This window comes from Peromyscus leucopus, chromosome 6, assembly GCF_004664715.2.
Source record: "Peromyscus leucopus breed LL Stock chromosome 6, UCI_PerLeu_2.1, whole genome shotgun sequence".
Classification (NCBI taxonomy): Eukaryota; Metazoa; Chordata; class Mammalia; order Rodentia; family Cricetidae; genus Peromyscus; species Peromyscus leucopus.
This window is the reverse complement of record NC_051068.1, coordinates 13,685,044-13,757,132: the sequence shown is the minus strand read 5'-3', so window position 1 is coordinate 13,757,132 and position 72,089 is coordinate 13,685,044.

Genomic DNA, 72,089 nt, shown 5'->3' with positions numbered 1-72,089 from the left:
TGTGTAGGCCTAAGTTCTTGCACTACTTCTTGACATACCAAGACAAACAGAATGAAACCAGGTGCCAGGTAATTAAACTTAACTTTAAAATTAGTCAGTTTCCTGAAAAACAGTGCATTCATATTAACCAAGCAGGCAACATGGCACGAATTTATGTTCTTTTAATCTCATCAGAAAAATGCCTTTGTAACTACAGACCCACCTTTGTTCGTTATGCCTGTATTTTCTAGTCCTTTGTCTGAAGCTCTCTACTTCTGCTCAGGTCATTGGGACCTTCTCATTTTTACTGTGGGCTAATGCCTGACGCACAGGTTGCTAATAATAGACTTTTAAATTCAATGTGTGCTTTTTTTTTCATTTATATAATGTGCTTATAAGCAGGTGCACTGTTATTCTAACTTGACAGAGAGGAAATTGAGGCACAGGAGAATGAATAAATTATGTAATGTACAGAGTCATTAAAAAGAAGGTAAAGCATTTATCTAATTATTCTTTATCAATAAAAATCAAGAGTCAGATATTGGGGTAAAAAATGAATGATCAGAGAAGTTGTGGAGAAGCTACCACTGACCTCCTACCTCTTCCATTCCTTCCTCAAAAAGGGCTGAGATTCTCTCTAAGATCCACCTTACTACTTCCTCAGTCCTCCAAAACCTTTGTGGTTAATTTTGGTCAGCTAGTGGCTAACTCTGCCCTCTGATTCAAAACAAACTTTATTATCAGAATTCCATCAAAACATCATACAACATTTCCCCCTTTTGTCTCAATAAAACTGGAAGGTTTTAACTCTAACATAGTAAAACTATATACAATAAGTATAAAAACTATATACAAATATATACAGGTAAGAATTACAATAACAATATCCAGTCTATTTACATTTGGCAAATTTAGGGAAATACTCCATTATCTATCCGATCTTGGTGAGTTCAAAGTTTTGTACCTAATTCTCTTTCTATCCTAACTTGTATTACCAACTCAAAACTCTCTTTATGTCTCTCAGCATTAAGTACTTTACACCTCTTTTGTGAGTTTCTTTTCTGAATTTGATAACAAGGAAAATTATAATAACTATCTAATCTTCAGCTCCATCACAGACTTAAGAAGGATATAATGTTACTTGAGTAGGCAGAAAGTGCAGAGCAAACACCTTCCAAAACTAGGAAGTGACAGAAATAGCTGGCTGCCTAGACAATCACCCAAGGTTCCTCTGCAAAGTTTGGAGCTTCATCTTTGGCCTACAGGCCTAGAACATCTGACAGACCTTTCTGTGAAGCAGGGATTTTGAAGGACTGTCCCACCTTGTCTTGGCAGTTGCCTTCTTTTGTGTCCTACTTGTCCAACCTGGACAGAACACTGTCAGCAGTCAGGACAAGGGCAGTTTCTTTCCCAATGGCTAACTTTCGCCACAAAGAAAGTAAACTCCATATGGAGTTTCTTTGATGCCCAACATCTTTTCTGAAGTAGATTGGTGCTGCCAGGAGGAGACATGTCTCATTGTCTTAAAAAACAAACAACCTTACATTATTAAAACATCTTAAATGCCATATTCTGTAAATCTCCGAAGTGTTTGAAGACCACCTGTCTATCTTAAATATATCTAGATCTGTCTGACTTTGAAAATATATCTAACATGTCTACAAGTTTGATTGCAATAGGTGACTAACTACTAACCTGCATTTCTTTATTATCCTAAATAGTTTGTAATAATAACTCTCAAGGACTAGAAATTTACATTACATTGTTAAATGAGCTGTATAGGTGCTGTACCTTTAACAAGAGTAGAAACATATATACAGTATGTTCTAACAAAAATAATCTTAAATTTGTATCAATATACAAAATATCTTAAACAAGAGTAGAAACAAATATACAGTATAACAAAAATATTCTCAAATTTGTATCAATACACAAAATTCCATACCAATGTAAAATATTCAAGACTAGTAGTTGCTTTTTTGGTTTAAAACTGGATTCCATAATCTACTCCTTTATCCTATCATTTCTATATCCCATTTTTTTCTTTTCAGAACAAGTTCCCTGAATCTAATCTCTTATATTCAGCTTTTTTCCGACCATTACCAACAATAACATGTACCCAACCCCCCCTAAATGATGAAAAATATCCATAACCCAGTGAATAACCAAAAATCATCTACTCCACCTCTTGGGAATATGGGCATTGTGTCCTTAAAATTACTTCCTGTTGTCTGGGGGTGACAATATCTCTAGTGGGCCCTGAGAAAATTGAGGTAATGGTCAAGTCCTGGGAGAGCTTCTGTATCATTTGTTGCCAGTCTCTGTGTAATGGGAAAGTGTAGGGCTTATCTGAAGTTCTGGCTGGAGTAGTTCATGAGGCTGGACCACCTCAGCTAGCCACCTTGAAATTGTCCTGAGCAGTTTGTCATCCAAAGTAGATCTTCAGGTGGTGTTTGTCAGCTTAGTGGTGTTACCACAATCCAGGTGGAATCATTGTGGGGTGCCAGCATCCTTTTGGAGACTTCAGAGGTCACTGATAGGAACGATCATGGTTCACTGCAGAAAATTTAAACATTTTAAATGTGATATGCAGCAGATCTCAAAGAGGTTAAAGGACCACAATTTGTTAAGTACATCCAGAGTACAAAAACTTGTTTCTTAATTACTTGATAGAGACTCAAACCTGAAATCATGTATAGGAAACTAGATGAAGCCTGTTTCTAGAATTAGTTAGTGCACTACATATCCATTAATATCATGACAGAAAGCTTGAAATACATATTAATTTTATTAATTTTGAGATAATATTTATACCTTAAGAAAAGTGTTAAAGAGTCAAAGCAAAATAAAAGAAATATGAGATTAGGGGCACTAGAATGGTCCCTTAATTTTGTTTTTTCTTCTGTCCCATACAGGTGGCTCTTCTGGCATGAGACAGAGACTATGAATTTTTGTTTAACAAGCATGCTTGGGCTTGGAGAAGGAGAGAGCCATACTCCAACTCCAAAGCCAGCTTTAATTTTTAATTGAATTGGCAGTACAAAAAGACCATTTGCCTTATATGTCTATAGAGAACAGTGAAAAACAAACATTTGGGATGATTTATGAAATTTTATCCTGTTGGAAATGTGATATACCAATAGGCCAATTTTCTCTTTTTCTTGGGACATTTTCTCTGGATGATTCATCCCTTTTCTTCAGATGTCTCATCTGCCCAGTGGTCTTCAGATTCCTTATCTGGATGCCTTCATTCTCCTGAAAAGATAAAAACAAAACCCTGCCCCAACCCTAACTTTGAGGAGTTTCCTTTTTGGTAAGTTATATCTGATCAAATAAAAAGCATTTGTTAGACTTACAAGTTAGTTTAGATTGAATGGTCACACTGTTTGATGAAGTATTGCCTCTTCTAATCAAGAGGTCCCTCCTGTTCAAATCTAATCTTTATCTATTTTGATGCTATCCATAGATTTTCTTCTCCTGTGGAAACAAAAGCAAAACCTCTTTTTCCAATGTAACATATATCCTGGTTTCTATTCTTAGGTCAACACATCTTTAAATTATACGGACTGATTTAATTCAGCAGTTGTTTTTCTATTATTCAATGTGCCTCCACAGCTGTTGTTCTTTTCTCATTAGTATTTAAAAGCTTAAAGTTAATAAAGCATTGTGCAATCTATCTCTGGGGGTCTTTATTTCCTCTTTCTGCTTATTAAGCATATCTTTTAGAGTGCAATTAGATCTTTCTATAGCTGCTTGCCCTGTAGGATTGTGTGGTATAACTGTAATATGCTTTATGTTGCAATATGCAAAAACCCCTTTCATTTTATTAGAGACATATGCTGGAACATTGTCAATCTTAATTTGTACAGGTATCCCCATGATGGCTATAACATTTAATACATGTGTAATTATAGAATCAGCTTTTTCAGAACTCAAAGCAGTTGTCTTATTGAAATCCTAAATATGTGGTGTATGTATTTTAATTTTCCAAACTCTGGAAAATGAAACACATGTATTTGCCAAATTTCATTTCTTTGAGTACACTTTGTATTAATCCCTGCAGATAGTGGAGGTTGGTTATACAAAGAACACATAGTATATTTCTTTATAATTTCTTTGGCTTGTTACCAAAGATGAGAAAGTCTTTTTTCACCCTTGCTATTGACATGGTGTTTCTTATGAAATTCTATGGCACCTAGTACATCTCCTACTAATAGCTGAACAATTTCATCATTACCTTGTGGTAGAGGGCCTGGTAGACCCATATGGGATCTGATATGTGTTGTATACAAGGGATGATTTCTATTTCTGATTATTTCTTGTAATTGAATAAATAACAATGTTAATTATGAATCATCTTGAATAAGTTCAGCAGTTTCAATATGTAAAACAACTCTTTCTGCATATTGAGAATCAGTAACTATGTTAAGATGTTCTGGAAAATCTAATACTATGAAAATAGCATATAATTCTGATTTTTGAATAGAATCATAAGGGTTTTGAGCCACTTTATTTCAATTTCCTGACTTATACCCTGCTTTTCCTGATTTGTTTTCATCAGCATAAAATGTAGGGGCTCCAGAAATTGGTGTTCCCATACAATGTGGGGAAGGATCCAATTAATTCTCTATATAAGTTGAAGTCTCTTGCTTTGGGGATATTTGTTGCTAATTCCTCCCCCCCCCCCAATTACTGCAAATTCTTTGCCAATGTTTATTTTCTGCCCATAAAGAGGAAATTTCAGCATTAGTAAAAGATACCACAGTTTCTGCTGGGTCTATTCCTGTTAATAGGAATTGATGAAGTCTTAATTTTTCTTTCATAATCAATTCAGGAAACTTCATAACTCTTTAATTTTTTTACTCTGTTTGTGTGGTAAAAATATCCATTCTGAGATATCTTCTTTCTGCATTAAAATCCCAGTAGGGGAATGCATAGAAGGTAAAATAATCAGAATACAATCCAGCTCTAGATCCAAATAATCCACATGTGCATACTGTAACTTCTTTTCTACCAAAGTCAGTTCTCTCTCAGCCTCAGGTGATAGTTTACTTGGACTCATTATCACTTTATAAGGTTTGAAATAAATTACTTAATTCTTGAGATGTCAATCCAATTATGAGCTGGAGCCAGTTAGTATTTCCCAGCAGTTTTTCAAAATCATTATGAGTTCATAATTGATCTCTCTTGATTTGTACTTTCTGTGGTTTAATTTGTGTAAACCTATCTTATATCTTAGGTAATTAACAGAATCTCCTCTTTTTATTTTTTCAGCAGCAATTTGTAATCCCCAACAAGGCAAAATTTTTTTTACTTTTTCAAACATTTTCTCTAAGGTGTCTGCATCTAAATCAGCTAGTAATATATCATCCATATAATGATAAATTATAGATTGAGGAAACTGATCATGAATTATTTCCAATGACTATTATATAAAATATTGACATATGTGGTGGTATTCTAATTGTACTGAAATGTGATTTTGATTGTATGTTAATAAATAAAGTTGCCTGGGGGTCAGAGCTATTAGAGCCATAGCAAGAGTGTGGCGGTGGTGGCACATGCCTTTAATCCCATAGATCTCTGTGTGTTCAGGGATACAGCCAGCATTGGAGACATATGCCTTTAAGACCTAGGGGGCTGTACATTCAGACAGTGATGAGGCAGTCACGTGTTTGGGTTTACAACCAATGAGAAGGCAGAACAAAATACTATAAATAGACTAACAGACAGGATATAGCCCTCTTTCGGGAAGCTGGGACACTGCAGGCAGAAGGGTGAGATTTTAGCTCTGAGCTCTGACCTCTCGGCTTTCTCTTTTACATTGTTTCTGTGTTTCTTATTTAATAAGACGGTTGGTTACATCAATATCTGGCGCCCAACGTGACAAGAATCCATTAAAAACCGCTTGGCTTGGCGGCAGGTCCGCTTTCCCGCAAGGGCGGCAGACTGGGCGGCCGGCTTCCTAGTCCGAGCGGCGGCCCCCTAGTCCTTGGCCTCAGGCCGGACTAACTGAGCTGCTTGCTTAAAGCCTGCTAGCTTAAAGCCGGTGCTACAAACAGCTCAGACCTGCCCTGCCAAACAGGGCCCTGCCTGTAAAGCCAACGCACGTGGTCAGAGCTTAAGGAAGCCAGACCCAAGCCTTGACTCGGCACAAGAGGGAACACATGGCTGGATTTCAGCTTTAGCTGGCTACGCTTTCTTGTGCATTCTCTTTCTCTCTCTCTTTCCTCTCTCTCTCTCTCTCTCTCTCTCTCTCTCTCTCTCTCTCTCTCTCTCTCTCTGGATTTACACCTGGGACACTAGGTGGCTGTTTTGAAAATCCCCTCAGATTTCTACTGTTCTACGCAGATTTGGTAAGTCATAACATCAGATATTTTAAAGGAAACTATCTAAAAGAGAATTTTTTTCCACATTAAAAAACAAATGGGTTTTATGTGTACATTGGAAGAAAATTGGTTTTTGTTCGAAATTTTAGGCAGTCTGACAATGGAACAACTATATAATATTAGTATTGGTGGAATTATGCAGCTTATCACTATACTAATCCACATTTTAATATTTAAAAAGATAGTCAATTTAAGTGCCAGGATAACAGCTTTAGAAGAACTTGTTAAACCTGTAAAAATTCAGACAGAAGAAATTAACAGTGAAGTTGTTTCAAGTCGGGATCATAAGGTTGCAGAAAGAAAGCCTGTTTTCACACAGTCACCCTTAATTTATCCTGTAACCGTACAGCAGATGCCTGATCAAATGGCTACACAAAATATTTGGGCGCCAATTGAAATGTTGGATTTAAAAAGGTTTAAGGAGGCAATAGTATCTTATGGCATGCATTCCCCATATGTAAAGCAAATGTTAAACTCTTGGTCATCATATAATAGGATAGTACCACAGGACTGGCGGGACCTTGCACAAGGTGTTCTGGAACCCAGCCAGAGACTTCAATTTCTGACCTGGTTTAAGGAGGAGGCCAAAAACATAGAAAAACAATGGAGGGATAAAGGAATACAAGTTTGCCAGGATCAGCTTATTGGAGAAGGCCAATATGCTTCAGTACAAACACAATGTTTATATGATGTCCAAACCCTAATTTTATGTGAACGGCGGCCTTGAATGCATGGGACAGAGTTGAGGAACCAGGAAAAAAATCTGAGTCATTTACAAAGGTGATGCAAGGCCCAAAAGAGTCTTTTACAGATTTTTTTTACAAAGACTGGCTTCAGCAGTAAAGAGAATGGTCTCGGATTCAGAAGCTGGTAAGGCAATAATTGAATCTTTGGCCTTTGAGAATGCGAATGCAGCATGCAAAAGAATAATCAGGCCATTAAGGGCAAGATCTGCACCTATGGAAGATTGGATTAGAGAAACAATTAATGTTGAGGCTGATGAGCATGATGATACGTGGGTAGGAGAAGTAATTTCAAAAGGTTTGAGGAGTGTTAGATGTTTTGGATGTGGAAAGCAAGGACATTTGAAAAGGACTGTAGACAGGTCATTCTGAGAAACAATGTTTCTTCAAGGAACAATGGCAACAGAATGCCCCTTCCTTCTGGAGTATGCAGAAGGTGTGGTAAGGGAAAACACTGTACCAACGAATGTAGATCAACAAAGGACAGACAGGGTAATCCTTTGCCTCAGTCTTCGGGAAACTCCCAGAGGGGCCTCGCGCAGGCCCCCATTGCAAATCCAGTTCAAACCTTTCCTGCAGCCATAGAGGAAATCCCTGCTCTGAGCGATTAAATAACCAAATGCCTATTGGAATATATCATGCTGGTCAGGATGATGAAACAGAGAGAATAGAAAATTCAGGAGAAAACATAAAGAAAATTTTTTGGCAAACTTCTATTAATGAACAAAGACCAAAATTAACGATAAAAATAAATGGTGTTTTGTTGTCTGGTCTGGTAGACACAGGTGCGGACGTTACCATAATTACACCAGAATTTTGGCATCCAACTTGGCCTCTTCAGGAGGTAAACGTTCAACTGTTAGGAATTGGGACATTATCTCAGGTGAAACAGAGTGCAAGATGGCTCGAATGTATAGGTCCAGAAGGACAGAGAGGAAAATTAAAACCATATGTGGCTAACATAACTATGAACCTGTGGGGTTGAGACTTGTTGCAACAATGGAATACTCAGATTAACATCCCTCCAATCTCAGAAACAAATCATAAACTAGCACATGTTACTGAGAGAAATATTAGAAGATATTGTTCTAATGAGTGTCACCAGCCATCCATATTATACAAGAACAGGGCACAATAACTGATGATCTTCCAAAGACACCAACAGCTCTACCTTTAAAATGGTTAACAGACAAGCCTGTATGGGTCCAGCAATGGCCTTTAACAACAGAGAAACTCCAGGCTTTAGAAGAGCTGGTAGAAGAACAGTTAAATGCTCAGCATATTGAAGAATCAACCAGCCCTTGGAATTCTCCTGTATTTGTTATTAAAAAGAAATCTGGTAAATGGAGAATGGTAACAGACCTTAGAGCAATTAACAAAGTAATTCAGCCAATGGGCTCTCTACAATCTGGGATGCCTTTGCCTACTCTGTTACCAAAAGGATGGCCTCTCATAGTTATTGATTTAAAAGACTGTTTCTTTTCAATACCCTTACAAGAAAAAGACAAAGAAAGATTTGCTTTTACAGTGCCTATTATAATAATTCTCAACCGGTTAAAAGATTTCAATGGAGGGTCCTCCCACAGGGAATGTTGAATAGCCCAACTCTGTGCCAATACTTTGTACAACAGCCATTGGAAGTGATACATAAAAAATTTCCTAAATCTATAATTTATCATTATATGGACGTATTTTACTAGCTGACTCAAATGCAGATACTTTAGAAATAATATTTGAAGAAGTAAAGAAAATTTTGCCTTGCTGGGGATTACAAATTGCTCCTGAAAAGATACAAAGAGGAGATTCTATTAATTATTTAGGATATAAAATAGAGCTACAAAAAATTAGACCCCAAAAGGTGCAAATTCGGAGAGATAGACTACAGACTCTTAATGACTTTCAAAGATTATTTGGAGATATTTCTCATCTACGAACTATTGTTGGGGTAAAAAATGATGAACGACTAATTTGTTCAAAACCTTAGAAGGTGACAAGGACTTAAATAGTCCAAGAGAATTATCACCTGAAGCTGAGAAAGAATTGGCCTTGGTAGAAAAGAAAGTGCATGAAGGACACGTGGATCGTATTGATCCAAAGCTGGATTGCATTTTGGTTATTTTACCTTCTAGGCATTCTCCTACTGGAATATTAATGCAGAGGGAAGATATTATATTGGAATGGATATTTTTACCAAATAAACCAAATAAAAAATTAAAAACTTATGTGGAAAAAATCTCTGACTTGATTTACAAAGGAAAATTGAGACTTCGTCAATTAGCAGGCATAGACCCAGCAGAAATTGTCATACCATTAACTAAGGAGGACATTGAAAAATTATGGACAGAAAGTGAACCTTGGCAAAGAGCTTGCAGTAATTTTTTGGGAGAAATTAACAGCAAATATCCCAAAAGCAATAGAATTGATCTTATAAAGAGAGCTGATTGGATCTTGCCTCGAATTGTATGGCAAAAACCCATATCTGGAGTTAGTACATTTTATACAGATGCCAACAAAGAAGGAAAGGCAGGTTACAAATCAGAAAATTTAAGTAAAGTGGTTCAAAGTCCGTATAATTCAGTTCAAAAATCAGAATTGTATGCTATTCTGTTGGTATTAATGGATTTTTCAGAACCTCTCAACATAGTAACTGACTCTCAGTATGCTGAAAGAGTGTTACATATTGAGACTGCAGAATTTATTCCTGATGCTTCAGAATTAACTTCACTATTTATTCAATTACAAGATACAATCAGGAAAAGGAATCATCCTTTATAAATAACTCACATTCGATCCCATACTGGTCTGCCAGGCCCTCTAGCACAAGGCAATGATGAGATTGATAAATTATTGATAGGAAATGTGCTGGAAGCCTCAGAATTTCATAAAAAACATCACGACAATAGTAAAGGTTTAAAAAAGGATTTTTCCATAACCTGGCAACTAGCCAAAGAAATAGTAAAGAAATGTCCTACTTGTTCCTTCTACAATCAAACGCCATTACCAGCAGGATGTAACCCAAAGGGTACTCAGAGAAATGAAATCTGGCAGATGGACGTGTTTCACTTTGCAGAATTTGGAAAATTGAAATATGTACACCACACTATCGATACTTATTCAGGATTTCAATGGGCAACTGCTTTGAGTTCTGAAAAAGCTGATTCTGTAATCACTCATTTGCTAGAAGTTATGGCCATCATGGGTATACCTGCACAAATCAAAACTGACAATGCTCCATCATATGTCTCTGTTAAAATGAAACAGTTTTTTGCTTATTACAATATAAAGCATATTACAGGCATACCACATAATCCTACAGGTCAAGCAGTTATAGAAAGATCAAACAGAACTCTAAAGGATATGCTAAATAAACAGAAATGGGTAACAAAAACCCCAGAAATAGACTGCATAATGCTCTTCTAACTTTGAATTTTCTGAATGCCAATGAGAAAGGAACAACAGCTGCAGAGAGACATTGGATAATAGAAAAAACTACAGAATTAAATCAGCCTATATACTTTAAGGATGTGCTGACCTCAGAATGGAAACCAGGGTATGTATTACATTGGGACAAGGTTTTGCTTTTGTTTCTACAGGAGAAGATAAGCTGTGGGTACCATCAAAATTGATAAAGGTTCGATTTGAACAAGAGAGACCTCTTAATTAGAGGAGGTGATAGTTCATCAACCAGCATGAACATCCAGTTTAAACTAACTTGTATCAATAACACATGCCTTTTCATTTAATCAGATAATAACTTGCCAAAAGGAAACATCCCCAAAATTAGTCTTGGGGAAAGGTTTTTGTTTTTGTCTTTTAGGAGAATGAAGGTTAAGGAATCTGAAGAACACTGGACAAATGAGACAACTGAAGAAAAGGGACAAATCATCTATCCCAAGAAACAGAATGAAATGGTGTATAGGCATATATTATCTAAAAAATTTTATGTCTTCCTAAATGTTTGTTTCTGCTTTTCTCTAAAGATTTAACACTATTGGTTTTCTAATAGTCCCAGTTCAATTAAAATTTAAAGCTGACTTTGGAGTTGGAGAATGGCTCTCTCCTTCTTTAAACTCAAGCATGTTGTTAAAAGGAAAATGCAAACTCCCTGTATCATGCCAGAATAAGAGCCATCTTCTGCTATGGTACAGGACAAAAGCAAAATTAATTAAGGGACTATTCTATTACTAATCTCAACTCTTTGATTCTATTCTGATTCTTTAAACTTTTCTTAAAGTATGAATTTTATATCAAAATTTACAAGATTAACATATATAGATATATAGGTATATATACATTTTAAACTTTGTTTAGATATGAATGGTCATATAGAGTACTAACTAATTCTAGAAAAAAGGCTAGCTGCATATATATGTTTTTGTGTTCGAGTCTCTTATCAGTTTTCTGCAGGAAATCATGGCCAGGCCTAACATCAACTGAAGTCTCCAGAAAGAAGATGGGGCCCCACAACAACAACAATTCCACGTGGACAATAATAATATCATTAAGCTGACAAACATCATCCACAGATCAGCTTTGAACTACAAGGTGTTCAGAGCAATTTTGAGATGACTAGCTGAGATGATCCAGCCTCAAAGACTACTTGAATAAGGACTTGAGATAAACCCTGAACTTTGGCATTATACACAGGCTGGACAATGAAGGATATAGTTACCTTTCCTAGAATTTGACAATTAACCTAAAATTTTTCTTTCAGGATAAAGAAAACTTTGCCCATACCCAGCAGGAAGCACTTTTAAGAATACAACGCCCACATTCCCAAAGAGGTGGTGTGGGGTGGGTGGTTTTTTGGTCCTTTTAATGAGTTTTGGTTCTGAGATAATTTTCAAAGTTTAGGGGGGTTGGTTACAAGTTCTTGTCAAGGGTTAGGAAAAAGGCTAAGCAAAGGAGATTAGATTTAAGGTTCTTATTTAAAAAAAAGAAAGAAAGAAAAGAAAAAGACAATTACTAGTTTTAAATACTTTACATTGGATTGGATTGTTTTATATTGTATACAAATTTGAAACTGATATTGTTAGAAAATGCTATATGTATATTTCTAATTGTATTTATACCATTCATTTAACAATGTAATGCAAATTTCTGATTCTTGAATGTTATTATTACCAACTATTAGGATATAAAGAAATGAAAGTTAGTAGTTAGACATTAAAATAGAACTTGTAGTCATATTAGATATGTTTTAAAAATTGAGCAGAGATGTTTTAGACAGGTCATCTTCAAACCCTTCTGAGATCTACAGAATATGGCATTTAAAATGTTTTAATAACTTAGAAAATTTTTCTTTTTTGAGACATGTCGGCTCCTGGCAGTACCAATCTACTTCAGAGAAAATATGGGCATTGAAGAAACTGCACATGGAGTCAACTTTCATTGTGGCAAACGTTAGCCACTGGACAACAAAGTATCCTCGAATCAACAGGACAAACTGGACAGACAGAACACGAAACAAGGGACTACTGATTCTTGCCAAAACAAGTGTGATTATGGCTTTATTAAAAGGCATCTTCTGAGGCCAGGACAATATGGCCCCATCCCTTAAGTGACCTTCGCAATCCGGAAAAGGTACAGTGCCCTTTTCTTCGAAGGCAGCTTAACAGGCAGAGGGCTGATGGCTTCTGTTGTGCAATGGAACAGCAGCTGAAAGCTCACACCTCTCGATAGTAGACTGGCATTTAATAGAGGGATGTGGAGAAGAAGGGGATGCTGAGATGAAGCCATATATACACAGCCAAGAAGAATGAACAGCTGAATTCAAAAACTGTCAACAATTTCCAGAATTTAAAATCCTGAATCATGACAGGACACTAGTGGAATTCAGGTGTTTCTGGTACATGGACTGCTGTCACCCAATGTGAGGTTGAACTGTTGACCTTGTGTACATCCTACATCACAAATGAGTCTGTCAGATACACTAAGTCTATAGGCTGAAGATGATGCCCCAACACTGCGGACAAACCTCAGGTGACTGCCCAGGCAGCTGGCTGTTTCTGTCAACTCACAAAATTTTTTGGAAGTTGCTTGCATGCACTTCCTGTTTTTATTTTTGTTAGCTAATATTATTCCCTTCTTGGGTCTCTGAGGGAGTTGAAAATTAGTTAGTTATGGTTGAAGATTAGTTAGTTATAGTTGAAAATTAATTAGGATAGAAAGTGCATTAGATACATCTTGGATTTACCAAAACAGGATAGATAATGGAATTATTTTCTCTGATTTGTCAAATACCTGTTTAGGTATTTATTACTTGTATATATTGTATATAGTTATTGTACTTTTGTATATAGTTTTTCTTTTGTTAGTTATAACCTTTTGCTTCTTTTTTTATTAAAATAGAAAAGGGGAAATGTGGTGGTATTCTAATTGTACTGAAATGTGATTTTGATTGTATGTTAATAAATAAAGTTGCCCGGGGGTCAGAGCTATTAGAGCCATAGCAAGAGTGTGGCGGTGGTGGCACACGCCTTTAATCCCATAGATCTCTGTGTGTTCAGGGATACAGCCAGCATTGGAGACATATGCCTTTAAGACCTAGGGGGCTGTACATTCAGACAGTGATGAGGCAGTCACGTGTTTGGGTTTACAACCAATGAGAAGGCAGAACAAAATACTATAAATAGACGAACAGACAGGATATAGCCCTCTTTCGGGAAGCTGGGACACCGCAGGCTGAAGGGTGAGATTTTAGCTCTGAGCTCTGACCTCTCGGCTTTCTCTTTTACATTGTTTCTGTGTTTCTTATTTAATAAGACGGTTGGTTACGTCAATAGACATAAGGTAGGGCTGCATAATATTCCTTGTGTAAGGACTCTCCATTGATATCTTTTAACAGACTGGGAATTATTATAAGTAGGCCATGTGAAGGCAAATTTTCCTCTATCCCATTCTTGCAAAGGTATAGTAAAAAAGCAGTCTTTTAACTCAATTACTATAATAGATCATCCTTTAGTTAATAAAGAAGCAAGGGAATTCCAGGCTGTAAAGATCCCATTGGCTGAATCACCTTATTAATAGCTCTTAGATCTGTTACCATTCTCCATTTTCCAGATTTCTTTTTTATTGACAAATACTGGAGAATTCCAAGGACTGGTTGATTCTTCCATATGTTGAGCATTTAGCTGCTCCTGTACCAGCTGTTTTGAGGCCTGTAAGTTTCCTGATGTCAAAGGCTGTTGTTCCACCCAGACAGGTTTGTCAGTTAACCATTTAATAGTAGGGCTGTTGATAACTTTGAAAGATCAGCAGCTGTTGTACCCTGCTTATGTACAACCTGAACAGTCAGTGACTGTTCTTTATAATACCTTTTAATATTTTTCTCAGAAACATATATTAGTTTTTGGTTTGTTTCTAAGATTGGAGGAATGTTAATCTGGGTATTGCTTGCTGTAAGAAATCACATCCCCATAAATTCATTGGTATATTTGCCACATATGGCTTCAATTTTCCTCTGTCTTTTTTGGCCCTATTATTTGACCCATATTGTTCTTTGTTTTACTCGAGATAAAGTTCCAATCCCTAAAAGGTGAACATTTACATCCTGAAGAGGCCAATTTGGATGCCAAGATTTTGGTGCAATTATTGTTACATCTGTCCCTGATTCTACCAAACTCTCAATTACAATGCCATTTATTCATATTTTTAACTTTGGTCTTTGATCATTTATAGAAATTCATCAAAATATTTCCTTTGTGGTTTCTCCTGAAAATTTTATTTTATCTTCTAAAGTGGCTCTGTCATCCAGAGCAGATGGATTTCTACAACAGGCGTTAAGTCTTTTAATTGCTCTGTGGAGGAATTTTCCTAATGCTGACAAGGAATAACTAAGCCAAATTTGATACAAGGGCCTGAGAGAGGTCCCCTATGGTGTTTCCCAATGGCAAACGGTTACCTTGCCTGTTCCATGTTTTTCTGCATTCTTTAGTCCAGTGTTGGCCTTTGTTACACTTTCTGTATATTCCAGAAGGCTGAGATCTTCTGTTTGGATTCTCTCTAGAAAAATGATTATTCCTAGGGAGGCCTTTTCTACCACCCCTTTTTAAGATAACATGGTTACCACAATTAAAACATCTAACCTTCTATTTTTTTCTTAAAATTTTTACAAGTTACTTCTCTCCAAGGAACATCATAAGCATGAGTTCCGATGTCAACTGTATTTCTAATCCATTCATCTATGGGTGCTGATCTTGTCTTTAAAGGCCTGATAACCCATTTATATTCTGAATTAGCATTTTCAAAAGCCAAAGATTTGATTAATAGTCATCTACCTTCTGGATCTGATATCATTCTATTACTGCTGAAGGCAATCTTTGTTAAAAAATCAGTGAAGGCTTCTTTTGGGCATTGTATAATTTTAGTAAATGGCTCAGTCTTCTTTCCTGATTCTTCAACCCTATCCCAAGCATTCAAAGATGCTTGTATAGCAAAGGGCCAATGAGTAATCATCAAATGTAACCTGTCTTTCCACATCAGCTTAATGGGCCTCACCAATGATTTGATCTTGGGAAACCTCAAAACGTCTAGCCCTACCTTGTTGTTCAATGACCCCAGATTTGTCTCTTCACCAGGTTCTCCACTGTAACTTAGGACCAGCTTCCAATACTGCTGTAACTAAATCTTTCCAGTCTTGTGGAATAATTCTGTCCTGAGTGTCCCATGAATTTAACATCTGCTTCACAAAAGGTGAATACATACCATATGAAACTATTGCTTCCTTAAATCTCTTTAAACATAACATTTCTGTAGGATCCCAATTAACTTCTGAATAGCCTTGAGGATGCCTATTATCTGGTGATCATTCTTTAATGGTAACTGGGTTAATTAAGGTTAATTTTCTAATAACTTTGCGCCACTTCTCTTCCATTTCAGAATGCAATGGTGTGGTAGTTTCTGTTCTAAACTCCTTTGTCTATGTGTGAATATTTTTCTTAGTTTCATTAGTAGGTCTTTCCAAGGACTGTATCTTATTAGTCAATTTTTTGTATTTGGCACTGGCACAGCCATATATGAATGGAATGGCAGAAGTCATAAAGCCAGCACAGCTGCTTGACCAAGATCCAGCAAAGCTACGCCACATGATGGCTGCCATGCCACCTTTGGTTCTCATCTCTACCTGTTACATACTTGGGGCACTTTTAATATTTGTACAATTTGGGGGTGTTGGATTGATGGAAAATTCCTTATGAATCATTTATGCCTTCTCCCAGGAATGCTGCTTCTAAGCTTACCCAGGAAAGTCCTGAACATACTATTCCCCCCCCACTTTGAGGGATAAATCCCTATCTACTTGAAGGTCTTCTTTACACCTTGGAGGCTGTGACACAAAGAAGAAGCCAGAGGTCTCTTCATGAGGCTATGAGACATTCTTGAAACATCTGTCCTTCTACTTACACTGGAACAAGATATTCAAAACAAAGTAAATTTAAAAAGGTCAGCATGATTCAGTGGGCTAGAGGAATTGTCCACAGTTGAGATTACAAAGCTCTTCCCACTGTACACTCAGATAATTACGTGGCATACAACTGTCCCACACAAAGACATATTGATGAGCAAAGTGTGGAGTGGAAAGATGATAAAAGTATGAGATGTTAGGACCTCCCTCTCTTAGAAGTTAGCTCATGTAGAGCAACTATAATGTCATATGACCAAGGAACAACAGAATGCCAGGATTAGACATATAGACCAATTCTTTAAAGATATAAATGTGAGCATTGATTGTATTATGCCAGAATTTAAATAATAACTAGAGCAGTTTTAGCCTGATGATTTTTCCTGGGCACTCTGACCACTAAGAGTTAATAATACATTGCTGGAGACATGGTAAAATGCCCAGGGTGGTTGAAGATTTTGTTTTGGTCTAATGTCCTTGAAGCAACCAAAACAACCAGCATAACTGAGCACAGGCTGTCATATGCCTCTAGTTTCTCAAAAATTGGGTTATGGGGTTAATGAGTAAGAATGATACCTCTGTTTATTAATTATGCCAAAACTTGAGGGGAAATGATTGGAAATGATAACTCTGTTCTGTCATAGTTTATTAATGATGACTAAAAGATGAGCAAAAGGAAGTGAAACACATGTCCCAAAACAAAAATATGATCTATGTTTTGGAACATCATGAATGTATCCCTGCTAGCTAAATTCTGTATAAATAAAGAAACACTCTGGCTGCTAGTCAGTCAGGCTGTAAGATTCTCCTGTACCACCATGGCCTGGCTCACTTCCTTCTCCTGCTGACTCCTTACACCCTCTGCAGGACCCATCCACCACCGGGGAATGGCTCCGAGCATGGCACCAATACCAAACAACTTTTTTAGGGATGAAATAAGAATTACCAAACTGATAATGATCATAATTGACATTATGTAAATCATAGCTAACTTAATTATCCCTTCATTTAATTGTTCCATTTTCAAACCATGCATTGTGGAATCATACAGAAACCTAACCCTCTCCATTGTAATACTGTTTCCTTTTTTTTTTGAGACAGGTTTTTTTTTTTTTTGTGTAACAGTCTGACTATCCTAGAACTTGCTTTGTAGACCAGGCTGGCCTTGAACTCACTGAGATCCACCTGCCTCTGCCTCCAAAGGGCTGAGATTAAAGGCATGCACCACCACCACCTGGCTTCTGTTTCCCATTTTTAATGTGGGGGGACCTTTTTTTAAAAAACTAACCCCCCATTTAAGAATTCTCAGTTGTCTCTCCAAATCTGCTGACAATGACAGTGAAGTGTGAGGCTGGCTGTCATTGTGTAGCACAGTCAGGCAGAGAACACAGGTGGTGCACAGCCTGTTGAGGGCACCTGAAGCTGCTCAAGTGTAGCTGTGAGCTGAGAGTGTGTGGTGGTTGCAACAACAGTAGAAGCCTCAGAAGTTATCAAAGTGGCTAACCTAGTCTGGCAGCAGCCTGAGGAGGGGACCCAGGGAAAACCCACAGGCCATGGGGAAAAGGAGCCAAGGAGCCAGCCATCTGAAAAGCAGACACAAGGGAATGTGTGGATGAAGCATGTAACCAGTTGGTTGGTTGTGGGTGGCTAACTCTAGAACTGTGGTGTTTGGGTGCCTGTGAAATTCCAGTGGCAGCTGGAGTTTGTTGTAGAGAAACTGCAACAGGAAATACCAGACTCACTCAGAGAGCTTAGGGCAAGAGAAGAAAAGCCAGGTGACTTGTGGCTGTAGCTGCAGCTGTGGCTGCTGCTGGTGGCTGTGCATGCCTGTAGTGGCTGCATGGACTGCAAAGCCAGGGGTGAGTAGCTACCTCATAATTTTCATTCCCCAAGTTGGATACCAGGTGAAGCATTTATCTAATTATTCTTTATCAATAGAAAATTGGGAGTCAGATATCAAGGTAAGAACCTGAATGATCAGAGAAGCTGTGGAGAAGCCACTAGTGACTTCCTATCTCTATTTCTGTTCCTTCCTCCAAAAGGGCTGAGATCTTCTCTAAGTCTTTCCTTACTACTTCCTCAGTTCTCCAAAACCTCTATGGTTAATTTTGGTCAACTAGTGGCTAGCCTCACCCTCTGATTGAAAACAAACTTTATTGTCAGAATGCAGTCAAAATGCCACATAACAAGAAGGCAAAGATTTGAACCCAGAAGTCTGGTGTGAGAAGATACTCTCTTAGTCCTACTTGTCTTGAATTACTGTGCTCTTTGGTGTAGTCAAAAATTTGAGACATAGAAGAGATAAAACAGACTTAAGGTTTAAAGTAAAAAGAATGGGAGAATGGCAAGAGAAAGCATCTCTGTCTTAGATAAGCAGCAGTACTACTGCCCATTTGTATTACTTAATGCTTCATTTCTTTAACTTTAAGTGAGAACCATGCCTGACTTTATGCCTACATGAGAAAGTTTTGAAAATAAATGAGCAATGACTAACCCACCAAAATTGAGGTTCCCATGGATCACCATGTAGAAATATGACTAGACAAATGCTATGATTGAATGGAAATAAAGAAACACAGGAATGCCTTTCTATTTAGACTCCCCATGGCTAGTTTATGTTACATTCACCTTATGATGTAGTGTGTATAATTTTTTTTTTGGTCAGATTCAAGACAAAAAAGTGTTCTACATTTTGGATTTGGTTTGATTGCATCCTATAAAGGTTTACAAATTAGATGCTCATAATGCACATGACAATGTGAGAGCTATAAGAAATGGAGCCTAGTATGAAGTAATTAGGTTATGAGGGATGCACCACTCTCTGAAAGTGCTAATTTAAGATCAGGTTTGTCCTAGAAGGATGGATTTTTTTTAAAAAAAAAATTTAATGTTTCATTTATTTATTTTTCTTTTTAAGCTTTTTTTCTTTATTAAAATTTTTTTTATTTATTTCACATACTAACCACAGATCTCCTCTCATCTCTCCTCCCAATCCCCACAAGGCTCCCCCCAGCCCCCAATCCTTTCTCCAAAAAGGTAAGTCCTCCCATGGGGAGTCAGCAGAGCCTGGTACATTCAGTTGAGGCAGGTGCACACCCCTCCCCCCTGCAACAAGGCTGTGCAAGGTGTCCCACCATGGGTAATGAGCTCCAAAAAGAAGAATGGCTTATTTTAAGCTGTGGTTACCTCATGCACTTGGTACTTTCTGCATGTGATCAGTTCTCTTTTGATTTCTCTATGTTGTGACTTAGTCAATATGTCCTTCATCAGAGACCAAATCAAAGTAGATGTGGACTCTCAGACCCTTAGTCTCTGAGACTGTGAACTTGTATAAACTTGTATATACCTCTTGTATACTTAGGTATAAACTCAGGTATTCTGTTACAGCCATAGAAAACTAAAATGATGTGGAAAGGTGTGAGTATAGTTTTAGTTTGCATGTCTCTTTTCAGGGAAGAGCAGTAATAACTTTTATGGCCTCCTCTGTGGATGAAATGAAATAATTATCTTTCACCTTTATTGCTCTGCATTTGTTCCATCTTAAGTTGTAACCAGACATTGTTGCTGTGAAAATTTTCTTTTTTGAAGCAGGAAAAGTTCTCATTCAATAGAGTGCTTACTATGTAAACCCGAGGGCTCAAATTCAAACCCCTAACATTTTTGCAAACATTGGACATGATGGCTCATGTAACCTGAGCACTAGGGTGGAAGAGAGAGATGGGTGATTACCTAGGCATTAATGGCTGGTTAGTTTAGCTAACCAGTGAGTTTCAGATTCAGTGAAAGACCCCCTCTTAAAAAATAAGGTAAAGGATGGGTGAAGTAGACATCTGAAGTAGAACTTTGACTTCTACACAATCTATGTATGGGTGCACATGCACTGCATGCACATCCACATACACACAAACATATGCACCTATGACACACACACACAAATAAAAACTCTCCCTTTCAATTGATTATTTAAGATGTAATGTACACACTATACTCACTGTGTGAGGCAGCTTACAGTTCTATCCTCTGTTATGAGTTCCCAATTATGACCAAAGGTAATAGAGCCAGAGAGTTACTGGCAAGCAAATTAAAGACCTTGATTTTTTCCTCAATTCACAGGAAACAGAGTGGCAGCCCAGAAACCACTCTGAGGCTGCCAACATCCACACAATAACACCAGGCCAAAGATACTGAATGTACAGGCAGAGCTGATCAAGTGAAGGGAAGCCCACAGTACTGGGCAGACACCTTGCAACAGCTCCTGAGGAGATGTTCCTGAAAGCAGAAATCAGAGCAGGAAAGCCATAGTGCAACAGAATAACATTTTTTCCCAGGTATCCTTGCAGATACAGTCCTTCCAACCACAGCAGGATTGGTTATATATACAAGCAAGTTCAAAAAAAAAAGGGGGGGGGAAGAAAATACCAATTTGTGAAAAAGAAAACACTTGGACCACATTGTATTATTAAAAATTATAATAGTGGCCAGGTATAAGGAAAAGGTGAAAGAGAGGGACAGATGTGTGACATGGAGAAATCAGTTCTTTCCTCATCCACAAGTTTTGATTTAGCCACATATAGGCCTGGGAATGTCCACAGACTATCAATTGATGCTGACACTTGGGAGGTTTTATCCAGTTTTGCATAGCAGAGTTGATAAGCTTTAAAGAATCTTCTGGCTGTTTCTATCAATGTTTTTAGAGACCAATATCGCACTATTTGGAAAGCAGATGCCTGGATTTTCAGTAACTCTCCTTGAGAGACCACTGGAAAGGGCACCATGAAGCTGTGAAAACAAGGTGGGGCCTCTGCTCTACAGGGGACTTAGCATAGTTCACATGGAGATGTAGGTGTAGGCAGGATCACCAAAGCCTCAAAGTTCAGGAGCCATATCTAAGGGACATTGGATGGCTATACTGGTGAGAATTTAGGGGGTGATGGGTTATGATTCCTGGAGCTTGACAACAAGAGTTATAAATACAGCCCCTTCTCTGTGGAGGAACACAATTTCATGGGCTCTGGACCATAGCCAACCACAAGACTGTAGTGCTGGCTTAGAACTCAGATGAAAGGATGCTTTCAGATGCTGAATTCTATTCCTATCATTCAACACACAACTTTTGTGTGTGTATTTCTATTATTTAAAGATTTGCTGTTTTCAGAGACAGCTGAATTGAGCTAGTGGGAACTCAGGGACCCTAGATTGATAGCTCGGGTGCCTGCATGAGACCCACCTAGGCCTTCTACATGTGTGTGACAGTTGTGTAGCTCAGTCTGTTTGTGGAACCCCCAGCAGTGGGATTAAGATCTGTCCCTGGTGCATGAGCTGGCTTTTTGGAACCTATTCCCTATGGTGAGATGCCTCATTCAGCCTTGATGCAGTGGGGAGGAATTTGGTCCTGCTTCAACTTGATATGCCATGCTGTGTTGACTCCCATTGGAGGTCTTATCCTTTCTGAGTGGAGTGAGGGATAGAAAGAAGGTGGGGGAGGGAATGGGAGGAGAGGGGGGAGGGGAAACTGTGGTTGGTATGTAAAATAAATTTAAAACATTAATAAAAAATTTGGTGTTTCATTTTTTAATATTTTGATTAAAATACAATTACATCATTTTCTCTTCTTTTCCCCCTCTAGTCCCTCTCCATGTCTTTTCCTTCCAACCCTTCCTGTGCTCCCTAACTTTCAAATTGATAATCTCTTTTCTTTGATTATTATTGTTATATGTATACACAAATATATAAATACAGCCTGCTGAGTCCACTTTTGTTATTTGTGTTTATGCTGTTCCAGGACTGACAACTTTGTATTGAATAACCAAAGCCTCATCCCTGGGAGAAGCTAATTCTCCTCCTTTCAGCAGTCATCACTTGTCTATAGTGTTTTGCTTAGGAGTGGGACCCCAGTGAAATTTTCCCCTTCTGAGTAAGAATGTTTGTTGATATTGTCATTTTTCGAGTCTTATTTATAGCACCATTTATAAGAGAGGCAGTTCCTGGTTTCTAGCTCTTAGAATCCCTCCCACCCTGTTCACGGTTTTCCCTGAGCCATACACGCAGGAGCTATGACACAGAAGTATCTGCTGGGCCTGGACTTTCCACAATCCACTGACCTCTACATTGTGCCCAGTTGTGGTTTTCTACAGTGATCTTTGTTTGCTGCAGAGAGGGAAGCTTCTATATATTATAAAGCTATAGTAATAAAAACAATATTGTACTGCCACAAAAATAGATATCCCCAAACACAAGGACACCAAAGTATATAGTCATCTGATATTTGACAATGAGGAAAAAAACAAACACTGGAGAAAAGACATCTTCAACACATAGTGCTGGGAAAACTGGATAGCCACACATAGAAGAGTTAAATTAGTCCTGTATTTATCACACTCCACAAAAATTAGTTCCAAGTGAGCCATAGACCCCAATTTGATACCTGAAATGCTAAAACTGTTAAAAAAAAACCACAGGGAAGTACCCTACAAGATAGAGGTGTAAGAACAAACTTTTTGAATAGGACTCCATTTGCCCAGGAATTAAGACCCACAATTGGTAAATGGGATATCATAAAATGTAAAAGATTATGTACAGTCAAGAAACAATCATTGGAGTGAAGAAAAATGGGAGACAATCTTTACTAGATACACATAGGACAAGAATGCTATCAAGAAAATATAGAGAACTAAAATATCAAATAGTCAAGTAAATAAATGACTCAATTAAAATGGTCTGGAATCTAAACTGAGAGTTCTAATAGAAGAAATAAAAGCAGCTAAGAAAAATCTCAAAATGTGTTCATCATCCTTAACAATTGTGGAAATACAAATTAAAGGTTTAGTTTTATAAGGTAGAAGCTTCCTTTCAAAGGTGTCCTTAACATACCCTAAGATTCTCACTTTATTTGCTAAAGTGTTTGAATTAATTCTGTTGGATGGAAGACTGGTTAAAGGAAATTACATTTATATATAATACCACTTTTTATGCCTTTTATGACATTATAATAATGTATAATCACAGTGAAGAACCAGAATGTTCTCTATATATGCAGCATAATATTTTTTTAAAAAGATGATCTTGAATTCTCTCTCTTGAAATAATAATTCAATATGTAAAAATTCCAACCTTAAGATCCAAATTAAAGGTGTGTGTCTTCCTTCCTCAAGAGTCTTGACTAGAAGTGAATCCATTCACTTCAAGCCAAGCAAAAAAAATCTCACAGGTTTGTCCTCCATTTCTAGATTGTAGTTCATTTCAGATATCAGCCCTCAAGTGGGCTGGATATACAAATACTTCTCAATTACAACAGGGCTCAATATGAGAAACTCATTGTAGTTGAAAATAGCATCTAGGTATAGGGCTATGGCTCAGGAGTAAAGAGTGTCCTGCTCTTCCTGAGAACCCAAGTTTGGTTCCCAGCACCCACTTTGGATATCTCACAACTACCTGGAACTCTAGTTCCATAGGATCCAGTGACTGGCCTCTATAGGCACTTTGTTCATGTGAACACACAGAGAGACAAAGAGGCACACACATGTACACAGGCACACAGATACAGAGGAGAGAGAGAGAGAGAGAGAGAGAGAGAGAGAGAGAGAGAGAGAGAGATTTAAAAAGAAAATATAGTCCATCATGAATTTAATACACCTAGCAGATGTAACTTGGAAACACAATAGCCCTATGATCAGATGGCTGATTGGAGGTGGAGCATGCTGCATGGTCCAGATTTATGAGACAACCTATGCCCTATATCACTAGGCTGAGAAGAGATGAAAATTCAAGGTACAATTTTTATGAATGCACATTACAGTTGTACCACTGCCATGATGGATATTCTTGGTTGTTAACTTGACTACATCTGAAATGAACTACAATCTAGAAATGGAGGGCACACCTGTGAGATTTTTTTTTTTGCTTGGTTTGAAGTGAATGGATTCACTTCTAGTCAAGACTCTTGAGGAAGGAAGACACACACCTTTAATTTGGATCTTAAGGTTGGAAGGCACACCTTTAATCTGGGCCACACCTTCTCCTGGAAACCTATACAAGGACATGAGAGAAGGACGCTTTTGCTATTTATCTATTTCTCTCACCTTGATAATAAGTCTATTCTGTAGCTGAAGTTTTCCTGAAGTGTCCCAGCCTGCCAGTGGTCAGGACAAATCTCTCTCACTTGCCAGTCCTGCTCAGACCCAAGTAAACACACAGAGACTTATATTACTTATAAACTGTATGGCCATGGCAGGCTTCTTGCTAACTAGTTCTTATATCTTAAATTAACCCATTTTTATTAGTCTATAACTTGCCATGTGGCTTGCGGCTTACCAGTACTTTACATCTTACTTCTCAAGGCCATGGTGGCTGGTAGCATCTCCTGACTCAGCCTTCTACTTCCCAGAATTCTCTTTTTCTCTTTGTCCCACCTATACTTCCTGCCTGGCTACTGGCCAATCGGCGTTTTATTTATCAATCAATCAGAGCAATACATTCACTGCATACAGAAAGACATCCCCAGCACTACTCCTTCATAGGTATTAGATCCTATTTCTTTGGAATTACAGCACCTACTGAAGACCAGCTGAGACATCCAGCTTCACGGACTGAGAAACTTCTGGATTGTTAGAGTTTCTGTTCATAGCTAGCCATTGTTGGATTAGCTGGACCATAGCCTGTAAGCCATTCTAATAAATCCTCTTCACACACACACACACACACACACACACACACACACATATATATATATATATATATATATATATATATAGAGAGAGAGAGAGAGAGAGAGAGAGAGAGACTCATTCTTTAAGTTTGGCTACTCTAGAAAAACCTGACTAACACAACTGAAAAGTAGATAAACCATGTTGGCCCATCACAATCAAAGACTGTATATAAAGTATATAAAAATGACAGGCAGCATCTGTATAGACTATCTCTGTACATATCTAATAGAAAATACGTGTAATGTATTTTAAAGTTCTAGAATTTTTTTTAAGGTAGAGAAAACAATTAGTTGACTCCAGGATTCCTGGGAATTCTGTGATTTGTTAACTTAATATCTGTAGCAACTTTAATAAGGTCTTTCTTTTCAGGTTCTGCAGAGGATACAAACATCTCTGCTTTTAATGCAGAAATTGTGAGCATCTCTACTTATCCCCTGTTACCTAATAAGAGCCAGGTCTATTTCAGACACTTACTATCTCTTCCCAGGAACTCTGGAAAGAACCTCCTAATTAATATTACTGCCTTCTGTGTTTTAGCTCTGCAGTGATTAACTTCCCCCATTTTCCCAAGAAACTGATCTTGCTGAAACAAAACATGGACTGCCATCATCAGACACAAGTTTGTTCGTTGTTCTCACTCTCAGTTTGATCTGAGCTTGGATAGCTTGCCTTGATTTTCAAAACCTCAGAATCCATTTCTTTCATATTGCTCAGCAGCTCGGTCAGAATGCATATCTTCCCTGCAAACATTTCTAACCTCCATGGCACCTCTATTATTTTTAGTTAAGAAAGCCTCATCATTTTTTAAAGACTGATCATAACAAGGGCTTTTACCATGACTGTACTGTGCCCCAGCCCTTTCCCAAACCAGGCAAGAAGAGATGTCTAAACTCTTTCTTCAAACTTCCATGGCAGCTCCATCTTCTGTCTTGCACAACAAATACTGGTACATGTATTTAAACCTCTCCTACATCATATAGTCTCTATAGAGCAAGACCATACCTTGCCATCTTTCTACCTTCCTAGCACCTTGCTAATGGTTGGCATATTGTTGCACCTTAATAAACTCTGTTGCTTGGAAGCTGTATTTAATTTGACTCAGACTTGTCCAAGGGACTATGATTGCCATACATCTTATTGGGAGAAATTGAAGGATTCTAATACTTTCTTTGAATTACTTGTCCTGAAGCACTTGTATTTTTAGGTCATATTTCAGTGTAAAATCTGCTCAGAGTTGATAAAACTGGACAGTGAATGGGAAGAGTGACAGAAAAGGAAATGCTACAAATTGTACTTGTGAATGTGCTGAGCTCAGGAGAAGGAAGCAGTGTCTGCTCCAGAAATATCTACCAGTTGAGACCCAAGAAGTCAAACATACCTAATCCTGCAGATCACATTCTTCCAACAGGAGGTGTTGAAAAGAAAAGGACAGTCTACCATCTGCTTAGCCATCTGTTTCAGAAGACCTATTCCTTATTTAGTGCCATTGGGGTTTTTGTTACTTTACAAAATGATCAGCATCATCAAAGACCCCAAATAAAAGCATATGACAACATCATCTAATAGCTGTCTCAGATGGTGTCAGCTTCTGGTCTTTCCCAAGATATTTTCCTATTGAATTATATCCTTCAAAATACATGCAATGTGGAAAAAACATGATCTGTGAGTCAGTAGCTTTCAGCCTGAACTCTACTTCTAGTTTATGTGTGATAAGTGCCTGTATCTCTCGCCTTAAAACTCCTCACGTGTAAAATGGAAATATATTTACTCCTCAGAATGTAAGCTCTGTATACACAGGACTCTCCATCTCCTTTTGTTCTCGGATGCATTTTAAGTATCAGGAAAATGACTTGGCATGGGGGAAGATGTGATTAAACACTGACCACGGCAGTGCTAAAATGAAGGTGATACATATATCCTTACAACTTTAAGTCTTTTCTGTATAATTTATTGTATACTTGTATATTAGGTAGAATTAAATTATTAAACTTAAATACTTTTAGTTTATCTTAAGCAATAAGATTTTTAAAATATCGTTATGCAAGCACTATTTTTAACACATGTTAAAATGGAATTGTATATTTAGATGTGATCTAAAACAGTTTTGTACAGCCAGTTTGAACATACTAATTAATAATAAACTAAGTGTCACCAAAGTTACTTTAGTGTCACAGTAAGGACAGAAACCAATAAAGCAACTCTCCTTTGGTGTCATCTGGCAAGAGTGGGCCATATTTGAATTCTTTGCTTTGCCCTCCCATGTTGTCCATCCTCCTATCTGTCTGTCATATGAGTTTCAATCTGTGCCTGTATCTGTATATGTTTTGTGTTTCTGTACCCAACAAAGGGCTTTGTTCTCTCTTTTATTGAACATCACAGAAAGAATCACACAGAGAAGGAATGAGAGATACTTTGTAGAAAATATGTAACAGTTTTACAAGGAACTATGAATGACTTCAACCAATTCCAATTGAATCAGATAGCAAACAGTATCACAAATGTTGTAAAAAGCAATATCTATATGTTGCATTCAACATTTAAGATAGATATTCATTCTTTAAGATTGTTTTCAACCCATTTTCTGAAAATTATTATGATGACACACATACAAACACACATGTATTACTTTTGGGTCAGGGCATGGAAGAATATATATGTTTACAGCTATGTATTTGCTTAGGTTATAAGAATTGACTACATGGGAAATCCAACATAAATATGGTTGGTTGGTGTTTTATTCTTTTAAAGGTAGGTTAAACAGTCAGAGTACTCAGTAGGATAGCAGTCTTAAGTAAGCTCACAGGGTATTATTAACTCTGGCCGTGATGTCCAGCAAAAGTTACAGTCTCTTAGGATGGGAGAGATATTTTCATTGTAATGTATCACCATAGTTTTGCCTGTTTCATTCCCTCAGAGAAATGGTACCTGGAAACTTCTGTGCAGAATTATCACTATATGGTCATTCCTTGTGAAATGAAATAGCAAAGAAGTTTCCAATAGTCAACTCACAAGCTTTTAGACTAGAGGAATCTGGATAATTGAGGTTATCAAATAGTCAAAAAAATCAGCCTGCATTGCTTGTTGTCTCAGGGAAGATGAGAGAAAGATTATCATGTCATTGTAGGCGCACAGTGGAAATGAAATCAGAACATAGTGTTATAGTCGAATACACACTCCATACCTGTGAACTTGGGTTGTAAGAACAGACACACATTTCTTTATCATGGAGTTTAGGCCTTGAGCCTCCATTCCAGTTACTGTTGGAGAATGCAATCTCATCACTAAAATGTTGGCGTAGATCTTGGTGAAATTTGTCTCCTCCTTTTTCCTCCTCCCTCTTTCCTTCTCTCTTAAGGGAATTTAAGTTCCACTCAGGGCAGGATGGATGAGGCTGAGATGGGTTATACCTGGTTGGTTCAAGCTTGCACTGCCTTCAAAGTGCTTCTGAGCAGTTTTGTCCTTTCTACCATTCCGGCATTCTCCATATCCACTGTCCAGTAGTATACCAGACTCGCTGGTGTGCATAGCCACCACCCTGTTTGTTGACAATGTCCTTTCAGCAAAGCCACACAGTTTAGCCTGGTTAGCTGGTTCTCCCAGATATTTGGTATCATCATTTCAGGGGAATGGGGTGTAGCAGACCTGGTCTGTGGAGGGTCCTCAGGGTTTTTTCTAGATGTCTACCATGTCTTAGGCAGCTAGATGCCTTCTCTCATTTTCTTGTGCTCTTCCCTGGAGAGTCAGAGTTCTTTTGCTTTGTGATTACCTAGGTTGGTTTAGAATTTCTGTTCTATTTTTGCCCACATAACTGGGGCCTCGTGTCTGTACTCAGAGACCCTCCCAATTATTCTCTAGAGAACCTTGCCTTTTAAAGCCATTAAAATATTTTCACATGGGTGATGAATACATGCTTGGTCACCATTATACATCGTTCCTTCATGGTATGTTCATGGTGTGCATTGTGTGACAGGAGGGTCTGGCTGTTAGACTGCTGGGTCTGTTAGAGACTTGGGTTTACCTTGGAAAGCTCTGTCTTTCAAACTTATTAACTTTGTCATGGTCTTTCTGGAAGGGAACAGCTGAACCCTGAAAATGCCCTATCCTAAGGCATTATTTTTGGTCACATGTGTCTGGATGAGTGGAGAACCGATCAAATGCAGGCCAGGGAAGGAGGGTGGGCCTGTAAGCTGGCATTATTCAAACATGGTATATAAACTCATAGTGTCCCTATGTGTGAACATCTATCTTGTGTCTATGCACCTTAACTTAGCTTAATTTTATTGGCAAAAGTCAGTATAATCCCTATTCTTTTTAGTTCTTAATGTTTAGCTCTTTTAATGAATTTGCTTGTTCTCTTTGCTGGATCTTCATATTGTATGAAAATCTTAGTTACAATGATTTTTAGTTTTAATGAAGGAGTCTTTTCTTATAAATGCCTCTATTTTTCTTCATAAATCTATTAGGGTGGTATTGTTCACAAAGACAAGGAAATTAAGGCTCATAGAAGTTTATTTAAAACAAAAGGCTATTATAAAATTATACCTACATATAATTATTCCTTGCAACATCAATGACACAACACTTTACTTCATTATTTATAAATTATTTATCTAAGTGAGACATGTGCATAGTTTGAAAAATTAAGTTGTAGAAAGAGTTCTCTGGCCCACCATGTCAGAGGAAGATGAGCAGAGTGCTTTTATCTGGATTTTCCTCCATATTCCTAAAAGACATTATGCAGTGGGCACAGTGGGTGCACACTTCTTTAATCTCAGTACTTGGGAGGCAGAGGCAGGCAGATCTCTGTGAGTTCCAGGGCAGCCAGGGTTATTACACAGAGAAACCCTGTCTTAAAAAGAAAAGAAAAGAAGGAAGGAAGGAAGGAAGGAAGGAAGGAAGGAAGGAAGGAAGGAAGGAAGGAAGAAAAAGACGATATGCCTACACCCCTATTTCTTGATCTAGGGATACTGAGCAGTGTCTATTGACTTACTGCTGAATAGTTGAAGTTTTTTGTCATGGCAATAGTACCATATGCCCATTTTGATATACTTACTGGTTTTTGCTATGTGCTACTTAGTTAAATGGCAAATACCACTGAAGTGAATAACATAATATTACATGTTTACTTTCACATATGACCTCTGTAGTCTCAGAGTTGATGGTTGTCATGATGTTTTTAGCATTAATGTGCCAGTCCATGAATCAAAGGAAATTTTGATATGAAAGAATTTTTAGAAATTGAGTTTTAAGTTATTTGGTTTCTTAAAGATGTCAGTTACAAAGCTTTGTCTAGACAGTATTTGACATACTTTATTATCTTTTAAAGTCAAACATTTCTTAATAAAACATTCTATACTTTTAATATACAATTTGTCAAATTCCCTTAAGCATTGAAACTTCACAATTTTAACAGATTTGTCACTTTACTCTTCAAATGTCCAAGGGGGCATATTTATAGCCATAATTCACAAAACATTTAAAATTATTTAGCAATTCTTAAATCAATAAATTAAACTTACAGATACAGCAAAATATCACCTGAACATATGACTATTTACAAAATCACAAAAATCTCCTATAACCAACAGTTTAAAATGACAGCTGTAGATGTAACCAACCGTCTTATTAAATAAGAAACACAGAACCAATGTAAAAGAGAAAGCCAAGAGGTCAGAGCTAAGAGCTAAAATCTCACCCTTCCTCCTGCGGTGGTCCTAGCTCTCCGAAAGAGACCTACTTCCTGTGTGTATATCTTTAAATAATCTTTCTGTTCTGCCTTCTCATTGGTTGTAAACCCAAACACGTGACTGCCTCATCACTGCCTGTAAGTACAGCCCTCTAGGTCTTAAAGGCATATGTCTCTAATGCTGGCTGTATCCCTGAACACACAGAGATCTACGGGATTAAAGGCATGTGCCACCACACTCTTTCTATGGCTCTAATAGCTCTGACCCCCGGGCAACTTTATTTATTAACATACAATTAAAATCACATTTCAGTACAAATAGAATGCCACCATAGACAGCTCATGCTGGAGAGAATGTGGAACAAGGGAAACACTCCTCTATTGTTGGTGGGAGTGCAAACTTGTACAACCACTTTGGAAATCAATATGGCAGCTTCTCAGAAAACTGGGAATCAATTTACCTCAAGACCCAGCTATACTGCTCTTGGTCATATACCCAAAGGATGCTCAGTCATACTACAAGGACACTTGTTCAACTATGTTCACAGCAGTTTTATTTATAATAGCCAGAATCTGGAAGCAACCTATATGACCTTCAACCAAAGAATGGGTAAAAAAAAATATGGTACATTTACACAATAGACTGTTCCTCAGCTATTAAAAATGTTGACATCATGAAATTCATAGGCAAATGGATGGAACTAGAAAAAAATCATCCTGAGTGAGGTAACCCAGACCCAGAAAGACAAATATGATATGTATTCACTTATAAGTGGATATTAACTGTAAAGTAAAGGATAGCCTTGGTACAATCCACAGACCCAGAGAGGCTAGGTAACAAGGAGGGCTCAAGGGGAGTGCTCATATCTCCATAGGAAGAGGAAATAGAAGAGATTCCTTCATGGATTGAGAATAGGTGAGGTTGGGAACATGAGGGATCAGGTTGGGGGGGGTGGAAGATGAGAATACTGAAAGAGACAACTGGGAAGGGGAGGACATTCAGGGTCAGGTAGAAACTTGGTGCAAGGGAAACTCCCAGGAATCATCAAGGATGATCCTAGCTAAGACTCCTAGCAATAGGGCAAATGGAGCCTAAACTGGCCATCTCCTGTTACCAGGCAAGACTTCCAGTGGAGGGATTGGGATACCAACCCAGCCATGTAAACTTTGACCTACAGTCTGTCTTATCTATGGGATGTGCTGGGGTAAGGGTGGCAGGCACAGAGATAGTAGGAGTGGCCAACCAATGACTGGTCCAGCCTGAGACCCATGCCAGGAGAGTGAGCCCACCCTTGACACTGCCTTCATGACTGGAGAAAAAAATGTCAGTATGATGATGCCTAACGATAATCTGCAATACTCATAGGTTGGTGCCTAGCATGATTGGCATCAGAGAGGCTTCATCCAGCAACTGGTGGAAACAGATGCAGACCCACAGGCAAACACTAGGTTGAACTTGGGGAATCCTGCTGAAAAGTGGGAAGAAGGATTGTATGAGTGAGAGGGGTCAAGGACACCACAAGAAAACTCACAGAACCAACTAACTTGAGATCACAGGGGCTTACAGAGACTGAACTGACAGTCAGGGAGCTTGCATGGGACTGACCTAAGCTCTCTGGATATATATGTGACAGCTGTGTAGCTTGGTCTTCTTGTGAGACTCCTAACAGTGGGAGCAGGGGCTATCTCTGACTCTTATGCTGCCTTTTGGGACCATATTGCTCATACTGGATTGCCTTGTCCAGCCTTAATACAAGGGGAGGTGCTTAGTCTTACTGCAACTTGATATGCCATGTTTTGTTGATATCCATAGGAGGCCTTCTAGTCAGAAACGGAAGAGGAATGGATGGTGGGGGGGGGCAAAGGATAGTGGGGGGACACTGGGAGGAGAGAAGGGAGGGAAAACTGTAGTAGGGATATAAAATATATAAATACATTTTTTAAAAAAGAGTAAGATTTAATGTCAGATTTTCTTAACCATTTCAAAGGATTTAAATAACAAACAAGCAGATTATAGTAAAATAAATAAAAATATCAATACTAAGAGTATGTCACATTCTAAGCCTTTGTAATTAGTTCTGAAGCTTCCCATAGTTCTAAAGTCACTTATCCCAATTAAAAGGTTAAAAATGGATATTTTAATGTTTGTTTAGAGGCCAGACACTCTTGGTGAGATATAGAGATCTGAGGACTGTAACCTCCCAGATTGCCCCAGATTATGTGACTCCACCTAAATCATTATTGTGCACCCCACAGTCGTTCCCAGAGCCACTGCCCCTGGGATCTAGTTTATACTCCATGAGGTTGACTTGAAAATCATCACCCTGCTCTTCAGCGCCTTGTTCTTTAGTGCCTTTTTTAGGTCCCACCTTTGGATTTGCATAGATGGAAAGATGACCTTTGGGCTGCATGCCACCAGGTATAGAGGCTAATTTTCTTCATTCTTTGATTGGGCTCGAGTTATATTCTTACTCTGATTAGAGTTTGCATCTTGACTTTTTTCTTTTTTTAAAAAGCTGTGTTGTATTTTAATTTTGGTTGTCCTTTGGCTACAACTTTAGAGTAATTTTACTGACAACTATTTTCAATGTGACTTTTAGTTTTTAAGTGTTTCACAGGATCTTTGAAGTCTATTAATAACTTTTCAAATGATCGGATATGATGCTCAACATGGTCTGTCCTTTTTCCTCTTCAACCCTGAAGCCTTCTCTCATGGAGACCATCAGACTTCATTTTCTGTTCTCAATTATTATGTTTTCATTTTCTGAACTTCATTTTATGGAAAGTTGCTATTTCCCTTTTTGTTTGTTTTTTCTTTACTGCATTTCTGTTTTTTAATTTTTAAACTTTATTTTTCCCTTTTCATTAAACAGATTCTTTTCTCATACAATATAATCTGAATACAGTTTCCCCTCCCTCTGCTCCTCCAAGCTCCTCCCCACCTCCTCTCCCATCCTGATCCACTCCCTTTATGTCTCTAATTTAAAAAGAACAGGCTTTTAACAGATAACAACAAAATATAAAATATAATACAATAAAATGAAAGCTATCAGAATGAAGTTGGACAAGACAAGCCAACAGAAAAATATAAGAGCCCAAGAGAAGGCACAAGAATTTGAGCCCATTCATTTACACATTCAGGAATGCCATAAAAGTATTAAATGGAAAGCTATAATATATATATACAGAGGACCTGATGCAGACCCATGTAAGCCCTGTAATTGCTACTTCAGTCCCTGTGAGTTCATATGAGCTTTGCTAAATCAGTTGATTTAGAGGGCCTTGTTCTTCTGGTGTCCTTCTCCATCCCCTGTCTCCTCTATTCTCCTGCCTCCTCTTTCATGGGGTTCCCCGAACTTAGAGTGGAGAGATTTAATGGAGACATTTCATTTAGAGCTGAGTGTTCCGAGGTTTCTCTCTGTGTGTGGTGTCTGCTGTAGATCTGTGTGTTTGTTCACATTTTCTACAGGAGGAAGCCTTTCTGATGATGGCTGAATAAAGCACCAATCTATGAGTATAGCAGAATATCATTAGGAGTCATTTTATCTTATCATTTTTGACCACTAGTATTTGGTTTTACCCCAGGTTTCTGGGCTATCTAGACTCTTGTTCTTGATCATCCAAGCAGTGTCAGGGATGGGTTACATCTCGTGGAGTGGGCCTTCAGTCAAATCAAATGCCAATTGGTTATTCCCACAAGGTTTGTGCCATCACTGCCCTAGCATGTTTTGTGGCAGGACAGATTGCAGAACAAAGGTTTTGTGGTTGGGTTGGTGTCTACTTTTCTCTTTTGGCAGCCTGCAGAGTACCTTTCCATGTCATAAACACTAGAACATGGTGTGTGTGGGGTGATGTTTTATGTAGGCACCAGCTCAATTTCTTCATGTTCCATGAGTTGTATGGGTGTTGTCTTCAGCAGTGGAGCCTTGCTGTCAGTTTGTAGAGAACAACCTATTGTCTTGGTAGGAAGTTGCCATTTCCATTGCCTCCATTCCTGGTCTGTGTACATGTGTAGGGACATGTTAGTGTATGTGTGGTGGGGCCATCGGTTTACTTTTATTATAAGTACCTGCACTCCAACTTTTTGTCTTCATTTAGTTGATTGTTACTCTTCTGTTGACTTTTGTTTTCCCAGTGCTTTCCCTGCCAGTGTTAATTACTGAACCTATCACCTCCAACCTGGTAGGCGAGTGCTCTACCACTGCTCTGTAGCCAGCCCTGCCTTCTTTGGTTTCCATCAAGATCATTTTAGTGGAATTGATACTGTATTTAAATGGAAGTTCCTACTTTCTTCTGAATTTCTTGTTTTTGCTATTCCTTATGTCTTTTCCAACAAACCAGAGCAGTGGCAGCAAAGCAGCAGATAAGTATTAATACTCAGTTTACAAAAATAAGAACTTATGCACAAGGTCCTCAGTATTCCTATAACCTATTGTAGGAAATCATTTAGTTTCTTTTACAGAAGTATAATATTTAGTTGTAAGTCCAAAAAGAAGGATTTTGCAAAGTTTTATCAACAGGCTATTGTCTTTTGGCTGCTTTTTGATGAATACAATGGAGGGCCATTAAATGTCTTGGATCTCTGTCAATAGTGAGAGGCAGGGATGTTCACAGCCAATCCTGCTACATGACTGAAAGTTGACTGTGCCTCAGTATGAAGCCCATCACCTTCCTAGTAAGCTTCTTTATTAGGTCATAAAGTGTGGCAGTGGCTATCCTCAAGGTTACCATGCTCTCTCTATAAAGAGAACATTATCACTTTTCTAAACTGGGGTGGAACCTGCCCAATGTGCAGCATCTAGAGGTATCTGGTGAGTTCTAGGTGTGCATATAGCCACACTATAGTTGGAATTTTCTCCAGTCCTGCCTGGGCCCGCAGCCACTCAGACCCAAATAAACACATAGAGGCTTATATTAATTAAAACTGTATGGTTTATGGCTCAGGCTACTTGCTGTCTAGTTCTTATATCTTAAATTAACCCATTTCTATTAATCTATAAGTTGCCATGTGGCTTGTGGCTTACCAGTACTTTTACATCTTGCTTCCTCTGTGTCTGGCTGGTGATTCCTGACTCAGCCTTCCTGTTCCCAGAATTCTCTTCTCTGCTTGTCCTGCCTATACTTCCTGCCTGGCTACTGACCAATCAACATTTTATTTATTAACCAATCAGAGCAACACATCACAGCATACAGAGCAATATCCACAGCACTAATGTGGTGATATATTGTGTCCCCCAATATATTGTGTATCCTAATAAACTTATTTGTGATCAGAGGACAGAACAGCCACTAGATATAGAGGCCAGAAAATGATGGCACACACACCTTTAATCCTAGCATTCTGGAGGCAGAGATCCATCTGGATCTCTGTGAGTTCAAAGCCACACTGGAAACAGCAAGGCATGGTGACATACGCCTTTAATCCCAGGAAGTGATGGCAAGAAGCATATAAGGCGTGGGGACCAGGAACTAGAGCCTGGTTAATCTTTTAGGCTTTTAGCAGAAGTTCAGTTGAGATTCATTCCAGATGAGGACTCAGAGGCTTCCAGTTTGAGGAAAGAGGATAGGCTGAGAAGTTGGCAAGGTGAGGTGAGGTAGCTGTGGCCTGTTCTGTCTCTCTGATCTTTCAGCATTCACCCTAATACCTGGCTCCAGGTTATTTTTTTTATTAGTAAGACCTTTTAAGATTCATGCTACACCACACTGTTGTAATCTTTTATGATCTAATCACCTCCCAGGGAGCTACCTTCTAATACCATCATATGAGGAGAAATATTTCATCATGTGAGTTTTGGGGGGATATACTGAGTCCATACTAGGGATAATAGACTGCAACTTAGAGAGAAAATTGAGGAGCAGTTTTGGGGGATACCAGAATATGGTAGACTTATAAGATTAGTATTTAGGAGTGCCCTTTTAATAATCAGACTTTACCAGTTGAATGTGAAGGGAAGTATATTCAATCAGAAAGTCAATATGACTGGTATTCAACATTTGGGGCTCCATATCAATCAGACTGGGTAATGAAAATGTGGTACTTCTACACAGTGGTATATCATCCAGCTGTTAAGAACAGGAAATTATCAGGTAAGTGGATGGTGCTGGAAGCAGTCATTCTGGGGTAACCCAAGCCCAGAAAGAAAATTGTCGAATGTTTTCTCTGGTTTGTGAATGTTAGCTTTGAATCTTCAGATATGTATTCATTTTTTAATATAAAAAAATTAAATGATTGCCACAAATTTTCAGATAGTCTTAAACTTTGTTTCAATGTTGCTTTCTGGTAACTTCATGTGATATACTGATTACACTGGCAATAATTGAATTTTAACGGAAATTCTGAATGTTTTCCGTACTTTCTATGACATAGTATCTTATAGGCTCTTCTTGACTTCCTAGCAGTCTAATCCACTGCAGCATACAAGACCTGTTGTCACGTAGAAACAAGAGCAGGACTTCGCGTACAGCTCATAGCTCATTCTCCAGAGGGCAGTGATTAAAAGAAGTTATATACTTCATTTCAGCATTTTCAACACTTGAACAAGCCATGTAAACACACACTTAGATAAAACACAACACACAGAAGAGAATATGAATATAGAACTGAGACTAATAAGCAGTTGTTGATAACGTAGAAACATAATTCCTAAATGATTAGAATATTATGTAATTTTAACCGTTCGATTAAATTTATTTTAAAATTTACTATATGTGTACTGTATTTACACTATTTTATCCTTCCTCCTCCTCTCTCTATACCTTCCATATCCCACCCCCACTCAAATTCATGGTCTGCTTTATTATTTTTATTGTTTCATATATGTCAATAAATATACATATATAGCACAGTTAGTCCATTTAGTGTTGATCTTATGCATATGTTTGTAGGGCTGACCATCTGGTATTGGGGGCTTGTCCTTGGGGAAGGCTAATTCTCCATCTCTCAGTAGTTGTCAATTGCCTGTGGTTCTTCATCTAGGGCTGGAGCCCATGAGCATTCCTCCCTCCCCATTGGCATGCCAACTGGTGTCATTCTTCAGGATTTTTAAAAATATATTTTAAAAAGATAGTCACATGTTGCCAAGGGTATCCCCAAACTCCTGGGCTCTAGTGTTCCTTCTGTCTCCACCTCCTATGATTTAGTGGTGTGTTGTTCACTAGAAATATGAAACAAAAAATTTAAAGAAGAATCAGTGGCCCAAACTAATTATTGGCGCTGTAGTTTTTCTCGCACGTTAGCAGTTACAGCAAAGACCTACTACCAGTCTTGGTCTCTTTTGTTGACACCAACTGCTCCTTCATTTTTCAGTCACCTCTTTGGTTGACATATATTGCTTCTGCAAATACAAAAGTCAATTGTGCTGTAAAATTGTGTTAGTGGTTGATGTTCACTCTTCAGAAAAAGCCACCTCTCTGAGACACATTTCAAACATGCATGGGCATCTGCTTTCAACCTTGAAGATGCACCAAGGAGAGGTCCATCACTAAAACTGTCTTAGAGGCTGGGGCAATGGCTTAGTCGATAAAGTGCTTGCTTTGCAAGCATGAGAAGTTTGATCCATGGACATACATTGAAAAAGAAATGAAATATGAGTAGCTATTATGAAGTAGCCATCCCATAGACCTGTTCATTTGGCTGGCATTTGACAGTGTGTGAAACTTTAAAGTTTAGTTTAGTTTCCTCATGGTTTGTATTTACCACAGAAGAGCTAGTTGTTAAATTATTATTCCCATCCCTTCTGTCCATATGCCTGTCTTCTGGCAGAGTTTGAGAACACTGTTTTCTTTAAATATTTATTAAATTGTAATTTTAATTAAACAAAAGGAGAGGTATAGAGATCATAAGAAAAGAATATTTATCCTAATAGATAAGAACATACATGTAAATCAGGTTTTATCTAATGTAACTTCTGAATTCCCAAAGGAGCCATTAGTCATGATGGTATTGAACAAGTACAGAATTAAAACAAAAGAAGGGAAAATAGGTATTTAACATGCTATGATTATCTTACTGCTGAATTAAAATCTTTTTCCAGGTAACAAGATATCCATAAATAACTCTGGCATTGCCTAGGGTGCTTATTCTTGCTCAACTTTCCTTCTGCAAAGCTAACTTGGGAAGCTTTCTGATGCAAGAAGCATGTAAGCTTTGAAAGTGAGTGTAACTCATCCTCTAAAATCAACCCTGCTATAAGCAACCTTAACTGCTCTTCCCACTCGCTACATTTGATTGAGGATTTTCCACAGTTACAAAATGGAGATTTAAAAAGCCAGATGCTTGTCTTTCAAAAGCAAATGTCTACAGCTACTGATTTACTAGTGTTGAAAGTGATCAACTGGGCTCAACTGAAGGTCACATTAGGCACCGGAACTCCAGGGAGGCCACCTGTCCACCAACCTCCCCCACTCTCTCAGTGCCCCCCATCCCTAATCTCCCCACCCCTCCTCATTGCCATACCCAGGCCCCAACTTTGGTTGGGGCTCTCTCTTCAACCAGAGGCCACAATGGCCAGAAAACACCCATCCAACAAAGTCAAACTCAGAAATTGGCACCTAGACCTATAATCACCCCCCCAAACCAGATGCCTCGATGTCAGTGTTAAAAACACAATCAACAAAAGCCAAGGCAAAAATGTCACCACCAGAACCCAGCTATCCTACAACAACAGGCCCTGAATATTCCAACACAGCTGAAACACAAAAAACCCACCTTAAACCAACTTTATGAAGATGATAGAGGTCCTTAAAGAGGAAATAAATAAATTACTTAAATAAATAGAGGAAAAGACAAATGAAAAATAGGAGGAAATAAAAAATTCCTTTAAAAAAGCCAAGAAAAACAAATAAACAGTTGACGGAAAGGAACTCTTGAATACCTGCAAATGGAAATAGAAGCAATAAGGTAAAAAAGAAAATGTGGGGATTCTAGAAATGAAAAATCTAGGTAAGAGAACAGGAACTACAGACACAAGTATCACCAAGAGAATACAAGAGATGGAAGAAAGAGTCTCAGGTGTTGAAGATAGGATAGAAGAAATAGATACAGCAGTCAAAGAGAATGTTAAATCTAAAAAAATCCCCGACACAAAACATTCAGGAAATATGGGACACTATGAAAAGACTAAACTTAAGAATAACAGGAATAGAAGGAGAAGAATCACAGATCAATGTCCCAGAAAACATTTTCAAAAAAATCATAGAAGATACTTTTCCTAACCTAAAAAAGAAGATGCCTATCAAGGTACAAGAAGCATATAAAATACCAAATAGATTCATCAGAAAAGAAAGTCAAGAGCACTTGCTCAGCTATGTTCATATCAACATTGTTTGTAATAGCCAAAACCTGGAAACAACCTAGATGCCCTTCAACTGAAGAATGGATAAATAAATTGTGGCACATATACACAATGAAATACTACTCAGCAGAGAAAAACAATGAGATCATGAGGTTTGCAGGCAAATGGATGGATCTAGAAAAAATCATCCTGAGTGAGGTAACCCAGACTCAGAAAGACAAATATGGTATGTACTCACTCATAGGAGGATACTAGATGTGGAACAAGGATGACTAGACTGCTACTCACATCACCAGTGAGGCTACCTGGAAAAGGGGACCCCAAAAAAGACACCAGGATCACCCAATGATGGAGAAATGGCTGAGATCTTTATGAACAACCTGGACATGAGTGAGAGCAATGAAGGGTGAGGGTCGAGGGAAAGAAAGTGGGAGATCCCAGCTGGATCAAGAACAGAGAGGGAGAACAAGGAATAGGAGACCATGGTAAATGAAGACCACATGAGAAAAGGAAGAAACAAAGTGCTAAAGAGGCCCACAGAAATCCACAAAGATTCCCCCAAAAGACTGCTGGCAATGGTCAAGAGACAGCTGGGACTGACCTACTCTGGTGATGGGATGGCCAAACACCCTAATAGTTGTGCCAAAAACCCCATCCAAGGACTGAAGAATCTGGATGCAGAGATCCACGGCTAGGCCCCTGGTGGAGTGCTGGGAGTCTAATTAATGAGAAAGAGGAGGGTTTATATGAACGAGAATTGTTGAAACCAAGGTTGGATAAAGCACAGGGACAAATAGCCAAATGAATGGAAACACATGAACTATGAACCAAAGTCTGAGGGGCCCCCAACTGGATCAGGCCCTCTGAATAGGTGAGACAGTTGATTGGCTTGATCTGTTTGGGAGGCATCTAGGCAGTGGTACCAGATCCTGGGTTCACTGCATGAGTTAGCTGTTTGAAACCTGGGACTTATGCAGGGACGCTTGGCTCAATCTGGGAGGAGGGGACTGGACCTGCCTGGACTGAGTCTACCAGGTCGATCTCAGTCCTCGGGGGAGGCTTTGCTCTGGAGGAGGTGGGAATGGGGGGGGGGCGGGGGGGGGAGGAGAGGGGGGCAGGAAGGGGGAGAACAAGGGAATCTGTGGCTGTTATGTAGAACTGAATGGTATTGTAAAATAAAATTAAATTAAATTAAAAAAAAAAGAAAGTTCCCCAGCCACATAATAACAAAAAATACTAAACATACAAAACAAAGAAAGAATATTAAAAGCTGCAAGGGAAAAGGAATAAGCAACATACAAAGGCAGACCTATTAGAATTACACTTGACTTCCCAATGGAGACTCTGAAAGCTAGAAGATTCTGGACAGATTTGCTGTAGACTCTAAGACCACAGATGCCAGCCCATACCCAGCAAAACTTTCAATCACCATAGATGGAGAAAATAAGATATTCCATGATAAAACCAACTTTAAACAATATCTATTTACAAATCCAGCCATATAAGAAGGTACAAGAAGGAAAACTCCAGCCCAAGGAGATTGACAACCATGAAAACAAAGGAAATAAAGAATCTTACACCAGCAAAACCAAAAGAAGAGAAACACACACACACACACACACACACACACACACACACCACCACCACCACCACCACCACCACCACCAATAACAAAAACAACCCCCCCCCAGGAATTAGCAATCATTTGTCATTGATCTCTGTCTTAGTTGGGGTTTCCATTGCTCTAACGAGACACCATGACCATGACAACTTTTTAAAAATTTTATTTTATTTAATTTTTTCATTTATTTTAAGTACAGATCACAGTTTTCCCTCCCTCCTCTCCTCCCTATTCTCTCCCACCCACTACCATCTAGCCCCCTTCCCATCCATTCCTCCCCCATCTCCATTCAGAAAGGAGCAGGCCTCCCATGGGCTTGAACAAAGCATAGCACATCAAGTTGAGGTGGGACAGAGCTCCTCCTCCTGCATAAAGGCAGAGTGAGGTAATCCTGCAACACCTACTCCAGCAAGGCCACACCTCCTAATAGTGTCACTCCCTGTGAGCCTATGTGGGCCATTTTTTATTAAGAAAATATTTTATTCATTTTACATACCAGTCAAAGATCTCCCTCTTCCCTCTTCCTATCCCTCCAACCTTCCCCTCCCAACCCACCTCCTCATTCTCTCCTATAAGAAAGTAAGGCCTCCTATGGGTAGGTAAATTTAGTAGAGGCAGGTCCAAGCCCCTCCCCCTGCTATAAGGCTGTGCGAGGTGTCCCATCATAGGTAGTGGACTCCAAAAAGTCTGCTCATGCACCCAGGATGGATTCTGATTCTACTGCCAGGAGGCCATGGGGGACATTTTTATTCAAACTACCACAATATCTCTCAATATCAATGGTCTCAGTTCCCAAAAAAAGATATAGACTAACAAAATGGATACAAAACAGGATCTATCCTTTGACTGCATGCAAGAACAATACCTCAACATCAAAGATGAACATTACCTCAGGGTAAAGGGTTGGAAAAAGATTTTCCAAGAAAAGGCATCTAATAAGCAAGTCTTTATAGCCATTTTAATATCTAACAAAATAAACTTCAAACCAAAATTAATCAAAAGAGACAGAGAAAGGACATCGTGTACTTATCAAAGGAGAAAAATCCACCAAGATGATGTCTCAATTCTTAACATCTATGCCCCAAACACAAGGATACTCACATTTCAGCCCCAGTTTAACTATTTCCTGCCATCAACTCCCCTTGGATGTGCTTACTTCTTTTTGTTCTAGAGCTTTTGGGTGTGCTATTGAGCTGCTAGTATGAGATCTTGCAGCTGAAGTTTTCCTGTGTCCCACCTGGCCCATGGTCAGGACAAATCTCTCTCACCCACCAGTCCTGCAGCTGTTTGGATGCAAGTAAACACACAGAGGCTTATATTAATTAAAACTGCTCAGCCATTAGAAATAATAGGATAAAGGAGTAGAGTATCCAGTCTACTCTGAAAAGAAACAAGGGGAGGATATAGATATGATAAGATAAAAAGGTAGATTATTGAATCTGCTTTTAAAAGGCAACTACTAGTTTTAAATATTTTGCATTGGATTAGATTTTTGTATGTTGTATACAAATTATGCATATTGATACAAATTTGAGATTGATTTTGTTATAAAATACTGTACATATATTTCTAATTTTGTTCAAGATATTGTACCTATATTGTTCATTTAACAATGTAATGCAAATTGCTAATCCTTGAAAGTTATTATTGCCAACTAATTAGGATATAAAGAAAGTTAGGCCGGGTGGTGGTGGTGGCGGTGGCGGCGGCGGCGGCGGTGGCACACGCCTTTAATCCCAGCACTCGGGAGGCAGAGCCAGGTGGATCTTTGTGAGTTTGAGGCCAGCCTGGGCTACCAAGTGAGCTCCAGGAAAGGCGCAAAGCTACACAGAGAAACCCTGTCTCGAAAACCAAAAAAAAAAAAAAAAAAAAAGTTAGTAGTTAGTCATTACAATAAAACTTGTAGTTATGTTTTACATATGTAAAACATATGTAGGTATGTTTTTAAGATCAAACAGAGATATATCTTAGATATACAGGTCATCTTCAAACACTTCAGAGATCTACAGAATATGGTATTTAAGATATTTTAGTAACATATTTTTTTCTTTTTTTATGATTATGAGATATGTCTGCTCCTGGCAGCACCAATCTACTTCAGGGAAGATGATGGGCATCAAAGAAACTCCTTATGGAATTGATCTTCATTGTGGCAAAAGTTAGCCACTGGGCAAGGAAGTGCCCTTGCCTCCACTGCTGACAGTATGCTGTTCAATATGGACAAGCAGGACACAAAAGGAAGAACTGCTGAACCTTGCCAAGACAAGGAAGGGAGGCCATTCAGAAAATTCTGCTTCACAGATAAGTCTATCAGATATACTAGGCCTATAGGCCAAAGATGGATACCCCAATGTTGCAGAGAAAGCTTGGGTAACTATCTAGGCAGCCAGTTGTTTCTGTCATTTCTCATATTTTTTTGGAGTCACTTGTTTGCACTTCCTCCTTACTCAGTTAATATTATTTCCTTTCAGGTCTCTGAAGGAGTTGAAGACTAGATAGTTACAGTTTTCCTTGTTATTCACTGAAGAGGTACAAAGTACATAACATTGAAAGACATCAAAAGATATTTTTGGTTGGTAATACAAGTTAGGATAGAACATGAAATAGATATAATTTGGACTCATAAAAATAGGGTAAGTAATGGAGTTTTTGTCTGAATTTGTCAGATGTTAATGGACTAGACATTGTTAATGTAATTCTTGACTGTATATATTATATATAACTTATTGTATATAGTTTTCTTATATTAGTTATAACCTTCTTTTATTATTTTAGACTAAAAAGGGGAAATGTGATATATTGTGTACCCTATTAAGCTTATCTGGGTATCAGAGGACAAAGCCAACCACTATATTAAACACAGAGGTCAGGCAGTGATAGCACACACCTTTAATCCTAGCATTTAGGAGGCAGAAATGCATCTGAATCTCTGTGAGTTCAAGGCCACACTGGGAACAGAGCCAGGTGTGGTTGCACATGCCTTTAATCCCAGCACTAGGAAGGAAGTAAGATGGCAGGGCAGAGAAAGGCATGAGTAAATAGGAAGTCTCTCTCTTGAGGCTGAAGATTTTGTAGAGATAAGAACGTGGCTGGCTTGTTCTGTTTCTCTGATCTTTCAGCTTTCATCCCAATATGTGGCTCTGGGTTTTTGTTTTTTTTTATTATAAGACTTTTTAAGATTCATGTTACACCTGTACTCCATAAAACTGGAAAATTTAAAAGAAATGGTTAATTTTTTTTCTAGATATATACCACTTACCAAAGTTAAACCAAGATCAAATAAATTATTTAAATAGAACTATAATCCCTCAGGAAATAGAAGCAAGCTGTCTTTAAAAGTCTTCCAACAACAATAACAACAAAAAGCCAGACCATTTTAGTGCATCCTGATACACAAACCACATAAAGATTCACGAAGAAAAATATAGGCCAAATTTCCTTTATGAACATAGATGCTAAAATACTCAATAAAATACTTACAAACAAAGAATAGATAAAAAGAAAAAAAGTCAGTTACTTGGAGACAAGATGAAGGGAACTGGGACTGACAATATCCAAGCAGATGGACAAGGGACATTAGAGGATTGAGGATTAGGACTCCATTACATACTGATTTGAGCATCACTATAGATCGTCACTGCTGCTGGAGGGGTAAGAATGGGAGGGTGTTTATCATCAGACTACCTGTTTAAATTGTGCAATGTACTTCCAAACTATAATATCAGAAACATGATGTCTTGTACAAGAAGTTGTTTTTCCTTTTCTGTTTCTGTTTTGTACTTCTTACACTTCTGTTATAGAAGTATCAGTAGAAGTAGCTGTAGCAGTAAAGATTAATAGCATGTCTCTGGTGAGAATAGAATCAAAGTCAGGGGAAATTATCCTATAAAACTCATATATCACCTAAGATTAGGTGAATCTTGAGGAGGGGCAGCAAGAGAAGAGATGAGGCCAGGGTGTGGTGGTGAGAGCACTACATCTCACATCCCCAGAGTTTCAGCACTCCAGTGGGAAGAAATCAAAAGATTAGGGTGGGAAACTGGGGTTTCATATTCTTGTTACTTTTCTCCTCATGGCTTGGGTTGCAGCCTATTGGGAAAGGAATGTCATGCTTTGTTAATGAATGCTTTCTTGTTATGAGAGACTTTGTTGTGAACACTGGGAACTAAATACTGAATATTATATCCACCTTTATGTCACCAACACAGAATGACAGAGCTTTTCACATTGTCAAGGTTGCTAGGTGGTCCTCACCCCATGCTTTCTATCCTATCTATAAGCTGCATTCGGGCAAGTCCCCTGAGGGATCTGATACCTGGAAGGTGCTCAGAAACTGTCTTTCACAGTCAGTATGTTCCCACAGGGACTTGCTTCTTTTTTCACGAGAGCTTTGCATTTAATTTCCTCCATGGTTTCCAGCTGGTTTAGAACAAGGTCAGACACAAATGTTTTCCTGAATTGACTGAATTCACACAATTCCACAAGAATTGACTCTATTTTTTACTTATAAACACTTTAGGGACAAGATTTATCTAGGTTACCAATAAAACTATTACTCATACTTGTCAACTTCAGGTAAACCTCACACTTGCAGATTTTTTTTTAACCTTGAGTACAATAGCAGCTGACAGTATACACCAATTCCTATATTTGGCTGATATTCCCTCCTAAGAATTAGTTTGATAAAGGAAACCAGTCATTGGCAAAGGTCAATATTTCTATAAAATAATCAGAATTATATGAACTTTGCCATATGTTTTTCCCCGAAAAAATCAATTCATTCTGACAAGGAATTGAATGGTTCCCTTAAATTATGACTCTGGTTGTATTGTCATCTCTCTTGCATTTATCAAAACTGTTTGCTTTACAATTGACTTTTTCAGCTATATTTTAGATCATAGTCAAAACAACTTAGCTATTAGTCTTTCAAACATTCCTCTTTAAGGTTCAGTGAAAGCTTGTTCACTTGAGGGCCATCCTGGCAGCCATTTTTTCCATGTTCTCAACTTCATTTCAGTAGAGCAATAATTACTTGGTATTTTATTGATTCATTAGTTACTGACATAATCTAAAACTGCACCATAATAACTTCTTTAGACCTTTGGATAGCTTATGATCTTTTAATACAGTCTTCTCAACACTAAACATATTAAACATTTTTAACTTTCTAATTTGGTACACATCTTTTCTCCTATTTGTTCATTCCTGAGGACAGGAGACAGTGGCTGTTTGAAGTTAGTATAAGGACGTTGCACATTGTTCAGAAAAGTGAGTTCTTGTTTCAAAACTGCAACAGAGGAAAGGATTGCTTTTAAATCATGACTTCTAGGAAATAGGAAATAGTGGCAGCAAGATATTATTTATTATGTACAGTCACTAGCCTATATAATTTACAAACACCATCTCATTTAATGCTCAATGTAAATGAATTTCTAAGCAGTCTTATTAAATAAGAAACATGGAGCCAGAAATTTGAGTTAAAGCCTTAGAGAGATCAGGGAAATATGGAAAGACACCAGCTAACTTCACCTCACCAACTCTGCAGCTTCCAAGGTGAGTGACTTCCTATCTACCCAGGCTTATATACCTTACTTTTCTGCCCTCTCTTTGGCTCTTAGCCCAACTAGTTCACTACCTCTTCCTACACAGCTATGTCTCTGTCTGTCTGTTTGTCTGTCTGTAGAGACCTCCAGGTCTCTATGGTTAGTACTGGGATTAAAGGCATGTGTCATCATGCTTGGCTCTGTTCCCTAGTGTGGCCTTGAACACACAGAGATCTGCCTGCTAAGGAATTAAGGGCATGTGCTGCTTGACTTCTATGTTTACTTAAAATGCATGACTCCCCCCAATCTCCAGGTAAACTTTATTTATTAATGCACAAATAAAATATCACCACAGCTCAATAGCTCACATATTACTTCAATATTTTTAAGGGAAATCATGTTTTCACTTTGTGTGAGAGCAAACTGAGAGAGTGTCAAGGTGAGTTGCTTGGGATACATATGCAGCTACTATGTAAAGGAGATATAATCAAAACCTAGACTATGTTTAAAGACTATATTAGAACAGTTGATTCCTTTAATGGTTGAATTATATCACATTTTTCTAAGGACAGAAATCTCCAGTCCCCATTCCTGTGTCTCTTACCATGCTGCTCTAAGTACTACCCTGATAAGCATCTTATGCCCTGATGGAGACCTGCTGAGTGAAAACCTGCTTTTTATCAATGGCTCCAGGCACTTTGCACATTGAGACTTGAACATCCAGGGCCATCCACAACTTACACCTATCTTGACATCACAGGCTCAGCTATTGACAGGCTCCATCCAGCTCCTTGGTTCACATTCCATGTTTATGCCTCTATGTCTATGTGACTTCCTGCAGTGAGGAATGCCCCCTCCTCTCAGACTTTTCTACCTAACCAAAGCCTACACATCAGCAAGGTGTTCACTTTTTCAAATACCACATTTTCTTTTCTGGTAAGTTGGAAAGAACATTGGACAAACTAACTAAGGTTCTAATAGATACCTCTGATTTTTATTAATTTGCATCTCCTTTTGTTTAGATTGGTTAAGAATTTGTCATTTCTGTTTGCTTTGGAACTATGTTTGAATACTGTAAATATGTACTGCTCTCCTTGTTAATAAAAATCTGACTGTCCAGTAGCTAGACAGGATTTTCAGGGCAGAGAAAATGCTGAGAGGAAGCAGTGCAGAGTCAGAGGAGTCATCAGCCACATGCAGAGGAGCAGGACATGTATGAAATGAGGCAACAAGCCGTGAGACATAGAACAGCACATAGATTAATAGAAATGGGTTAGTTTAAGTTGTAAGAGCTAGTTAGGAATAAGCCTGAGCTATGGCCATGCATTTATAAATAATAGTAAGTCCCTGAGTGATTATTTGGGAAGCTGCTGATGAGACACAGAGAAACTCTTCCTACATCTGTTAATTTTTTCATATAACCAGTTTATTGTTTAATTGAGTCTGTTTATTATTCTTCCAGTTTCCATCTTGTTAACTTCTATCCTAATCTTTGTTAGCTCTTTCTGTTTGCTGCATTTGTATTTGTCTTTTCCATTAATAGTGGGAGCCTTCAATACCCCACTCTCACCAATGGACAGATCTGCCAGACAGAAACAACAGAGAAACAAGGGAACTAACAGACATTATGACTCAAATGGATTTAATAGACATCTACAAAACATTTCACCCAAATACAAAAGAATATACCTTCTACTCAGCACCTCATGGAACTTTCTTTAATATTGACCACATACTTGGACACAAAGAAAAATATCAACAGATACAAAAAAAATTTTAATGACCCCCCCGGGGGGGGGCGTACCTTATCAGATCACCATGGGTTAAAGTTCAAGTTCAACAACAACACAAACCACTAAAAACCTTCAAACTCACTGAAACTGAAGAATTCTCAGCTGAATTACCACTGGGCCAAGGAAGAAACAAAGAAATTAAAGACTTCCTAGAATTCAATGAAAATAAATCCACATCATGCTCAAACTTATGGGACACTATGAGAGCAGTGCTAAGAGGAAAGGTCATAGCACAAAGTGCCTACTTAAAGAATTTGGAGAAATCCCACACTAGTGACTTAACAGCACACCTGAAAACTCTAGAACAAAGAGAAGCAAATGTCCCCAGGAGGAGTAGATGGCAGGAGATAATCAAATTCCAGGCTGAAATAAAATAAATAAAATGAAATAAAATGGAAACAATGAGAATGATACAAAGAATCAATGAAACACAGAGTTGGTTCTTTGAGAAAATAAAAAGACAGACAAAGTAACTTACCAAAAGTCAGAGAGAGAATATCCAAATTAGCAAAATCAGAAATGAAAAGGGAGACATAACAACAGCTACTGAGGAAATACACAGAGAATCATCATTTCATACTTAAAAAAGTGGTACTCCACAAAATTAGAAAAATCTAAAAGAAATAACAATTTTCTTCATAGGTATCACATAGGAAAATTAAATTAAGACCAGATAAACAACTTAAATAGACCTATAACCTATAAGGAAATAGAAATAGCCATTAAAAGTCTCCCAAACAAAAAAAGCCCAAGGCCAGATGGTTTCAGCACAGAATTCTACAAGAATTTCAAAGAAGATCTTATACTGATACTCCTTAAATTGTTCCACACAATGGAAATAGAAGAAACATTGCCAAACTCTTTTTATGAGGCTACAGTTACCCTGATACCCAAATCAAACAAGGATGTAACAAAGAAAGAAAATTACAGACCAATCTCCCTCATGAATATTGATGCAAAAATACTCAATAAAATACTGGCAAACTGAATCCAAGAACAAATAAAAAAATCATCCACCATGACCAAGTAAAAACCACATGATCATCTCATTAGATGCTGAAAAATCCTTTGACAAAATCTAATACCCCTTCATGATAAGTTCCTTGGAGAGATCAGGGATACAAGGAACATACCTAAATGTAATAAAAGCAATATACAGCAAGACAACAGCAATTTCAGTTTAAATGAAGACAAACTCAAAGCTATTCCACTAAAATCAGTACTCAATTTAGTACTTGATATTCTAACTAGGGCAATGACAACAAATGGAGATCAAGGGGATACAAATTGGAAAGGAAGAGGTCAAACTTTCACTATTTGCAGATGATATAATAGTATACATACGTGACCTGAAATATTCCACCAGGGAACTCTTACAGCTGATAAACACTTTTGGGAATGTGACTAGATACAAGATTAACTAACAAAACCAGCAACCCTCCTATATACATATGATAAATGGGGTGATAAACAAATCAGAAAAGCAGCACCCTTTACAATAGCCACAAATAATATAAAATATCATGGGGTAACTCTAACCAAATAAGTGAAAGACCTGTATGACAAGAACTTTAAATCTTTGAAGAAAGAATTTGAAGAAGATATCAGAAAATGGGAAGACCTCCTATGCTCATGGATCAGTAGGATTAACATAGTAAAAATGGCGTTCTTTCCAAAAGCAATCTACAGATTCAGTGCAATCCCCATCAAAATTCTAACACAATTCTTCACAGACCTTGAAAGAATACTCAACTTCATATGGAAAAATGAGAAACCCAGGATAGCTAAAACAATCTTGTATAATAATGGAACTTCTGGAGGTATCACCATTACTAACTTTAAGCTCTGCTATAGAGCTATCATAATAAAAACAGCATGATATTGGCATAAAAATAGAGAGATGGATCAATGGAATTGAATCAAAGACCCTGACATAAATCCACATACCTATTAACACCTGATTTTTGACAAAGAATCCAAAACTATACAATAGAAAGAAGAAAGTATTTCAACAAATGGTACTGGCATAACTGCATGTTGACACATAGAAAAATGCAGATTGATTCATATCTATTGCCCTATAAAAACCTCAAGTCCAAGTGGATCAAAGACCTCAACATAAATCCAGTTACATTGAACCTGATAGAAGAGAAAGTAGGAAGTAGCCTTGAACACATTGGCAGAGGAGACCACTTCCTAAATATAACACCAGTAGCACTGACACTGAGAGCAACAATTAATAAATGGGAACTTCTGAAACTGAGAAACTTCTGTAAGGTAAAGGACATGGTAAATAAGACAAAATGGAAATCTACAGAATGGGAAAATACCTTTACCAACTCCACATCTGACAGAGGGCTGATGTTTAAAATGTATAAAGAAACTAGACATCAAAATACCAAATAATCCAATTAAAATGGGGTACAGATTTAAACAGAGAATTCTCTTTCAGAAGAATCTCAAATGGCTGAGATATACTTAAAGAACCATTCAACATCCTTAGCCACCAGGGAAATGCAAATCAAAGTGACTCTGAGATACCATCTCCCACCTGTCAGAATGGTTAAGATAAAAAACACTAATGACAGCCTGTGTTGGAGAGGATGTGAAGAGTAACACTCCTCCATTTCTAGTGAGAATGCAAACTTGTACAGCCACTTTGGAAACTGGTATGGTGGTTTCTCAGAAAATTGGGAATCAATATACTTCAAGACCCAACTCTGCCAATCTTGGGCATAAACTCAGAGGATGCTCAATCATACCACAAGGACACTTGCTTAGCTATGTTCATAGCAGCTTTATTCATAATAGCCAGAACCTAGAAACAATTTAGATATCCCTCAGCCGAAGAATGGATTTAAAAAAATGTGGTACATCTACACAATAGAGTATTATTCAGCAGTAAAAAACAGTGACATCATGAAATTTGCAGAATATGGATGGAACCAGAAAAAAAATTATCCTGAATGAGGTAACCTAGACCCAGAAAGACAAATATGGTATGTACTCATTCATAAGTGGATATTATATATAAAGCAAAGGATAACCAGGCTACAATTCATGGCCCCAGAAAAGCTAGCTAACAAAGAGTGCCCAAAGAGAGATGCATGAATTTCCCTGGGATTGGGAAATTTAATTGAAGAGGTCTCCTGGGCAAACTGGGGAAGGGAATAGAGGTATGGGAACATGAGGGATCAGGTTGGAAGGGTTAGGGGTGGGACAGATGGGGAGAATAATGAAAGAGATATTTTGATGGGGGCACTTTGGAGTTAGGGAGAATCCTGATGCCAGGGAAACTCCTAGGAATCCACAGGATGACCTCAGCTAAGACTTAGCAATAGTGGAGAAGGTGCCTAAACTGGCCTTCTCTCATAATCAGATTGTGACTATCCTAATTGTCATCAGAGAGCATTCATCCAGTAACTGATGGAAACAGATACAGAGATCCATAGCCAAGCATTGGACCAAGCTCCATGTGTCCTGTTAAAGAAAGAAAGGATGATTATATGAGCCAGGGGGGTCAAGATCATGACAAGGGAACCCATATAGACAGCTGACCTGAGCTTGTGCGAGCTTACTGACTCTGGACTGAGAGCTATAGAGCCTGCATAGGACTGACCTAGGTTCTCTGCATGTGTGTGACAGTTGTGTGGCTTGGTCTGTTTGTGGGGTTCTTAGCAATGGGATCAGGACCTGTCTCCAGCTATTGAGTTGGCTCTTGGGAACCCAATTCCCAAGCTTGGTTGCTTCACCCAACCTTGATGCAGGTGGACGAGCTTGGTCCTTCCTCAACTTGATGCATCATGCTTTGTTGACTCCCATGGGAGGCCTGCCCCTTTCTGAATGAAGATGGAAGAGGAGTGGATGGGGGGTAGAAGGGAGAGAATTGGAGAAGAGGGAGGGGAAACTGCGGTTGATAAGTAAAATAAATGAAAAAATAATAGAATAAATAACTAAAAAGATTAATAACAGGAAAAATTGAATAAATGAACTAATACAATCAGTAACCATAGAACAACAAATGGAAAAAATTAACAATGAAGTTAAAAATTGTGTCAGGTAAGAGTGAAATTAATAAATGAGTGAAATGATGGAAGGAGTCAGAAGAAGAACAAGAGGAGAAACAAAGTTAAATAAAAGTACATATATAAAGAAGGGGAAGAAGGAGGAAATATTGTGATGATGACGATGATGATATGAGGAGGAAGAGGAAGAGGAGGAGGGAAGGGAGAGGAGGAGGATATTGTTAGGAAGAGGGAGAATGAAGGAGACAATCTGATTGTAAAGACAAATATACACAAAGAAAATCAAATAAATATAAAAAGAGGGGGAGAAATCTTTCAAAACAAAGTAAGATAATTCTGAAAGTGCGATAAAAAGAAGAAACACAATAATCAAACAATAAATAGATAAAATAATATTTAGAAATAATAAAATGTTAGAGAGTCTGCTTCCTGAGATCTAGTCCTGGAGTCTGGCAGGTGGAAGGGACTTGGGTCTCTCATCCTTTTTACCATGTATGCTGGTACTGACTGCAGTCCTGACTAGTGCCTGACATGGACTATCCCCTTTTTGTGTTCTGGAAGCATCTACTTACTATAATGAGTTTTGCAGTCTGTACACCAGACAGCTTCTCCAAATTCTGACTCTACAGTTTTTGAATCCCAAAGTGGCCAAGGTCCAAGCCAGAGCGGGTCTTCTGTGTGTACTAGGAGTAGAGGAAGCAAACAGAGCAGTGTAGACCTGAACTTGAGGACTAGTTGAAGTGATCTAAAATCACTCAGCATGAAACACTCTGTGGGAGGGCCAACATGGTGTCTGCTGGGAGAGCCATTGGACACTAGCCTCAGATTTCTCAGTCCTGCCAGGACTAAACTACCTTGGAGATAAGTGGTTCTGGAGATTGTTAACTTCTGATCTCAAGATTCTCTGCTGTCATCCTGGGGGAGGTACTTGTTCCTGGCCATGGAAGGCAGGGCTCCTGACCACTGTTCTCTCCACTTGCAGAGCCTCCTGCTACCTGAACTTCTCAGTGTCCCATACCTGGCTCCTCCATCCCCACAAGAGCCCCATGGTCTTCTCTCCAGATGGGCTGTGGGAAATTGTCTCTTGCCCCTGACTTGTGGGTTTTCTTCTTTCCTGACAGGGCACTAGCCACAGCCCCTGAGGATACAGGCAATGGTAGGATGGAGCTCCTCTCTTCTGCTCTGCTGACCTGCTGTAGTCACAGCAGTGGGCAGGAAGCTTGTAAGGGCCATGGGATTGTTCTGTGGGTAGTACTGCAATCTCTTCACAGGCTTACCTTTTGGGCAGGGCCAGCTTCCTCACTTTCATGTTCTCAGGGACAGCTCACCCCCACCCCATCAGCAGGATCAGCTTTTCTTGTTGCCTAGGTGAGGTGCAGGGCCTGCTTTCCTGAGAGCTGCAGCTGGTGAGGGGTAAGAGCCACCTCTGTCAGCCCCATCCTCACAGTCTGTGGTGGGGACAGGAGCCATGGCCATAAACACAGACCTCAGCTGCATCAGGGCAATAGATCCAGATGTGGTTCTTGACAGGAGCCCAGGCCCAGACATCACCATAGCCCTGGGTAGCAAGCAGGCCACCCACCTCAGCCTATTCCTCACCACCTTTGCTTCTTCAGATCTATCTCTCTCCACAGGACATGTGCCATTCTGCTTCTCTCTCTCTCTCTCTCTCTCTCTCTCTCTCTCTCTCTCTCTCTCTCTCCTGTACCCCACCATATATTTATTCATCATAATGGTGCCTGACTGGTGCCACAAGGCACTGGACAGACCCATGGTTTCTCCTACTCACCCAGGGCAAGTGACCACAGATTGGCATGTGGGTCTTGTTGGTATCCAACATGGGTCACCTACATCCACATAAGGCCAAAGAAAGCTTTTAAAAAGTTTGGAACATGGAGTCAAATGTGGCTTCCTGGTGACTGAGGTCTCTTGGATAGGCTCAGCTTACAGAGACTGCCTGTGGGCTGGAGCCAGCCATTGGCGCCATGTGCTGGTGCCATGCACTAAGCTGAGCCATGCTGGTGGCTGACATAACAGTTTAAGATTCATCTCATGTGATCAGAGAATACTACAGATGCTCACTAAAGACAGACTGAGATAAGAAAAACCTCTGAACAGGTTGCGATGTGTTTAAAAATGTTCCTATGTTTGGGAAGGAAAGGAAAAGGGTTATACATGGTCATAAAAGAACAGTTTAAAAATAAAGTCTTAAAAAAAGAATAAAGTAATATAAAGAAAAAAAGCCATGTGAACATGAAAAATACACATGGAGTCTGGATCCTGTGTGTTATTGTGTTGACTTTAAATTTTTTGATTGCTAACAGATGAACGATACCTGCTGAGAGACATTGGATTATAGAAACTGCTAAAATAAACTAACCTATATATTTTTTTAAAGATGTCTTAACTTTAAAATGAAAGGCAAAAAAATGTTACTTTGGGGAAGAAGTTATGCTTTTATTTCCACAAAACCAAAAGGCTATGAATTTGTTCAAGGTTAAAGAAGGTCGCATCTGATTGGAAGATCCTGAAAATCCTGGCTACAGACATAAAGAAATAAACCTAAAAACTTTGAAGCATGTGCCATATATTTTTCCTGCTCAAACATAAAACAAAAAATCATCTTTAACTAACTGAGCACACTGTACATTCCATACTTGTGTTAATACAGATATGTGTGCTACCTTTAAAGGTTTATGTCTTTTCAGAACAAGGGGATCAAACACCAATGAAAACAGATAGCCCAGGTGATCTCGCCTCTCAGAGCATCTCTATTGCAGTTTCCTCAGAGTTCTGCATCTAGATCAGCTTCAAGGCTGCTGGATGAGATGGTTCAGCCTCACAGACTACTCCAGTCAGGACTTGACCATTATCCTGATTTTCTCAGGGTCTTCAAAAGATGCCAGTGCCCCTAGAAAATAGGAAACAGTCTTAAAAAACATGCCCACATTCCCAAGAGATGGATTATGTTTGCAGTCATTTAAGGGGGGATAGTTACAAGTTAGTATTGGTTATGGTAAAAAAATAAAAAAGCTAAGCAAAGGAGTTAGATTCAAAGATCTCTTTCTGAAGAAAAAAAGGAGGATATAGTATAGAAATGATGAGATAAAAGGGTAGATTATTGAATGTACTTTAATCAAAAAAGCAACTATTAATCTCAAAATATTTTGCATTGGTATGGATTTTGATTTATTAATACAAATTTAAAGTTATTTTTGTTATACTGTATCTGTGTTTCTACTCTTGTTTGGGGTATTGTGCTTCTGCAGCTCATTTAAAAATGTAATATATAGTTAAGGAATACAGGTTAAAAGTTAGTCATCTATAATAATCAAACTTGTAGTCATATTAGATATGTTTTCAAGGTTAAGCAGATATATTTAGATAGACAGATGGTCTTCAAACACTTCAAAGACCTACAGAACATGGAATTTAAGATGTTTAATAACCTGAAGCTTTTCATGACAGTGAGACACATTTGCTCCATTTGATGGTACCAATCTACTTCAGAGAAGATGATGGGCATCAAAGAACATCTGTGTATAGTTTACTTTTTTGTGGCAAAAGTTAGCCATTTGGGCAAGGAACTTCCTTTGCCTCAACTGCTGACAGTATACTGTCCAAACTGGACAAACAGAACACACAAAAAATGTGACTGCCAAACGTTGCCAAGACAAGGCAGGACAGTCCTTCAAAATTCTCTGCTTCTCAGGAATGTCTGTCAGATATTCTAGGCCTGTAGGCTGAAGATGGATACTCCAATGTTACAGATGAACTCTGGGTGGCTGTCTAGGCAGCCAGATGTCCCTGTCATTAGGTAATATTACATATTTCTGGGGTCTTTTAGGGAGTTAAAGACTAAACAGTTAAACTTTAGAGTTTTTCTTAGTTATGATAAAAAGTAAATTAGGTACAAAACTTTAGACTCAAAAAGATAAGACAGATAATAGAGTATTTCCTCTAAATGTGCCAAATACAAATGGACTGGATATTATAACTGTAATTCTTACTTGATAACTGTTTTTGCTTTATATAATTTTACTATGTTAAAGTTAAAACTTTCCTTTTTAATTAGACAAAAGGGGGAAATGTTGTAGAATGATTCTTTTGTACACTATGAAGATGTGTTGCTCTCATTGGTTTAATAAAGAGCTAACTGGCCAATAGCTAGGCAGGAAGAAGTTAGGTGGGAGAGCCAGATGAGAGAATGCTGGAAAGAAGGGCAAAGTCACCAGGAGACATGGAGAGAAGCAAAATGAACTTGCCATGTTAAAAAAGGTACTGAACCATATGGTAGTACATAGATAAAAATAAGGGTTAATTTAAGTTGTAAGTGCTAGTTAATAACAAGCCTAAGCTATTAGCTGAACATTTATAATTAATAATGTCTCCATGTCATTTATTGGGGAGCTAGTGGTACCCATGAAAAATCCCGCCAACATATCCCCACCTGCTCAGTCCTAATGGTCAACAGAGGGAGTCTTAATTGAGCAAATGCCTCCATAAGGTGACTGGTGTTTCTTTTTATACTCCCTTCTCCCGTGCTATTATCTTCTTAATTTTTAACGAGTACTTTTATTCATTTTTGTGTTCATATGTATGTGCCACAGCATGTATGCATGGAGATGTCATACATCAAAGGACAAGTTGATTCTTTCCTTCCACCATGTGAGTCCTAGGGATCAATCTCAGGTCATCAGTATTGTCAGCAAACACCTTTACCAGCTGAGCCATCTCATTGGCCCCATGTTATTACTTTTATTAGAAACTATCTGGGAAAAGAGATGCTAGTAATATTTCATATACATCATAATTTGTCATTAATGACTCTAACAAATATTAATTTCTCCATCTTCAAATGCATTTACTGAATGTAGCATCATTAATTTTTGCCCCTAAAATTTCTCATCTTCACCTAATATTCCTTAAAATTTTAGGCTGACAGGTATTAATTATTTCCAGGTATATAACCTGCTTCTTTGTGAATAAAATAATGCTAATTTTGCACATTTGGATGGTTGAGTGTTGTGGCTTGAAGTTAAGTCACAAATTTATAAATTATAAAGAAATTTTGACTCCTACTACTTAATTAGCATTACAAAAGTTCTTGCTCTCTCTTGTTTTGTCCTTCTGTTACCCGCCTCTTCTACTGTCCTGGAGTTCCATGTGTTGGGCTGGCCATGTGGTAAAGCATGTTTGTTCCCATAGGAGTTAGACAGGCAGGTTTGGATCAGTGCAGAACACCCACCAGTCCAGGGTCACAGTTCTTGGGGCACTCTGGAAAGGCCAATGACTGAGAAGACAAATTAGAAGAGACAATTTTGCTGGTTCATGCCTATGAGATGCTACCTGCCATTATAAGTGAGAACTATTTGCTCCTGTTGCCTACTAGGATTTGTTTAATTTTGAAGTTCTTTCTAATTTAATTGGGTTCATGTGAAATGGGAGGCTTGCTGAACTTGAAAAACTCCCATGTTTCAACACAGTAAAAGAAGGTTGGTTGCCTCTTCAGGGGTCTCTGCCACTCTTTCATTCTTCTCCTCATCCTCCAATTATTTTAGACCTAAGTAGGATGCTTTCCCAAGATGACTGAGGTTAATTAAATAAAGCCCTTGGTCATTTTCTTGCTTCCTTGGACTCAGCAGAAATAGTTATAAACATTGCTTAGCCAATCTCTGAAAAGAAACAAGGGTGGGCTGCCAATGTCTACTCCAGACTTCACTCCACACCAAACAACAGAATACTGGCTCTTAAATCATGCAACTTGATATTCATTCTCTTTGTCATAATTATCCTCTTATAATTATAGTCCCTCACCTCTTCTCAGTATGGATCGTGGCAAGAAATGGATGGCAATTCGAATTATATTATTTGAATAGAGTTTCTAAAGCACTGATTTATAGCAATGTAGGGGCAGGTTGTAGAGAAAAGGATAATGTGTTCATCTGAGTGCAGTGACAGATGTCTTTCTCATGGGAGCTGCAGTCTTTAGTTGAGGGTCCCTGCCTAGGCCAGAGAAGCCTGCAGGGAAACCAAAGGAGAGCACACTCCAGGTTCCTCTCTTTCTTCCCTTGTTGATGGTCCCCTGGTGCCTGTACTGAACTAGAAGCACAAGGATGAGCTCTTGCAGAAGCTGTCTGCAGATGATCAAGTCTATCCCTTCCAGTGCCACAGAGCTGGGAAAGTGGGTCAGGGAAACAAGGAAGGCTGTTAGCACTCTCTGATTTTCACTCTTTGCATCCTTCATGGATTCTGTTTCCTCTCTGTCTCCATGACACATTGATGCCCTTTAGCTCTTAAACTGTTTCCTTGGTGTTCTTGCACTTTCCTTTCTTATTTTATCACAACTACCAAGTACTGCCTATACTTTCTAAAGCTCCATCTCTGATCTCTGTCTGGCTTGGCTGGATTTTAGGTGTTCTTGTGAACACAAAACCCACAGACTCCCCTTCAGGGCCACTGCTGCCAACTGTTTATTATGCTAAACTTTGAGTTATGTTGATTCTAATCTGCATTCTGCTCAGTGAAAAAGCTGCAGTAACTAAGGAAATAAATCACCTTTCCCCTCTTAGCACAACTGGAGAGTTTCAGGTCACATGTATTCTCCTGTTCAGTGCTGCCGAGTCCATGGCTTTGGACAGTTTCACTCAGTTATTGGTATGATTGTCTAGAATTCTTCACCTTTCTATGGTGTCTGAAGTTAAAAGGACTTTTTGAGATAAAATGTGCAGTGCAGGGGGAGTGGTGGCAGCTACAGAGGTCCAATGGCCTTGGTAGTCTAATCTAGAATTCATCCATACTTTTAAGACTTTTCAGTATTTGGAGTCAGGAAGACAGGGGCCATCCAAGTGGTTGGAAAGTGATGGGAAGTCACAGTGGCATCAAGTCTTGATGGGAAGATGAAGAATTCCATATGAATGTGTGCTGACTGGCAGGGAGACTCCTTAAGCAATTGGATATGGGGCAGGGCAGGCCTTGGAAGTGTGAGGTTTTGGGAACCTGGGCATCATGAGCACAGTGATGACACAGGAGCTGTGACTGGGGAGCCCATCATCCTCCAGTCTGTGAGACATTGGAGCTGTGACTGGGGAGCCCATCATCCTCCAGAGTCTGTGAGACATTGGAGCTGTGACTGGGGAGCCCATCATCCTCCAGTCTGTGAGACACTGGAGCTGTGACTGGGGGAGCCCATCATCCTCCAGAGTCTGTGAGACATTGGAGCTGTGACTGGGGAGCCCATCATCCTCCAGTCTGTGAGACATTGGAGCTGTGACTGGGGAGCCCATCATCCTCCAGTCTGTGAGACATGGAGCTGTGACTGGGGGAGCCCATCATCCTCCAGAGTCTGTGAGACATGGAGCTGTGACTGGGGAGCCCAACATCCTCCAGAGTCTGTGAGACATTGGAGCTGTGACTGGGGAGCCCATCATCCTTCAGAGTCTGTGAGACATTGGAGCTGTGGGGAGCCATATCTCAGAGTCTGTGAGACTGGGGCGGGGAGCCATCACCGCTGTGGACTGGGGGAGGGGGCATCATCCTCCAGAGTCTGTGAGACACTGGAGCTGTGACTGGGGAGCCCATCATCCTCCAGAGTCTGTGAGACACTGGAGCTGTGACTGGGGAGCCCATCATCCTCCAGTCTGTGAGACACTGGAGCTGTGACTGGGGAGCCCATCATCCTCCAGAGTCTGTGAGACACTGGAGCTGTGACTGGGGAGCCCATCATCCTTCAGAGTCTGTGAGACATTGGAGCTGTGACTGGGGAGCCCATCCTCATCCTCCAGAACCTGTGAGATTAAAAGGAAGCAGGCTTGGTTTTTTTTGTCTCCAGGTCAATATCAATCTGAAAACAGAGACACCAATACTGCCAATCTAGTGCACAGAGTTCGTAGCTGGGAGGGCATTTTAAAACACAGGACATCGATGTCGAAAGCCTTCTGTTTTCTCATTTCCCTTGGAACTGCATTCAAAGAACCACCCTGTAAAGTCTACAAGGCTCTCCCTTCTGTGACTGTATCTTAAGCTAGCATCTTTCGCTTTGAGCTCCATTGTACCGGCTCTCTTCACAGTTCTGGGAAACAAACTGTTTTATACACTCCATGCTTCACCTGCTATGTCTTCTTATGCTTCACTAACCAGCTTAAATCTCACTCTCTCCAAGGAGTACACTAAGCCCCAGATGTGAAGTTCTCTATCTACATTTTATTCTTATGCTTCGTAGCATTTAGCTCAGTTTAGAATTATATAATGATTTGTGTGTTTGCATTCCCCACCCATAGTAGATGGCACGAAACTGACTCAGCAGTCCTACCACACACTAAGTGTGTATGTGTTAAAATAATGTGCCTGTGGCTGGGTGGTGGTGGCGCATGCCTTTAATCCCAGCCCTCAGGAGGCAGAGCCAGGTGGATCTCTGTGAGTTCGAGGCCAGCCTGGTCTGGTCTACAGAGTGAATTCCAGGAAAGGTGCAAAGCTACACAGAGAAACCCTGTCTCGAAAAACAACAACAACAACAACAAAACATGCCTGCATCTATTTATGTTAATTTACAATGTAACTGTGCGTCCACTACCTGTTGTTTTTTTTTTTTTTTACTTTTATATTATTTATTTACACCATTATTCATGAGGTTGAAAGTAGGTGGAGCTCTGGGCCTTGCTCTTGCTCTCTCTCACTGAGGTCTCATCATTCCTCATGGAAGCAATTGCAGATAGATTTCTGTCAAGATCAAATAAAGTTAAAGCAGTCAAGCAAAAACAGGAGTGACCTTCTTTCTATGTGTTTTGTTTAGGAAAAACCCTTCATTTTCATAACTGCTAATGGTATTATCTATAAATATTATGCAAGTATCTGGAGCCCTTCTGATACAAGCTAGGTTGCAATGAGAAATGAGTGTCACTGTCCCATGCCATACAATCTTCTGAGTATGAGTCCTCCCCACATGCTTTCTGGAGGTACAGAAGCTCGATGTTCACTGAGTAAAGGCAGGTGTAGCAGAACATGTTTTTTATTAGAGTCCGTAATAATGATTTTACTGCATTCTTATTCATCTCTTGCTTCTTCAGGGATGATGGTGAGAGGAGGGAGGATATATAAAAATGCTGAGGAATCTCGCTGTAATCTAGATATAAGAGAACTCTAATGAAAGCCCCCAGTAAACAAGGGGCTGTGCAGCTCCAATATCCAGGCTGACTCTACAGCCCAGCTCCTTTCCAGGTTGTAGAGTCCACCCTCTCCCTTTTCACCTCCTGGATTTCTCTGTTCCTGGCTGGAAATTGCAATATATGGAGTAAGCTGAGCCAGGTAATCCTTTACTGTCTCCCAGAGCCTCAAAGAAACTCATGTTGGTACCTTGATATGAGAAGGGTAGGCAGTCTCCTCATTTTTTTCTATCCCACTATGGCAGGTCCAGACACTCTCATAGACATCTGGGAAAGGCAGGCATCCATTTTACTGTTCTCAACTTACCCCAATGTCAGAGCCAGATATGAGGGACTTTCAAGCATTAGCTTCTCAAATTCTAGTCTCCTTGGTTACATCAAAATGGACTTCTGAGTGTTATGGTCTCACCCCTGGATGTAGGCCATCTGTCTTGTCTTCCTTAACATCCTTTCAGTCGTCAGAAACTAGTCATGTAGGAACCAGCTGAGTTTAAAGAAAGCCAGTGAACTCCTTACTTCTGTAAACCTGAGTACCAAGTCTTCCTCCTGCTTCTGTCTTTCCCACTACACAGTTCTTTTGTAGAAGACCAACCGGAATAACCCTTTGAAAACTTAAAGTTACTTTTGCTCAATCTTCTGCTCAGAATTGTCCTGTGGTTTCTCACTTCCTTGGTGTAGTCTGTATTCTTATCTTGGTCATTGGACACTTTCCCCTCCATGATTTCTCTGATCCATTTTCTTTTCTGTTCTTTTCCTTGAATTCATTCTTCTCTTCAATCTTCCTACCAGGCATGCTCCTTTCCATAGACCTAGAATATTCTCCAAACACTAATTGTCATTCCCTGCTGGGGGAATCTACAATACGGCCTCAGTGGTCAGCTTGGGATTTGAAGTTCCAACTCTTAATTTCTGTACTTAAATCCTTTATGAACATGAAGTGTTATCCCTGTGCTGATTGATTAAAACATGCATCTACTTAGCTCATAGGTTCCTGGGAAAGCAGGATCATGACACTTATTACTACTTCATACAAATTAAAAGTAGCTTGGAGGAAAATCTAGGCTACAAGACAGACTGTAGGACATATGTTGGTTTTTTTCCCCTCTTACTCTTGGCTCTTTGAGAGGCCTGCCACCCAGCTCCCAAATAACGGAGACTTATTCTTACTTATGAATCCAGGCTTTAGCTTGGATTGTTTCTAGCCAGCTTTTCTTAACTTAAATTATCCTGTCTACCTTTTGCCTCTGGGCTTTTATCTTTCTCTATTCTATATTCCTTTCTTTACTCTTTACTCCATGGCTTGCTGTGTAGTTGGGTGGCTGGCCCCTGGTGTCTTCCTCTCCTTCTCTTCTTCTCACTATCCCATCTTCTCTTTTTCTCTATTTATTCTCTCTTCCAGCCAGCCCTGCCTTTCCTTTCTCCTGCCTCGCTATTGGCTGTTCAGCTCCTTATTAGATCAATCAGGTGTTTTAGGCAGGCAAAGTAACACAGCTTCACAGAGTTAAACAAATACAACATAGAAGAATACAATGCATCTTTGCATCATTAAACAAATATTCCACAGTATAAACAAATGTAACACATCTTTAACTAATATTCTACAACAGACTTATTTCTTATTTATTATAATTTGATGATTATATAGTGGAGTAATTAAAATTTATAGTGAATTTGTACTAGGGTTTCCTATACAATACTTTTAAAACTCAAACTTCGCCCATAACAGTCAGACTATATATTTATGAAACTGCCTTCATCACCTTTTTTTTCATAGAAAACATTTAAAATAATGAGTGTGTGGTTAAGTGTGCACGTGTGTGTCTGATCAAGCTGACACTGGCTCTCCTTTCTCCTTTGCATTCTCCCTCCTCTCTGTTCTCTTCTCCTCCTTCCTCTCACCCTCCTGCTTTTATCACTGTCATTTAGTTAGTGGCATTATACACCAGGTCTGTTTCAGGTATTTACATGTAAAATCATCCTGTGACATTCACAACATCTTTCAAGAATCTATTGTTCTCATGTTACAGATGGGAAAATACTGGGCTGTCCTGGGAAGGCACGTTGCTGCAGAATTTGCTTCAGCCAAATCCATCTATTTCAAAGCTACTGTGCTGATGTATTTCAAGCTCAAAACCATACAGGTGACTTGTTTGTTTGTTGTTTTGACTTTATTTTGTTCACTTCTTCATTGAGGTATTATATGGATGCAGTGAAGCAATAAAACATTGTTTAATTCAGTGAACTTATTAATAGATGTACATCTGGGTAGCTACCACCTCCTGGTGCCTCAGGTAGATTATCTTAAGGGAAAAGATATTTTCACAGCAGGACAGTATAGACTTAAGTTATTTTTATTAAAATAAATGAGCACAAAATCATATACAGACTCCTTATATTTACAGTTCTTTTTTATTGAAAATAGATTATTCTCTCATACAATACATCCTGACCGCATTTACCCTCCCTCTACTCCTCCCAGTTCCCCCAACCTTCCCTCTCCTCCAGATCCATTCTTCTGTTTTCTCTTCAGAAAAAGAGTAGGCTTCCAAGAGATGGCAATCAAACAGGACAGAACAAGATACCATAAGACAAGGCAAAAGCCCTTGTATTGAGGCTTGACAAGGAAACCCAATAAGTGGAAAAGAATCCCAAGAGCAGGCAAAAGAATTAGAGATACACATGCTCCCACTGTTAGGAGTCCCACAAAAATACCAAGCTAACAGCTATAACATATACACAGAGACCTGGAGCAGACCCATGCAGGCATGGTGTTTGACATTTCAGTCTTTGTGAGCCCATGTGAGCCCTGCTTAGTTGATTTGTTGATCCATGTTCTCCTGGTGTCCTCCATCCCCTCTGACTCCTACAATCTTTCCTCACCCTCTTTCATGTGGTTCTCTGATCTCCAAGGAGAGGGACCCAGTGAAGACTTCCAAATTAGACTCTCTCCAAAGCATGCCTGGCTGTGGGTCTCTGAACCTGCTCCTATCGGCTTCTGGAGGAATCCTCTCTTATGACAACTGGACAAGGCACTGATCTATGAGTATAGCAGAATATCATTAGGAATCATTTCTTTTTTTTTTTTCATTTGCCAGTTGTTTCTGGTTCTACCCTAGGTCTTCTGGCTATTCAGTCTCTGGTTCCTGGCCATCCAGGCAGTGTAGGGTACAGGATACCTCTTATGGTATGGACCTCAAGTTAAATCAAACATTGGTTGGCCATTCCCACAAGTTCTGCACCACCATTGTGTTTTGTGGCTGGACTGGCACCCAGGTTTCTCTTTCCATGTCCTGCAGTATCTTCTCGCAGCAAAGATACTAGAATATAGGAGTGAAGGCTCCATGTAGGCACCAGCTTGACCTCCCTATATTCAATATGTCTTGTGGATGTTGTCATCTGCCATGGGGCCCCGCTTTCAGTTTTCAGCCTGGGTTCTTTAGGGATCTCCATGGCACTCCCTCAGCCAACAACTCAACTGAGTGCAACCCAGTTCCACCACTGTAAGCCTTGCCTGGCTACAAAAGATGGTCAGTTCAGACTTAGTATCCTCCTTTACTACCCTCACCAGGGTCACACTCACAGATTTCAGGAAGTTTCTATAGAACTAGATTTCCACTCCTCTCCCCAAATGCTCCTCAATTCCAGCTGCCTCTGCCCACTCTCTCTCCCTCCATCCCATACCTGAACCTACCGGCTTCTTTCCTCACCCACCTCTAAGTCACCCACAAAATCTATTCAATCTCCTTTTCCCAGAGAGATCCATGCATCCCCTATAGAGCCCTCCTCTATACCTAACCTCTCTGGGCCTGTGGATTGTATAACTTGATTATAACTTACTTAACAGCTAATAGCCACTTATAAGTGAACACAAACCATATTTGTTTCTAGGTGTGGGTTACCTCACTCAGGATGATTATTTTCTAGTTCCACTCATTTGCCTGTAAATTTCATGATGTAATTTTTTAAATAAATGAGTAACATTCCATCTCGTAAATGTACCACATTTTCTTTAACCATTCTTCTGTTGAGGGACATCTAGGTTGTTTCCAGTTTCTGGCTATTATGAATAGAGCTGCTATGAACATAGTTGAGCAAGTGTCCTTGTGATAGAATGAAGGGTCATTTGGGTTGAACAAGTAAGTGTCCTTGTGGTAGGATGGAGAGTCCAAGAGTGGTATAGCAGGGTCTTGAGGTAGAGCAATTCCCAATTTTCTGAGGAACACCATATTGATTTCCATAGTGGCTGTACAAGTTTGCACTCCCACTAGCAACTGAGGAATGTTCTCTGCTCTACATTCTCACAAGCATGAGCTATCACTTGTGTTATTGCTCTTAGCCATTCTGACAGATGTAAGATGAAATCCCATAGTCATTTGATTTACATTTTTTTTGTTAGATAGGGATGTTGAACATTTTGTTGTATTTCTCAGCCATATTCTACTCCTGTATTAAGAATTCTCTCTTTAGAGATGTAACCCATTTTTTAATTGGATTATCTTTTTTTATATCTAAGGGTTTTTTTTAGTTCTTTATATAGTTTGGATATTAGACTTCTAACCGATGTGGAGTTGGTAAAATCTTTTCCCATTTTGTAGGTTGCCTCTTTGTCCAATTGACAGTGTTCTTTGCCTTACAGAAGCTCTTCAGTTGTATGATGTCTCATTTATTTTTGATTTATTACTATTAATCTTCAAATCAGTGTGCCTGCACTATTGGTCTTCCATTCAGAAAGTAGTCTACTGTGTCAATGTGTTCAAGGCTGCTCACCACTTTCCTTTGTGCCAGAATCAGTGTATGTGGTTTTATATTGAGGTCTTTGATCTACCTGGACTTGAGTTTTGTGCAGGGTGATAGATATGGATCTATTTGCATTTTTATACATGCAGACATCCAGTTGACCTTTGGTAAAGATGCTTTCTTTTTTTCTAGTGTGTATTTCTGGCTTCCTTATCAAAAATCAGTTGTCAATGGGTTTGTGAATTTGTCTAGGTCTTCAATACAATTCCATTGGTAAACATGTCTGTTTTTATGCCAATACCATGCTTTTATTATCATAGCCTTTTATTATCATAGCTCTGCTGTACAGCTTGAAATCAGGGATGGTGATATCTTCAGAAGTTTGTTTGTTGTTCAGGATTGTTTTAGCTATCCTTGGCTTTTTGCTTTCCATATGAAGTTGAGAATTGTCCTTTCAAGATCTGCAAAAAAAAAAAATTGTGTTGGAATTTTTATGGGGATTGCATTGAATCTGCAGATTGCTTTTTGGGAGGGATGACTATTTTCACTGTTAATCCTACCAATCCATGAGCATGGGAAATCTTTCCATCTTCTAATATATTCTCTAATTTCTTTCTTCAAAGACTTGACGTCTTTATCATACAAGTCTTTCACTTGCTTGGTTAGAGTTATCCCAAGACATTTCATATTATTTGTGGCTATTGTGAAGGGTGTTGTTTCCCTGTTTTCTTTTCAGTGCGTTTGTTATTCATATAAAGGAGGGCTACTGATTTTTTTAAGTTATTCTTGTATCCAGGCACTTCGCTGAAAGTCTTTATAAACTGTAGGAGTTCCCTGATGAAATTTTTAAGGTCATTAATGTATACTATCCTGGCATCTGCAGATAATGATGTTTTGACGTCTTCCTTTCCAATTTGTATCCCCCTGATTTCCTTTAGTTGTCTTGCTGCTCTAGCTAAAACTTCAAGTTCTATATTTAATAGCTATGGAGAGAGTGGACAGCCTTGTCTTGTTACTAATTTTAGTGGATTTGCTTTGAGTTTCTTTCCATTCAATTTTCCATTCAATGTTGACTATAGGCTTGCTGTAATTTGCCTTTATTATGCTTAGGTATGCCCTTGTATCTCTAATCTCTCCAGGACTTTTATCATGAAGGGGTGTTGGATTTTGTTAAAGACCTTTTCTGAATCTAATGAGAAGATCATGTGGGTTTTTGTCTTTCAGTTTGTTTATATGGTGGATTACATTTTCATATGTTGAACCATTTCTGCATCTCTGGGATGAAGCCTACTTGATCATGGTGGATGATCTTTTTGATGTGTTCTTGGATTCTGTTTGCAGGTATTTTATTGAGTATTTTTGCATCTATGTTCATAAGGTAATTGGTCTGTAATTTTTTTCTTTGTGTGGTTTGGGTATTAGAGTTAATGTGTTATTATAATAGAAGTTGGGCAATGTTCCTTCTGTTTCTATTTTATGGAAATATTTGAAGAGTATTGGTGTTAACTCTTCTTTGGAAATCTGGTAGAATTCTGCACTAAAACTGTTTGGCCCTGGACTTTTTCAGTTGGTAGACTTTTAATGACTGCTTCTAGGTCTATTTAAATTGTTTATCTGATCTTGCTTTAACTTTGGTACATGGTACCTATCAAGAAAATTATCCATTTTTTTTTTTAGATTATACAATTTGGTGCAGTATAGGTTACTAAAGGATGTCCTTATGATTCTTTAGATTCCCTTGGTGTCTGTTGTTATGTCCCCCTTTTCATTTCTGATTTTATTAATTTGCATATTCTCTCTCTGTCTTTTAGTTATTTTTTTTTTTTTTTTATCTTTTGATTTTCAGTTTCATTGATTATTGATTTTTTTTTATTGTTCTATTTGTTTCTATTTTATTGATTTCAGCCCTCAGTTTTTTTTTTTGTTCTTTTTTTTGTTTCTTTTTTTTCAGATATTCTGTTTTGCTAGTGAATCCTCATTATTATATAGACACTTAGTGCATACTTTCTCTTGCAGCTTTGTTTTGTAATTTGGTTGTGTGTATTAATTTTCATTGATTCTAGAAAGTCTTTAATTCCTTTCTTTATTTCTGTCTTGACCCATTTTTCATTCAGTAGAGTTGTTCAGTTTCCATGAGTTTGTAAGCTTTCTATTGCTTCTGTTGTTGATATCCAGCTTTAATCTTTGGCCGTCTGATAGGATGCAGGGAGTTATTTCAGTTTTCTTATATCTATTAACACTTGATTTGTGACCAAGTATGTGATCCATTTTGGAGAAAGTTCATGAGATTTTGAGAAGAAGGTATATTCTTTAGTGTTTGGGTAGACTTTTCTGTAAATATCTGTTTGGTCCATTTGGTTTATACCGTCAATTAGTCCCAGCATGTCTCATTTACTTTTTAATTTCTTGCTGATTGTTTGAGGGGCAATGTGTGATTTAAGCTGTAGTAGTGTTTCTCTTACAAAAATGTGGTGCATAGATGTTAAGAGTGGAAATGTAATCTTGGTGGATTTTTCCTTTGATGAATATTTTCCCCATCTTTTTTGAATAATTTTGGTTTGAAGTCTATTTTGTTAGATATTAAAATGGCTACACCAACTTGCTTCTTAGGTCTATTTACTTGGAATATCTTTTCCCAAACCTGTATCCTGAGGTAATGTTTATTCTTGATATTAAGGTGTGTTTCTTGGATCCAGAAGAAGGATGGATCCTAATTTGTATCCATTCTGTTAGTCTGTGTATTTTTATTGGAGAATTGAGACCATTGATTCTGAGAGAGTTTAATGACCAATGATTGTTGATTCTTGTTTTTTTGTTGTTGTTGTTGTTATTGGTGGTGATGGTTGAGGTGTTGTGTGTGTGTTGTTGTGTGTGTGTGTGTGTGTGTGTGTGTATGTATGTATGTATGTCCCTTCTTTTGATTTTGCTGGTGTGAAATTATTTCCTTCTGTTTTTAAGATGTAATTAACCTCTTTAAGGTTAGAATTTTCCTTCTATGACCTTCTATAGGATTGGGTTTGTAGATAAATATTGTTTAAATTTGACTTTATCATAAAATATTCTTTTCATCTATGATGATTGAAAGTTTTGCTGGGTATAGTAGTCTTGGCATAGGTCATCTCTTAGAGTCTGTAGCACATCTCTCCAGACCCTTCTGGCTTATAGAATCTGCACTGAGAAGTCAGGTGTAATTCTAATAGGTCTGACTTTATATGTTACTTGGTCTTTTTCCTTTGAAGTTTTTCATATTTTTCTTTGTTCTGTATGTTTAGTTTTGATATTATTATTTGGTGAGGGGACTTTTTTTTTCTGTTCCAGTCTATTTGGTATTCTGTATGCTTCTTGTACATTTATAGGTATCTTCTTCTTTAGATTAGGAAAATTTTCTTCTGTGATTTTGTTGAAAATATTTTCTGGGCATTTGAGCTGAGATTCTTCTCCTTCCTCTATACCTATGATCTTTACGTTTGATCTTATCATTGTGTCCCAGATTTCCAGGATGTTTTATGTCAGGAGACTTTGAGATTTAAAAATTTATTTGATTGATGTATCCATGTCTTCTATCATATCTTGAATGTCTGAGATTCTGTCTTCCATCTCTTGTATTCTGTTGGTAAAGCTTGCCTTTGTAGTTCCTGTTAGAATTGCCAATTTTTTCATTTCCAGAATTGCTTTTATAGTTTTCTTTATTGTATTTAGCTCCATTTTCAGATCTTGAATAGTTTTATTCCTTTCTGGCACCTATGTATCCACCCACACATACACATGCATATATGCCCACACATATACACAGTAAATAAATGCTGTGCAAAGTACTTACAGATGACTTTGTAACCCGGAAGAACTCAAGTAGTAAAGGAAATGAGGTATTAAGAGTGAACTACTTACTAAATATATAATATAATTTTCTGTAATCTGAAGTCCATACTATGCATATTCTACCAAGCACCCAGGAGACATAAATTGGGGGGAAGAAAGAGTTGCATTCAAGGTTAGACCTGGAGGAGGCTGTCCATTCCAGTTTCTAGCTCAGGGACTCAGGTAGAGGCCATACTGATAAGGTGGGCTAGGTGGGGATCTTTTTCTCCATCTATATCAAGAGGTCAACACTATTTTTTCAAGCTTCCATTCATAGCTCAACTTCCTGGGGCCAGCATTTGCATTTTCTTCTTAGACAAAAGCATCTCTTTCCTGTAAATCAAGCTCATACAACCAAGGAAAGGAAGGGTACAGAGGATACCATGAGAAAGGTGGCTGGCTAAAAGATCAGGAAAGGGCGAAAGTGAATAAGAGGATAGCACAAAGTATGAGAGTGAACCTAAAGTCCCAAATTTATCACCTCAAATTCCAGTTTCCCTCCAAAACCACGAACTGAATTGAGTTTGTTGTCTGGCATTCACTTATGTTTTTACATTTACTGTCTATATATATGCTGAATGGGGGTCAAGTAGGACAATTTTGAAATGGAAGGTCTTGGCAAGATGATATGTGCAGATCTGGGAGGAATCTGAAGAGGCAGAACTCCTTGTGGGGAAACTGTCATAGTGGGCGCTGACCCACAGGTCTATAACTGAAACCAGTGAGGAGCTTCTTTTCAGCAAAAAGGAAGAGGTGGGTGAGCAAAGAACATGGGAGGGGGTGGGTGAGCAAGGAACAGTGGTGGGTGAGCAAGGAACAGGGGAGGGGTGGTGAACAAGTAACAGTCTGAACTGAGCCCTGTTACCTGGTGGTGTGGATATCAGGAGGGGGGGGGTGCTGAAGAGCATCTTGCAAAACTGGAAGGAAACTGCTAGAGTTTTAAGAGTGTTAAATTTAAAAGGAGTATACAGATACATTTAGCAGGGATGTTGAAACCAGTAATATATAGGGCATCATGTCTGACACCAGCAGATCACTACGGGAAAAGATGTGTTTTCTAACTATACAACTATATATAACTGTAAGGAAGGGAAAATTAGTAACACATTGGACCTTAAGTAGTTCCTTGATGATGCAGAAGATCAGAAATAAAGAA